Genomic DNA, 61,758 nt, shown 5'->3' with positions numbered 1-61,758 from the left:
CAGTTGCACACCTGCCCAATCAAGCTAAATTTGCTCGGTCAGGCAAATAAATTAACAAAAGTGCAATTCGACTCACATGCTCGATTTGGCTAAGCCCACCTGGTCGGGTGAATTAACTGTCAAAAGTATAACTTGATTCATGCTCGATAACCTTGACCACGACCAACCGTGGACTTCCCCCCAACTGCCATCACCCATGCTAGGTAGGTATCCATGAAGTTCAAAACACTTTGCTTCAATATGACCCCGTTTCTTGCAATGATTACACACTTTATCAGACCAACAACTCGATGTCTCATGTCCAACTTTCTTGCACTTTGCACACACTGTACTGGAGCCGTCACTACCCCTGCCAACTCCACCTGTACGGACAACAAACCTCACTACCTGTGGAGGGTCTTCTCGGCCCTTATCAAGGCCTCAAACAAGTTCATCTTGGGATACTTGTTGGTATGCTTTATTTAAAAGCAGGAAGAGGGTCTTGATATAAAATGTTTGACCTTGTTTGAGCATAATACTCAGAACAAAGACCAAGCAAAAATTGTTGCAACCTATCATCCTCACGTCCTTTCTCATGCTGCCTATCCACATTACAAGTGCACTTCCCACATTTACAATTAATTAAAGGTTCAAGCTTAGCTAATTCATCCCACAAAACCTTTAATTTTCTAAAATAAATAGCCACAGTCATATTTTTAATTTGTTCACATCGATTAATTTGTGCCTTTAAGTGTTGAATACGAGGACCATTCACGATACAAAACCTTTTATGTAAATAATCCCACAAACGTTTTGCATTGTCATAATTAGAAAGCATAGATTTTACCTCCGGGTCGATCGTATTCATGAGCCACGAGACAAGCATACAATGAACCACAACCCAATCGTCCTGAGTTGCAGGGGGCACAAACTCTTTAATTGTTCCATCTAGAAACCCAAACTTCCGTCGAGAGGAAAGAGCCACGTATATGGTGTGAGCCCAAGCATCAAAATTATCAAGCTTTTATCTGATTGGAGTTATGAAATCGCCGGGCCTATCATGCGCCCCTAGGTAAAAGGGTGAATTTGTTTCAATTTTTGGTGGTGTTGGCGGTGGTGGTGTGTCACCGCTGGCCATGATTAATTATAAAAAAAAAAACACTAGCTCTTATACCATGCAAAATATTATGAACGTAATTGCTTGATTTCACTAATGACTTTGCCAATGCTTATATAATACCAAGACCAACCCCATTGTGATAGGATCAGAAAACTACCAAAGATAAAATATACCAAAAGATATACTAGCACAAAATATGCTAAACAAATATATCCTAATATTTCCTAAATATATCTCAATATATAACCATCAAAAAACAAGTTTGGGTTTGCGCTCTTTTGTTAAAATTTGTTCATGCTCCAAATATTCAAACTTATACACTTGTTCCAATCTACACTTCTTCTATTCCACCAATGTAAGACTTCTTTCCCAACATCAAACTATATAGAATAAATTAACTTTTTCTATTTTATTAAATGTGGGAACTTTAATATCAGGCTATATAGACTAAATTATATAAACCAATCAACTTCTATTCTACCAACGTAAGATTTATTCTATTGGACTTAATGATTTTGATGATGACACAACCTAACTTATTTACAAACTAATAAGAGCTTGATTGTTTGAGTGTGTGATCAGTTGCAATGACTAGGAGAATTGAGTGTCTTACGAAGATTCCATGAGGAACAAGAAAACCAAAAACAAAGCCAAAAGAGAAAAGTTCCCTCACAGGAACTGGTGCTTCAGAAATGAGGACTTGATAAGAGAAGGTTCCCCTCGGGGAACAGAAGCTTCAGAGTGGAAGTTTCGCTAGAGAAGAGAAGTTCCTTCTAAGGAACAAAAGCCTCGGAGTAGAAGCTTTAGCAGAGAAACATGAAGACTAATATATTTTATATTTTAGGATTTATGTAAGTATAAGGATAGGATTACACTTGAAAATATCAATGTGGAATTGGTCTACAAATATGGTGCAAGCATGTTTTTAGGAAAACAGTTGATCTCTAACGATTATCTATTTTTAATGAAAAGGATTTTATTTTGTTTTAGGAAAATTAAGGAAGGTCCTTTTAAGTGGTCAACCTTGTGAGGAAGGTCCTTTTATGAAAAAGGTGGCATAAAAGGTCCTTATATGAACATTGGGTTGTGAAGAGGGTCCGTTGACCGAACTCCATCGTTGACCAAAATTTTCCGGCCAAAAATAGTCACGTGCACAGCACGTGACCACTGTAATGACCCCGACCCTTTTTTTATTTCTTTTTTTTCCCTTTCCCTCTTCTTCCTCGATTTTGCCCTTTTCCCCCATTTTACCCTACCTTATTGAACCCTTATTTGAGAACAACAATAATCCCAAACATCAATTCTTATCCCGGCCAGAAATTACAATTGAAGGCCAATAATTAAAGGCATTCCAACATGAGTCGAACAAGGGTAAGGTCACAATTCCAGTTCAATTTCAAGTTTACTTTCGCAAATTGAAATTAATCTTTGTTTGTTGTACATTGTAGTTGCGCAAATCGATGAAGATGTGTAATTGTGGTCTTCCTGTTATGGATTGCTTTTTCGTTGTAGATTGCTCTTCACCATTTTTACAAACCAAATTAGCTACTTTTGGAAAAATATTGAAACTTTTTACTACTTTGAAAGAGACAGAAGAGGAAGAGAGTTAGCCTTACCTAATGAAAAAATTGTGGGGTTAATCACCTGCTACACTGATTATCGCCATTAATTCCTTCTATAGTGTTTCGCCATTAATGGGGTAGCTACTAGTCACATCAGAAGAGTTGAATGAAAAATAAGGTAGGGAAAAATGGGGAAAAGGGAAAAATCGAGGAAGAAAGGGGAAAAGGAAAAAAAGAAAAAAAAAGGTTATTAAAGTAATAGCATGTGACCTTTTTTGGCCGAAAAATTTTGGTCAACACCAGAGTCTATCAACGGACCCTCCTCACAACCCAATGTTCATATAAGGACCTTTTGTGCCACCTTTTTTATAAAATGACCTTCCTCACAAGGTCGACCACTTAAAAGAACCTTCCTCGCAAATTTTCCTTTGTTTTATTTTCGAAATATCTTTTTACAAATAAAATCTAGTTGTTAGTTTTCCAAAACTTGCGGCCTACTCCCCATGATCTTTCCCTATCATGGTCTTGCACATTGAGGAGTTCATGTCCCTTGAATTTAGGACATGATCTTCTTAGTGGGTTGGAGTAGTGGCGTTATAGATTTGCTGCACAAAGAACTTTTTCCAAAGCGACTTTTGTTGTATAAATAGTCATTGATTTCAGTTGGAAAAACTCACCCTTGTTCAAATAGATTTAAATCTTTGTTTTCTTTAATCGAGTCAAGAGTCAATTCTACACTAGAGAAATAGAGTGTTCCAATGTCCTTATGCTAGAGTTAATCTTTTCGAGTTGTATTTTGGGGAATTGGGAAGTTTGAGTGAACTTCTGTTAGTGAGAAAGAGAAATGAGAAAGAGAAAGAGAAGTGAGAAGAGAAAAGAGAAGTGAAAAGAAAGAAAGAGAAGAGAAGAATAACAAGTTGGGTGACTTGTTCCTCGGGGCAGAGTCTTTAGTTCGTAGTAGGTCCATTTGCTCTATTCTAGTGAAGATTCTTTTCCTAAAATTTCAAATGGTCGTGGTTTTTTCTCCTTAATTAGGGCCAAGGAGTTTTCCACGTAAAATCTCTCTTACACTTTCAGTTCCTTTAGCTTACTTGTTTTTATTTCCGCAAAAAGATACACAAATCTGTCATACTACAATTCAAACACCCCCCTGTAGTATTTATTGAAACAACAATTTTTCATTTTTAACACACCTATTATGATAACTACTCCAACACAACCATTTTTTATTGAGTCAATCCTTAGAAATCAACTTAATGTTAAGCATTCCCTTTTTTGTCCAACACATGATGTATTGTTGTTTCAAGTTAACTTCTACTAGACATATTGCATACTTTTTATTAACTTTGATAAGTTAGGTTTTAGTCTTAAATGAATATAATTGTCCCCTATGTCTTTTACATATTGTATTATACCTATTTTTTTACACTAATATAGCAAAAAAATACATACAGAATACTTTATAATTTGATACTTCGTTTGACCTTAAATAAATAAGAGAAGACGAATAACATGGTGTTTGTAATACCAAGTTATGTAGTGAATTTCACACATACTCCCGAGGGTGTATAATTTTATTACAAAGCATGGTTAATTAAATCGACTTACATACATGTATATAGTATATGTGGGCTGATATACAAGTACAAACGAATTTGTAGCAATTTGTACGAAATTGTACGTATTGTAAATGTGAACAAAATAAAACGAAAAAATAAAAATGATTACATGGAATGAAGCAACAACAATCAAGACTCAAGAGCAATGCATTGGTATTAATTTCTTACCAATAATGGCGAAATGAATTATTAAATAACATAGAAAAAAAAAAAAATCTAGTACTATAAATATATAGTACTTGTAATAATATAAGTATAACTTAGACTCCGTGATTGTATCAATAAAGGCGGCTGATATATTTGTCAATGAGCAAGCTAAGGAGAACGTCATAACCTCTTTCAGTAGGATGGTAACTATCCCAGAATAAGTACTTTGTATCATCTGGACATACTGCATCTAACTTGTTGCACAATAACGACGTTACTTCTATTAGTCCTGTGCCACAACAACCCTTCACTACTTGCTCAAACCCTGTTTAGTTTTCAATGGTCGAAATAAAATTAATTAACAATTGTACTCCGTAGTTGAATTTAATAAATTTAGTGAAGTTGAGAATCGAAAAATTAATTAGCTTATGATCGATGCATATATAATTAAATAAAAGCGAGTAACTAGTGATTCTGTCATGAATTTATATACTAATTATATCAATATGGAAATTATATCTAAATGATTTTTGAATGCGTGGTCGTGTAAGGCTAGGTTACATATAAACTAGATTGTATCACAACTATTGAAGAATTGAGATACAATTCATACAAACTATACACGTCAATATGCTGAGAGATTATGCTGGTTTGAGTTTTTTTTATATTTTTTAATATATTCATTATATTAGCAAGGTGAGATTAAATTTCAAATTACAACTATAATTATGAAAAAAAAAAAAAAAAAAAAAAATTAATGGAGTGATCGAGTAAATGGATCCGTAGAGTTTTTAAGACACAACAATACAAAAATTCACACCAATATGGTAAGTCCTAGAAATTTAGTAAACATTAATTATGATGAGAACATTGCACATAAAATAAAGTCTGAACTTATTACCGAATTCAATTTCTTCGTACCACTCCATCAATAAGTTTGTTTTTTTTTTTTTTTTTTCTCACACACTCCATCAATAACTAACTACTCTGCAATTCATAGATGCGTCACAGAAAACTTGTAAAGACTTGAATTATATCTATATATATATATATATATATATATATATATATATATATATATATATATATATATATATATATATATATATATATATATATATATATATATATATATATATATATATTAAAACTTTTTTGTGAAATATTACCTAATAAAATCGAAATTTTGTGAGAAACTACCTGATAAAAAAATGTTGTAAGAAACTACCTAATAAAAGGTAAAATGTTGTACGATATTAGCTTTGAACGAATTTCCACCGCTGACTTAATTTTACGACGTTGATCCACCTTAAAGCATCCTCGAAACCCCTGTGAAGGTTGGTTTTCAAGGTGGTAAGGTTGAATTCGAGGTAGTTGGAGGATATTCCGAATTGGTGAGGGTAGATTAGTGCTTCGGGATGGTGGTATTTGGGGTTAGAGGTGGTGGTTTTGGGGTTGAAAGGTGGTTTAGGTGTGGTGGAGGCGGTTTCAAGCAAGTTGTGTTAGTTTTGGGAATAAAACGGTGGTTTCGAGAGTATTTTGAGGTTGGTCAACAATGGAAATCCGGTATAGGTAGTATTTTACAACATTTCACCTTATCTTAGGTAGTTTCTTACAACATTTTACCTTTATTAGATAGTTTATTACAATATTTTTTTTATTAGGTAGTATTTCACAAAATCTGGGTTTTATTATGTAGTTTTTGACAAAAAGTCCTATATTAAAACTGATCATCAATATTTTCTCACAAAAATTTTATGTTCATAAATTCTAAATTTTTAGTTGAACTTACATATATACTTCAATATAGTCTCATTCTTTCATTTACTCATCCATAATTCATATAGGTTATATGCATTTAAAATATGTAACACAAAAATACATAGCAATTTCAAAACCATAACATGTGTTTACCTATAAGAAATTTTTGATGGTAGATAAAAATTCCTTAACCAATAAAACAAACTAATATGAAGTATAAAAGTTAGGTTACTGCTTTTTTTTTAATGAATTTTGATAATGTTCAATAATATTTACAAAAAAAATGAAATGATTTTTTAAAATTATAAAACCACCAATAGATTTCACTTTAATTTATTATAATTTTTTATATACCAAAAATGACCCGAACATCGCCCGAGCATAAAACCTGTTTAACTGCGAGTACTTCAGTATAAGAGTAATGTAGTGTTTGACATTATTGATTATTCCACCGCCAATACCGTTAGTTTCATGCAAACTGTTCATTCTATCGCATCTAAAGGTACAAAGAAACATGCCTTTACATATCTAGGACGATTCTAAACTTTGTAAAATTTTAATGCCCTACTTTGAATGGCAATAAATTTCAACCAGATATTCACATATTATGTCATCATATGCCAAAAACAGTCGACGCATCTTTTAAACATGAAAATCACACCAACTTACAATTTTACAAATTGGTATTTTTTAATAGATTAAACTCTTGGGTTTGTTTCTTTGGCTTCGTATTATAGGCCCATAAAATTTAAACAAAGGAAATTGCCATTAATGTAAAGGTAGGAGAAGAATTTCTTTTGAGGCCTAGCCCCTCATTTGTACCCAAAAAAAAAAAAAAAAAAAAAAAAAAAAAAAAAAAAAAAAAAAACATCTAGGCAAGAGAAGAAATGTTGGTAAAAATATATTTATTTGTAAACTTATAATTTAATTATTCCTTACCTTGCCTATTACCCGTTTACCGCCCTGACATTATTAGTCATACATTTATGTATACGACAACAAATTCTCACTTTTAATTCCAATTTTAATTCTATTCTCAAATTTCTAAATTTTCATGTACCAAACACCCCTATATTAATTAGGTTTAACAATAATATAATCCAAGACAACTATTCATAACTTACAGTACGACTTTATAATTAAGACAATGCATAATGTGATAATGAAAAATTTTATTCATAGACTTTTCAAGGATTACCACCTACCAAATATGTCGTGATGAAAAATTAAAGGCGAAGAGAATAGAATAAGCTAAGGGGAGGATTGGATTACGTACCGTATTTAGCCGGATACTGAATAATATCATACAAAGGGGTGTAAATGTCAATGTAGACAACCCTTGAGTTAGGAAGCTTGTTAGTGAGAGAATCAAGTTCAGGAGACAGCTTAGAATTAAACAATTTAGCAGCTTCGTTGTAATTTTCAGCACAATCTCTCACAATTCCTCCTCCTAGGGTTCTTTGCGATGGCACACATCCTATGGGAGGTGCACCAAATACTGCTAGCCTTCGTGCCCCTAGTCCATATAACTCCTGTTCATTTTCAAATTCATATGTATCATCAATAATAATTGTTAATTAGGTCGATTCTAGTACTTAGTAGAAGCTCATTGTGATCGATATATATGTAACAATTTATTTAATTTCTTATGTAGGGGTTACATGATGATCAACCTAAATCGTGTGACCCGCTATCACAGGGGTTACTTTGTTAGTGTTATAGGTGTTACCTGGTAAGTGTTAAAAGGGGTTACTCGGTCAATATTACAGGGGTTTTCCGATCAATATTAAAGTGGTTACTTTGTTTTTTTTTTCTTTTTTTTTACAAGCGGTCACACTCTGTGTCCAGCCGCACATAAGACTTACTGATATTTTGAACCTATATAAAGTAATATTTGACTATATTCTCTCCAATCATTTTTTTTTTTTTCGAATTTAATAAGTTTGTTTGCAAGTTGCAACCTTAACTTCTCAAGCTACAAATAAACTAAGTGATGAGTTTATGATTAAGGAAGTGTATAATTAATACTAGTAAAGTTATATATATCTACTTGTATGATATTTTTAGTAATTGGATGATTAGATCTAGCTTGGAGAGTGAGGTGTAAAAATTCAGCTTAATTAAATAAGCTTATTGAGGTGGTCACGTAACTCAATTTGCTAAATGGTTGTGTGTGACTTTTTTCATGTTAATGTAAGAATTAATAGTGATACGGTTTAAATGCATGTGTCCCCAATAATATAACTTCATTCGACATTATTATTGTCATTTCTTTACTATTATTAATTCACGTTTATGACAATAACAATTTTTCATGGAATTAAATCTTTAATAATACTCCGCAAAAATGATGGGTCTATATTCTATAACCAGCATATATACTATGCCAAAGATGAGAATTGAACATTAAATAGGAATTATTTAAGCTAAGGGTATCATCATATGGTGGAATGGTATTGAATAATAGTCCCTATTTTAGACTTTGGAGGGTACATGCGATGAACTGAAGCTTAAATCCATCAATATATTTTTGAAATAGATCAATAATACAATATGTAATTATATTATTAGTTGTCACGTTGATGCTTGAATGATTGACAACTAAATAAATAGAATGCAGAAGTAGTATGAGGTACAACATGTATTATGCACTCTTTTTTTTTTTTTTTTTTTTTTGAATAAACGAGTGCACAAACTTCTAGGCATACTCTGATCTAGCTTTAATCATTATTAATGTTAAAAAAGCTAACCCTCCCTTATAAAAACAAAGTTAACCCTAATACCCTGTCCAAAAAAAAAAAAAAAAAAAAAAAAAAAAAAAAAAAAAAAAAAAAAAAAAAAACTCTAATATGTATTAAATTTAAAGTTTTACCTCAATAAATTTATTAATAATTTTAAGGAAAAAAATATAATAGAGGATCTATAGAATTAATTCCAGTTTAGTAAAAAAAATTCAGTTTAATTAAGGTTCAACAAAAATTATTTCACCTTAGTAAAAATAATTTCAATTCAGCAAATATAAAATAAAGTGAACATTATGCATGGCCTAAATGTCACATTAAAATTGGTTAAAATCAAAGTTACCCTAAAACTAAACGTAAGACAATAATTAAAATTATTGTACATCGAATGCATGCTTAGGATTCACGGCCGGCCATAAAGTACAAGTAAAAACAATTCAATACCTGGACAAATGAAGAAGCAGAGTGAAGCATAAGATCAGTGTAAGAAGGAATGTCATAATGAAATCTTCTAAAAGGAGTGCCAAAATAAGTGTTGGCAATATCATCACTTCCAGCAACAACAAAGTAAACACTATTTGCCAAAATGAAGTTGGTCTTCTCTACCCCAACTAGTTGCTTCACTTTCTCAATGTATTCTTTAAAATACTCTAGCTGCTGTGATAGTGATATCACTGACTGTATACATCCAACAACATAGAAAACAATTAGACATTACCAAATTAATTAGAATAAAGAAATGTAGGTGAGATTTAACAGCTAATTATGAGACCAAATACACCAATCAAGGGGAATCACAATATTATTTGTGGTTATAATGGTGTTAAAATTTAAAAACATTCGTTTTCTCCATTCCAAATTAGATTAATTGGAATTTTTGACTTTTATATATAACAATTATATATGAAATTATTTTAATTTGACTTTTATATATACCAATTAATGGTGTTAAAAAATTATTTATGTAGTTTGTTGCATGCAATTCACTTGAAAATCTATACTTATATATTAAAAAGCGTTTCTAAAAATGTCAATTTGCCACGTGTATCTCATTCTTGCACCAGGATAATGCCACATCATCGTTCAATTTGACACGTAAATTTCTAGCATATTTTTGTTTCATATCATGGTTAACCAAAAATACATACAATGAGGTTTGAACACAATGCAAGACCTCATTGAATGAAAACTAACTTATTACCATCTGAGCTAGAAACTAATAATTGTGTTCTATCTATGCATATAAATACATATTAGAAATAAAAGCAAAAATTATTCAAAACTATTTATTATTGTCATTGTATTATTATAATTTATTGACAATAAAAATAATTCTTTCAAGCTAAAAAAAAAAAAAAAAAAAAAAAAAAAAAAAAAAAAAAAAAAAAACTCAAAGTAACACATGGAGCAACACTCGGGCCAAACACTAGTGAGTAATTACTCTAGAGTCAATAATTTCTTTTCACTCCCTTAGCTTGAAGCTTCATAAAATTATGAAAGAGCTTACCGCAACTTTAGAAGTCAAAGGGTCAAACCCAGCTGCTCCAGAAGCGAAACTGACACCGGTTAGGAGATCATCTGGACTTAAATTCGGATCTAAATAAGCCGGTACAATATCCTTTACTGATAATTCTTGGGCTGCAATTAACAACATACACCCCATATAATATATTGTGTTCATTACTAAGGCCAATCAAGTACAACCCAAAATATTTGACAAACAAATATTGCAATCATGAGCCACATTTAGCTAGTACTTTTTAGTATTGTACATGTACTCTTAACACTCTTTATGTCAAGACAATGCAATTTAAGACCAAACAATGTGACTTGTGAAATTTTTACCATAAAAAAAATTATTATATGAGCTACTTATAGCTTGTGTCAATAACACATACATCCCTAGCTAGTACGATAATATTATTACTCCATTTTTTTTTTTTATTTTTTTTTTTTTTTTTTGTTACATATTAATTATATGATTATGATTGTACACTGGTTATGAGCATCACATACAAGTTATAATTATGAATGGAAAGATGACAAATGTCTTTCACGACATATAATCGATCATCTTAACCATCAACCAACTATATTTATTCCCTAAATTTGATTTTTAAAACACATCAACAATCAATTACATCAAATGAAAGGCCATGCATGTAATCGTTGGCATTTGGCAATACGTGTATGTAGACCAACTATACAATACAACATATAAGTAGTTTTCAATCTTTTCAAATAATGAGTGGCTTCAAAAAAAGGAAGAATCGATCTTATACATTTGCAAGATGATGGAGCTTTCTTTGAGCATGGACCACTCTCTCTTAACTCTCACGTAACATTTGTGAGTTATCACACTAAGCTACTTATAATTTTACATATAACCTAGCTAAGTTTCGATTTTTAACTTTTCAAATTCAATAGCGCTTTCCTATTAAATATTAACCAATGATTATGCAACAACTTTCATACTATAATTAATAGTTATATGGTACATATATACAAATTACGTACACACACCCTAAACAAAATGGTATATATATCACAATTTTATGATGAATATGCATGGTTGATTGGTTGTCAATTATGCCAATTGGCCCAATTGTGTAAATCACCACCCGGCTACTCTAGCCTTATAGATCGGTCTAGCCCTTATGTATGTGCATGTATGTATGTCAAAATAAAATTGTGTAAACACCTATTCTTAGTGTGCTGCATACGCTAATTTTAGGGGGGTTTTGTATGTGTGTGTTTTTAGAGAACCTTAAGGCGGGTGATGAATTAAAAGAATGGAGGATCCCTTAAAATCGAGAGAAAAACTCTAACCAACTGATTATCTCTCGCTCTAGTGGATGACATAATTCTTAATTAGAAAATGAAAAAGAAAGACAACTAAGTAATCACTATCACTATCACTATCACTACTTGAACAGTTACACTACTTTGAAAGGATACATTACAATCAGGCAACCTAAATGAAACTTGCGTGAGCCTTTAATTCTTTTTCTAATTTAACGCTTATGCCAAAGTTTGGTGAATTGCTATGGGAAAATCAATGTAGCTGATAACACTTTAAATTTTTCACCTAATTTTCTCTAAGTAATAATAATATTGTGAAAAGACAAATAATTGCCAGGCATAATTTTCATAAATCATATTACGTACAACTATAGTAATAATGCCCTAAGTGTGATTTTACACTTAGCATTCAACAACTAGCAATTAACAACCTTAATTAGGTACAAAGTACTCGTACTATTTATTTTGGTGTACTGTAGAGCAATCACTGCTATGACCCAGGATTTGATTTTTTTTTTCTTTTGTAAATCTTTTTATCCTAAGCAACTTAAATTTCATTTACTATCATTCTGAAATGTTTGGTCTTTTTACCTACAAGGTTTTATGCATATCCTTTTTGTGAATGAAACTTTAAGTCTTTAACTATGAATATTAATTAATATGCTTACTAGTTGTAGTGAGACTAGTAGGCGCAACATGTTGCATTAAAAATAAAAAAATATGTGACAATACATAAAATGTAATTTCAAAAGGCTACACATTCAAATTTCGCACAATTTATTTTGGATTAATCTTAGGTATTAAATAGATAAAATTCATTTTAATTAAGTATATTAATAAACCAATAAAATATATATTTTAAAAAAAAAATTAAAATAACAACAATAGCAGATTAGCAGTTGAGGCTAAGCTAGACACTTAAAGTTCTTCGTCACTCAGATATAGTCAAATGAGATGACATGCGGGTATAATTTTTTATATTTTGTGTAATACTTACCTAGTCCCCTATGACTTTGGTTGGTAGTGATATGGACGGAAGTGAATGTCAAAAATCATACCTATCATGGGCCATCCTTTATGCTCACTTATACTCGTATAAAACAATAATTTAAAATTATCAAGCTTTTAAGAAAAAAAGTGATCTAATAATAAGATTGTGATATTAAATTACTCAAGCTAAAACATTAAACCCCCAAAATCCCAAAATGTATAGTAAGATTTGAATATATATATATATATATATATATATATATATATATATATATATATATTATATGTGTATGTATATTATATGCATGTGAGATGATCATATATATGAAGCATTATTTTATATTCATTTGTTATGATTCATACCGAAAAAATCAGTAGGGATTCTTCCATTGCTGAACCTGCCAGTAGGAATGCCACCCATGAAATCCTGACCATAAGGAGGGTGATTACACTTGACAATCGTCTTGATATTGTTATTGTTCCCGGGATCGATGATCGAATCTCCGAACGCCAGGATCGCTGGAACCGTCACATTCGGAGGCAGCTTTACTACTGCCGCCGTCAGGGTGGTGGTAGAAAAAATGATAAGGAGGTGAAGGACTAGACATAAACATAGTGAACAAGAGGTTGAAGGAAAAGAATATTGCATGGTTCCTAGTTATCTGGTAATAATAATAATAATAATATTAATAATAATAAAATTTAATGAAGCTCTTTTTTTTTTCCTCTAAAGTTGGAGAACAATGTTGGAAAATACCATCCAAATGCTGACTTATTTTTATGTGTGGCTAGGTATGTTTTTTCGACGCATTTATATAAGAAATGAATCAACCGTTTTATTTAAAGCTTGTATAATTATTAATTTGTTAATTAAATTACTGAGGTCAATATATATTAAATTAGACCTACCTTAGCTTACATAAATTAATCTACGAGTTGTAATCGTTTTATTTTTCTTTTTTCTTTTACACCTTACATTTATATTATATACCCATAATTACTCAATTCAATGATGAATTGATGATACTTGTGACGAAGAAGCTTCTAAATATAAGAAAGTCTGACCAAATGGATGTGTCTGCATGCAATTTGTCTTATACATTAGATTTCTTCAATTATTAGATTTATGTGTTAGTATTATATGTACACTTTAGCTAGGTTACACAATATTTATCTTAATCGACGACAACAAGTTTATTGGATTGTGACTTTGTGAGTACTTACAACTTTAGATTTTGTCCGATTTCCTCAACTTACTTAAACATGTTTTAGTAAAATTAAGATAATTCACCAACTATAAGTTCGCGTTCAAGAAGAAACAATTTATGTTGAGCTTAAACTAGCAAAAGTACAGTCAACAAAAACATAATTTCAGCATAAGAAAATCAAGTTCAACGAAATTAAGATGAGAATGTAACCTTGTGCATTAATTAGACTTATAGTTGCTACTACCAAGTCCAACTTTGACCATCAATTTTTTTGTAAAAAATGGAACCATTTTTTTTTTCCCACCTATATAGAAATTCTTTATACTTCGGAATACAACTCGATATAAAGACATGTTAATGAATTATATATGTTTAATTTAACTTAATTTGTTAGATTGTGTTAATATATATTTTTAAGATATATTATCCAACAATTATACAATTAAAGATATTACAGTTGTTGCACATACGATGACAAACATGACAAGCCAAAATAAATGACTAAAAAAACAAAGGAAAGTACCTAATTCATCTATAAGCTTGTTCTTTTCACGATCGTTGTTTAATTTATATAATTTTATATTTAATTTACTGTAAAAAAAACAACTATCTACCACAAGGATTATGAAAAAGGCAGTCTTTGATATCTAGTTATTGAATTTACATTTATGCAAGAAATTGCAAGACTAACAATCACGACCGGAAAAATTCATTAAAAATAATACTTGTTGGTGGAATTGTGGAAGCCTTAATCGGACAACAACCTCCTATAATATACAAGTATTAATTAATACTTTTTAAAGTTATATATTTTCTCTTTGTCTTTTTAACAATTCAAGTTTAATGCTTAAAAATTATGTAAATTTTATAGCGTGTTGACTAACTATCGCGTCCGATCCATTAATCAATCATTGCATGTCGATCTCAAATAGTCAGCTGGTCTTGTTAAAATAATACAGTACGTAGTGGTGACTGGTGAACTAAAACTTGCTTTAGCTTTGTGATTTCCCAATTGTTTTATACAGTAGTCAATGGTAAAACTTGTAAACAAAATTCTTATGGGGTCAAATTAATCTAAGCACCCGTGTCAAAAATCACTTTTTATCATCAACAATAATAATAATACTAATAATAACAATAATTAGAGGACCATCTCAACCAAAAGATAGTTGATGCCCAGAAATATATTTTATACTGTATTACACCCCCTCATAGCCCTCCTCATATTCAGTGCTTAATATTCTACTTAAAAGTGGAGTGTGGAGATTCGAACCCGTAACCTTTATGTCACGTTGGCTCCTATATCAGGAAGAATTTGCATATATATAAACTTTTAGCTTATCTTTTTCATTAGCTCATCAAAGAATATATAATGTTAAAATATTCCTTCTATCATTATCATTATTATTTTTGTTCATACGTAGTATTTATTTTATGCTATTTCTTTCTCACTACAAAAGTAACAGTGTTGTTGTAAGTCTTACTTGTAAGTGTACGGTCCCTAATGTCCATAATCGATTATCCAAATTACATTGTAACAAATTAAATATCCATGAATAATTTAATATTGACTAAATCTAAATAATTGTGTTAAGACATTAGACATACACATGCAACATCCAGCATTATATATAATTGTACAAATGGCCTCAATTTTCTTAGTTACATAATTAGAGGAAACATCACTAATAATGTTGCTTATACTAGCTACCTTCTTGCATTATTTTTATTTTTTTATTTTTATGATAAAGGGTCCTATTAGGCCGAAATATCTCACAATTGGTCACTGGTCCGATTTAGTAGACTAAGTACATTAGAAGTGAAGAAAAGAGTCAAGTAATCACTTCCAAAGTGTCCCTAAGAATTCCACCTCATCCTTAAGGTTAGAATATATATATATATATATATATATATATATATATATATATATATATATATATATATATATATATATATATATATATATATATATATATATATATATATATATATATATATATATATATATATGTTTGGGTCCAATTTAGTCCAATTGGGCCTAGTCATTAAATGATCCAATTAAAAGCCCAAGGTCAAGGTTCAACTCTCCAATTATGCTAAAGTCAAGATCAGTCCACAAGGCAAGTCAATTGGGCTAAGGCCCACTTCTCCTATATATGCCAAGGTATAAAAGCCATCAATATTACATTTGTACATAGATTGACATTCAGACAAAGCCTCAAGCAATTAATTCTCTTGCATAGCTTTCTCTCTACACATTGTACTGACTTGAGCATCGGAGGGGCCTTCCTCGGCAACACCCCCGAGGCTATTTTACGTGTGTTTGCTGTGCAGGAAACCCTCGGCCCAACATCATTTGGACCGAGCCCAGTCTTCACCAATTCACTGGACCTTCGGCAAGGTCCCATTGTTTTCACCCGAAACAATTTGGCGTCGTCTGTGGGGAAGACTCTCAAAAAATCTTTAAGCCAATTTCAATCGTTCTACCTCAATCTTAGTTCCAATGGCTAAGAATCGCAAGAACAAAAACGACGGTGCTTCTCCTCTGAGAAAGCGCCGAAAGTCACTAGGAGGGGGTCCCTCGGAACGCCCCACTTCTAGCCTGTCTCCTCCCCGAGATAGGAGCCCCTCCGCGGGACCCGACTCTCATGAGGAGCCTAGGGAGAGATCCGAATCTCCTATCATCCAGTCCAATCATCCGCCGAGCCCGCCTCGGTCAAATGAGGACAACTGGTCCAGTCAAAGGACCCAATCTCATGCCCGAAGCCAATCCTGGAGCATTCGCACCTACTCTCGCTCTCAGCCGAGGACACCCTTGACAGGGCCCAACTCGGAGGAGGTAGCGAGAGCCTTAGCGGTCCTCATGGAAGCCATGAAGGCCCAGAACATGCCACCTCCACGCGACCGAACCCCTCCGCAAACCAGAAACCAGCGGAGGCGCCTCGGCCAGGAGGGGGGAAACTCTCCTCTTTCAAGGAGCTTGGCGAATGGGAGGAGGATACCTGGAGAACCGAGAGGGAGAGAAACAGGAACTCTCACTTCTTCAGGGAGTCTTCCATTCAGCTCACTACGAGCATAACCCATAAAAGCAGCAGTTCTGCCTCTCGGCCAGAAACTGCTCGCCGAAGCGTTCACGACCGTCTCGGCGATAGGGAACGGAGCGTGCACAGCCGCCATTCCTATCCTGTAGCCGAGGCCCAGACCTCCCATCCAGGGACGAAAACCACTTCTACCTCTCTGAGAGGGCGGAGCGCGGTCCCTTCGGCTGGGAATAAAGGCAAGGCCGTAATGCTGCCCTCCAGTTCTCCATTCGAGCAATGGATACTGGAATCTCATGTGCCGACGGTTAAAATCCCGTCGCACATCACTTATGATGGAACTTCGGATCCGAAGGACCATATCGCCTCATATGAGGCTCACATGCATCTCTGCCCCAGGTCCGAGGCGGCTTGGTGCAAGTATTTTCCAACCACTCTCAAGGGGGTCGCGCAAGCATGGATCTCCAAGGGAGTTAAAGAAGGCTCAATTACTGGGTGGGACGACCTGTCCTCCAAGTTCAAGAGCAAGTTTTCCACGGCAAATCGCCGAGAGAAGACTACTGCAGAGCTCATGGGACTGCAGCAAGGTGAGGCCGAGAGCCTCCGAGACTATCTGACTCGCTTCAGCAACGAGTCATCCAGCTTTTCTCAGCTGGACCAAGGGCTGGCAGTTTTCGCCCTTCAGCACGGTCTCAGAACTGGGCCGTTCTCTGACTTCATGGTCATGAATTCACCCAGGACCTTGGAGGAAGCATTGAATGCTTTGGATAAATTCATCCGAGCTGAAGAGTGGAACAAAGCAAAAACCCAATCCCAATCTGGGGGGAGGGAAACAAAAACAGGCACCCTCGTCTGAAGGCCAAGGCCAGAAGGTAAAGGGAAAGGCGAAAGCCTCGGAACAATCTTCGGCCAACGAGTCGAAGAAAGAAAAATCTGCTCCTTTCGCGGGCAGATATGAATCGTACACTCCGCTCTCTCTTCCGCGCGCTAAGATCTACATTGTGACAAAGGAGGAGCAGAGTTACAGAAAGCCGAGACCGCTCCCCGAGTGGTATCAGCGAAAAAATAAGAATCAGTGGTGTGAGTTCCATGAATCACCGGGACACAACACTGAGGAGTGTATCCAGCTGAAGGACCAAATCGAGGACATGGTCCGGAAGGGATACTTGAAAAAATATATCGCGGATCACCGCGAGAAAAAAGAGGCTGAGAAGTCCGAAAAAGACTCTCGGCAAGAAATCGACTTCCCCCGAAAGCACAGTAAAACTGCGGAAGGAAAATTCCCTCCAATCCATGTTATCTCGGGAGGAACATGCTCTCGGAGGGAGCACAAGCATCACCTCAGGGCTCTGACTCACCAGGTGAATCATGCTGATATTCAGCCACCCCAGTCACCGGTACCGAACATGACATTCACAGCCGCTGACTGCCGGGGGGTGACGTACCCTCACGAGGACTCGTTGGTGATCATCGCCACGGTGGCCAACCACGACTTCAGCAAAGTTCTAGTTGACGGTGGTAGCGGAGCAAACATTTTGTTCCGAAAGGCCTATGATCAAATCAAGCTGAAGCCCAAGCACCTTACGCCGGTATCCTACCCACTATCCGGATTCAATGGGGCTTCAACTTATCCTGATGGGAAGGTTCTACTTCCTGTCACCATCGACTGCGACGAAGCAGCTAGGAATGTCATGACCGAATTTTTGGTCATCGACGCTCCTTCAGTGTACAACGTGATTTTGGGAGACCCATAATTCACGAGATCCAAGGGGTCGTCTCGACTTATCATCAGCTGATGATTTACGTTTCAGACGCCGGCTTCCCCGAAAGGATCCAGGGCAGCCAAAAGGAAGCCCGAAGGTGCAACTACCTCAAGCCATCCACTAGTCGCCCAAACGACGACGACGAGGATGAGGAGGAGAAAGAAAAAGAAAGAGAGTCGAGCACAAAAAAGCCGAAAGGTCTAAGTGCTTCGGCCCAAGGTTCTGTGCCCAAAGAAAAAGGGTCAGAAAAAGAAAAGGCTAGTTCTTCATCTGAGCCGAAAAACTCAAGGAGCCAGCTGAAGAAGAGAATGTCTGGGACGCCTGCTGACATAGACAGCAAGCCAGATTGTGAAAAGTCCAGTCCATCAACAATGGACCTGGACCAGCAGACTGAAACGGTCGAGTTGACCGAAGGAGATGCTGAGAAATGTGTAACAATCGGGATGGACCTCGATCCGAGCACCCGTTGTGAACTTATTCAACTCCTTCGGGACAATAGAGATGTGTTTGCTTTCTCGGCAGCCGATATGCCTGGGATAAGTCCAGACCTCATCTCCCATAAGCTTAACGTCGACCCAACTTGTCGGCCAGTCAAGCAAAAGAAGCGGAATTACTCCGCAAATAAGAACCGAGACATCGCAGCCGAGGTCAAAAAATTGCTGGACGCAGGTTTCATCGAGCCTTGTCAATATCCAGAATGGCTGGCAAATGTGGTGATGGTTCAGAAGGCCAATGGTACCTGGAGAATGTGCGTTGACTTCACGAACCTAAATAAGGCTTGTCCGAAGGATTTCTATCCCTTGCCGAGAATCGATCAGCTAGTTGACTCGACGAGTGGCCACGCCTTGCTTAGTTTCATGGACGCATTCTCGGGGTATCATCAGATCTTCATGCACCCCGACGACCGAGCAAAGACGGCATTCGTCACGAACGCCGGGGTGTACAATTACAAAATGATGCCTTTCGGATTGAAAAATGCGGGGGCGACTTATCAAAGGCTGGTGGATCAGGTTTTCGCCGATCAAAAAGGCCGAAACATGGAAGTTTATGTTGACGATTCAATCGTCAAAAGCAAAAAATCTGAAGACCATGTAAAGGACCTGGCTGAAACCTTCGCCACTCTAAGAAAGCATCAAATGAAGCTGAATCCAAAGAAGTGTGTCTTCGGCGTGAAGTCAGGGAAATTCCTTGGATTCATGGTCAGCAAGAGGGGGATTGACGCCAATCCCTCCAAAGTCAAAGCAGCTCTTGATCTTCCTGAGCCGAAAACAAAGAGGGACGTTCAGCGGCTCACCGGAAGAATGGCAGCCCTTTCGAGGTTCATTTCTAGAGCTTCGGACAAGGGACTACCTTTCTTCAAAGCCTTGAAACTCCCAAAAGCAAAAGAGCTCGTTTGGGAAGAAGAGCAAAAAGAGGCCTTCAAGCAGCTTCGGGAGCATCTAGCTCAGCTCCCAACTCTGGCTAGTCCAGTGGAGGGGGAAACTTTGTATCTGTACGTAGCTGTTAGCCCGGCTACCATCAGTGCAGTGCTGCTGAGGGAAGAAAATAAAATCCAGCAACCGATCTACTTCGTCAGTCACACTCTGACGGACGCCGAGACTTGTTTCCCTCTACTCGAAAAAGTTGCCTTTGCAGTAGTGGTAGCTGCACGAAAGTTGAGGCCCTACTTTGATTGCCATCAGATAGTGGTCTTAACTGATCAGCCGCTGAAAAAAGTTCTCGGCAAAGTTGAAAAATCTGGTAGGCTGGCCAAGTGGGCTTTCGAGCTCACTGAATTCAGCATCAGCTACCAGCCGAGAACAGCCATCAAGGCTCAAGCTCTAGCGGACTTCTTGGCCGAATGCTCGTACCAAGAGACGTTAGACGATGAAAAGAAAATCTGGACCGTTTTTACGGATGGATCCTCCACCGTAAATGGTTCGGGGGCAGGGGTAGTGATAACCTCTCCCGAAGGCAAATCCTTCGAGTATGCACTCAAATTTTCTTTCAAGACTTCGAATAACGAAGCTGAATATGAGGCAGCAATCGCGGGCCTAGAACTGTGCATCTCTCTGGAAGCCGAGCATGTTTGTCTGAAAACAGACTCTCAGCTAGTTGCATATCAGATCGGTGGCAGCTATGAGGCCAAAGAGCCCTCCATGATAAATTATCTTGCCAAGATCAAATCAGTTATTGCAAAGCTGAGAACCTTTGAAGTGCAGCTGATCCCAAGGGGTCAGAATGCTCAAGCCGACGCGCTCTCCAAACTTGCCAGTTCAACCCTCACCGAGCTGAACAGATCTGTATACGTGGAAGTGCGCCGAGAAAGAGGTGTCGACGAAGCACCTGAAGTGTGCTGCGCCGACCCAGAGCCCAGCTGGATGGACCCCATCCTAGCTTTCAAGCTTCAGGGAGAAATTCCCGAAGATAGAATTTTGGCCTCCAAGATGAAGAGAACTAGCTCAAGGTTCATCGTCTTCAGAGGAGAGCTTCTGAAAAAGTCTTTCTCAGCCCCATTGCTGAAATGCGTGGGACCAACAGATGCAGATTACATCCTTCGGGAAATTCACCTCGGCATCTGTGGAAACCACATTGGGGGAAGGACCCTAGCCCACAAGGCATTGAGGGCCGGATACTACTGGCCCACCATGATCTCAGACGCTAAGGAGCTGGTCCGAAAATGCCAAAAATGCCAAAAATTCGCACCAGTCATCCATCAGCCGGCCAGAGACCTTCAGCCGGTCCTAAATCCGCTTCTATTTGCCCAATGGGGGTTGGATATTTTGGGGCCCTTTCCAGATGCACCTTACCAAAAAAGATGGTTAATAGTCGGCATAGACTATTTCAGCAAATGGATAGAGGCTGAAGCAGTTTCGAACATCACATAGCAAACTGTCAGGAAGTTTATCTAGCAGAACATTATCACTCGCTTCGGTATTCCGAAGGTCTTTGTCTTCGATCATGGGAGGCAATTTGATAATTTACCGCTGAGGCGGTACACAGACCAATTCGGCATCAAATTAGCATATTCAGCAGTTTGTCATCCACAAAGTAATGGCCAAGCCGAAGCTGCAAATAAACAGATCCTCAATGCTTTGAAGAAAAGGGTTGAGGATCAAAAGTCTAAGGGGATAGAGGAGCTTCCAGGAACCCTCTGGTCACTTCGGACAACTGAAAAAGAGGCAACGGGCTATTCACCCTTTGAGCTGGTGTATGGTGCCGAAGCCGTTCTTCCAGTGGAAATCGGTTCTGAAAGTTTAAGAGTGCACCACTTCTCGGCTGAGAATGAGCAACTTATGAAGGAATCCCTTGATTTCCTTGACGAAGTGAGAGACTCAGCCCGAGACAGAATGGCTGCTTACAAGCAGAGAATCAGCAAATTTTACAACCGAAGGGTCCATGCAAGGCCTCTCAAAATTGGAGACCTTGTCCTTCGGAATGCTGCTGCAGTTTAGAAAGGCCGAATCCATGGGAAACTCTCAGCTGCATGGGAGGGACCTTATGGAATTTATGATGAGCTTCAGCCAGGGACATACAGACTTCGTCAGTTAGATGGAACTGAGCTGAAAAATCACTAGAATGCTGATGTACTTAAGAAATATCATGTGTAAACCCTTCGGGGCATAACAATCTTTGTAAGTACTCTCTGAGTTATTAATGAAAGGCTTCAGAGCCACCATTCCTATTATTTTTGCAACTTTTTATTCTTTCAAGTTTTCTTCATTCTATCTACTCTTTAAGGGTTTTCATTCAGCCTCGTCTGAAACCTTCGCCTTCGGGTAACTGGGTTTCAGATTGCTGACAAACTCGTCTTTTTAAAGAACTCTGGTCTTTCAGCTGAAGTTAAACTTCAATAAGACTTGTTCTCCAAAGACATGAGTCCATGGACAAGTCTGGGATATTGCCTTAGCTGAGCCTCGTATCCCAGAGAGCCATTATCTGAAACATTGCCTTCAGTTGGCCTTGTGTTTCAGATGTCCATTTTTAAAGATAGACAGAAAACCAAGGATAACGGCAACCATTAGAAATTTTTCAGCCTCGTCTAAAACCTTCGCCTTCGGATAACTGGGTTCCAGATTGCTGACGAGCTTGTCTTTTTAAAGAACTCTGGTCTTTCAGCTGAAGTTAAACTTCAGTAAGACTTGCTCTCCAAAGACATGAATCCATGGACAAGTCTGGGATATTGCCTTAGCTGAGCCTCGTATCCCAGAGAGCCATTATCTGAAACATTGCCTTCAGTTGGCCTTGTGTTTCAGATATCCGTTTTTAAAAAAGGAGACAGAAACCCAACTCAGTAATCCAAAGACCTGAGTCTTCAGATTACTGAGGGGGGCAAGAAGCACTATCAGTGCAAGTTTATCTTCGGCAGAATTCTTCGAGCTGAAAGCTTTGTACTTAGAAAATTTTTGGAGAAAAAGTAAAGCATTCAAAATAAGGCAAAGTAATTGAAGAGAAATGCATCAGATAAAGCTCAAATGCTCAGAAAACGAGCTACAAAGTTCAGACTGTTCAAAGGACATAATGAAATACCCGCAGCCGCCCACAAGCGGAAAAATACAGCTACCGAAGTACATGCAAAAACAGATAAAGCAGTTTGTACATCAAGGCAAGCTGAAGCAAAAAACAAGGCAAAAAATTTCAGAAGCGGCAAGTCTAAAGTTGAGCGCATGATGAACCGCAAGATTCTGAAGACGACTGCCCGAGTTCCTATGCTTCAGCCTGAGGATCAGACTGATCAGCAGTGCTGGGTCCCATGGTGGCTTCAGCTCCAGCAGCAGATGAAGCAGGCTGTGCACCCAACTGAGCCTCCCTTTCCCGCAGTTCGGCTTCAAGTTCCCTCCTCTCTTCTTCTTCTTCGGCTTCTTCAGCCGCAAGGATTTCAGCTTCAACAGGAGTGGGGAACTTCATATGGGGATCTTCTGGATCCTGGACCCATTCAGCACACTGGGACCAGTCCAGCTTCGGCTCAGCATGAAGACAGAGCCTTCGGCACACTCTGAACCCATTCTTGAAACCCATATCATACTCCTCTTGAGTATAGACACGGACCTTGAGCAGGGCTTCAGCGTCTGCTACCTTCTTCTATACCTCCTCCAAGTCATTCTTGGATTGGTTCAGCTCTTCAGCGAGATTGGAGGAGGCATCCTTTTGCTCGTTCAGCTCTTGCTGAACCTTTGAAGCTTCAGCCTTCACTTGGGTCAGCTAATCATCTTTGGCCCTTAACTGATCCTCAGCCTCTTGAAGCTTGGCTTTCTCAGCTTCAGCAGCAGTAGCAGCCTCTAAGAGTTGGACATTTTGAGCTTGGAGCTTTTCTTCAGCAGCCATTCTACTGGCTTCCGAAGCTTCTAATTTTTGTTGCACCTCAGCCTGTGCAGCAGCTCCTTCTCGAATTCGGCTCTCAATGGCAGCCTTGAACTTGGAGATGTCCACTCCCAGATGATCCCGAAGGAAGTTTTCCCCTTCTATCAATGGGGGAAAAACCTCCTTCTCCATTGCAGCGTAGAAGGTTTGGAGGGCTTCAGCAGCCTTTTTCTCATACTCTTCCCCCTCCTTCTGCTTCTCCTCAGCTGCTGCTTGCTTCAGCTGAGCAAGCTTCAGCTCCTCGACTGCCACCTTTCTTGCATGTTCGGCGGCGTCGACCCTGTCTTGCAGGGAGTCTATCAGCTCTACAGTGAGAGTCTGATTGTGCACAAACTGGGAACAGAGGCACAAAGTAAAAAAAAAAAAAAAAAAAAAAAAAAAAAAAAAAAAAAAAAAAAAAAAAAAAACTGAACTGAAGAGCTGAATTGAAAAATAAAAGCAAGGATAAGGATTTACCTGCATCATCAACAGTTGATTCGACCTTGCAGGGTCTGGAACTGATCTGCTGGATTCGCCCATCCCAGCAGTGGCCTTCAGCGACCAGATCCTCGCCCTATCTACTTTGGTTAAGCTAGAGAAATTGCCGAAGTAGGCTGCAGTACCTTCTCGGTTCTGGCCCCAAATGAGGTCCCAGATATGATCTGGAATTGGAATTCGGGGGGCCGAGAAACCCATCTCTCCAGAGTGCAGCGTCTGGAATGAAGGGAAGGAAGACTCAGGAGCTTCTGGAGCCTTAGAGGGCTCAGCATCTTCTTCTTCAGGAGTCTTCTCTTCCTTCTCAGCAGAGTCAATGATTATGACCTCTGCTTCTTCTTCAGGGCTGAGGACGAAAGCCTCAACCTCCCGGGCAAAATCGGCTGAGAAACCCTCAGCAACGGGCTTCTCAGCACTCTCAGCATTGTGCCCTCCGACACTTTCTTGAACCTCTTCTAATGGAACCCCTCCCTTGGGATCGGGAGTTTTCTGATCCACCTCCATCTCAGGAGGTGGTGGAGGGGTCTTCGGCGGAGACTAGGGTGGTGCTGAGGAGCCCTCGGCGATCCACCGCCTTTCTCAGGCTCCCTTATGCTTATGCCGACAGACATCGGCCTCGTCTGGAAGTCGTGAGGGCCGATGATGGCCATCCGTCTTCTCCTTTTTCGAAGGGGCTGTTCGTCCATTTCTGAGTCTTCGGATTCCTCCTGGACTTGATCTTCGGGACGAACAGAAGCTTTCCCTTCTCTTCGTCTTTTGGTCACTTCAGACTGCAAAAGACAGGGGGGCAGGAAGGAAAGTGAGTAAAAAAAAAAAAAAAAAAAACTTTTGAAGCTGAAAAGCTAAGTATAACTCACCGAGGTCTTCAGCAAAGCCTCGTCTTCTTCTTCAGCTGCCCTTGCTGCTGCTTCTTCTTCAGTAGCCCTGGAGGACCCTTCTCCTCCTTCACAAGCTTCAATAGCCCGTGCAACCTCCTCGGCTGTACGGGCAGCTTCAAGTTCCTCAGCTAGCAGTTGAAGCCAAGGATCTCTCTTCTTCCACCAAGGCTTTTGCCTCTGATACAGGGCAGCAGCCTCGATTTGGAGATGGGAGTAATCTAGATGGACCTCCCTGTGCTTCGAATCGGTGATAGAGGGGGCCCGATCGATGATAACTCTCTCTTGGGTGACGCCGAGACGGTTGTAGTCGATGCCAACGTTAGTCTCGTCTCGCTCTGAGTATAAGAAAAGAGGAGCAAAGATCAGTTCAGCAAAATAAAAAATGCTGGATCGGCTCAGCAGGAAAGTGCAAAACAAAAATTCTTGCTAAGAATAAATAATAAAGGCCTCGACCCCAGCCGAAGAAGCTTACCATCCCTGAACTTTCGGCTGAGGCCGACAGCAGCTAGCATGTGCTCTTGGAAAATATAGTGGTTATCCGGGAGCCAAGTCTCCGGGATAAACTTCATTCGGCCCCCAGCGCCCCCAGGGTTCGGCTTTCGGCCGAAAATATTTTGCTGGTTAAGGTGCAGATCTGGGCCTCTATCTTCGGGAGGGCCCAGGCTTCCCATTTCAGGGTCAGGCTCAGATAGATACCTGGGAGCGCTGAAGACGTAAGGGTGGTTAGGATCTGTGGGCGCCCTAACCCAGATCCATTGACCCCTCCAGTCCTTGTCTGAGGAGTCATTTGGCCACATTGTTAAGTACTGGGGCCGAGACTCAATTCGGTACCACCCAGGACCGTGATCTCCGTGCCCACTTTGAATGTTCGGCACTAGCCGATGAAGCTTTTTGAAGCAATGGAGGTTCGGCACGTATCTGAAAAACTTGCAGACCCACAAATACGTCATCACCCTTCGGATGCTGACGGGAGTTATCTGGCACAGGGAGACCCTGTAGTGGATCAGCAAGTCTCGGACAAATATGTCCAGAGGAAACCTCAGCCCATACTGAAGCTGTCTTGTGTACACCCCCACATACCCCGGGGGTGGACGATGGATTCTATCAGATGCAACGGGCATTCTACACCAATATCCATCGGCTTCCATTATGCCGTAGTGCAGCTCTATTTGTTCAGCAAACCGATACACATCGGCATGCTTTACCCACCAAGAGTAGGGGCAGTTCTTTATCATGGCTGAGGCAACCTCAGCGTCCTCCCACTCCTGAAACCCTGGAAGAACATCCCAAAGATAGGCGGGAACTTCTTCGTTCCGCCTAGAAGCGCTCGGCTCCTCCGTTCCTTCAGGAGGCGCCGATGAAATTGGGGTCGCCCTAATCCCTTCAGCAGGGTCAGACCCCACTCTTTGTCCATTCCAGGTCCCAGTCCTGTTCCTGGGATCGGGGAATTTCCTTGCCCTTCTTGGAGCACGGGCCCTACCTCTAACTCCTCTCACCATTGTTGAAGTTTCGAAGAAAAAGTCGAAAAAAGGGGAAAGAGTTCGAATTCGAAGAAAATTAAACAAAAATCAAAGGAAATTACCTTATTGTGAAGCGGAGTTTGTCGATCTACGAGTTCGGAATGACGAATTTCGGTTTCTAAGCTTAATTCTCGGGGATTCAAGGGAGTTTTGATGCGGATTCAAGGGTTTTGCGCAAGTCGGAGTTCGTGTTTGTGAAGAAGTGAGGAGAGAGAGAGCGGTTCTCTTGCTTATATCTCCAGAAATTGGAATTCTGGGAGTCCGCGTCTTTAATCTCTCTTAATACCTCACTAAGTAACCGTTAAACACATTTCCTCTTGATTAACCGCCCATTATCCGTCCAACTTCCACAAATTATCCATCCAGCCGCCGTTATTTCATTAACTGCGGTTTAAATTCAAATTTTTGGATTAATTAAATCATTTACTTCCCTCCTTTTTCTGGTTAATTAAACCCGACCCGTCATCCTTCCAAATCGGGTCTGGGGGGCAAGTTGTTTGGGTCCAATTTAGTCCAATTGGGCCTAGTCATTAAATGATCCAATTAAAAGCCCAAGGTCAAGGTTCAACTCTCCAATTATGCTAAAGTCAAGATCAGTCCACAAGGCAAGTCAATTGGGCCAAGGCCCACTTCTCCTATATATGCCAAGGTATAAAAGCCATTAATATTACATTTGTACATAGATTGACATTCAGACAAAGCCTCAAGCAATTAATTCTCTTGCATAGCTTTCTCTCTACACATTGTACTGACTTGAGCATCGGAGGGGCCTTCCTCGGCAACACCCCCGAGGCTAGTTTACGTGTGTTTGCTGTGCAGGAAACCCTCGGCCCAACATCATTTGGACCGAGCCCAGTGTTCACCAATTCACTGGACCTTCGGCAAGGTCCCATTGTTTTCACCCGAAACAATATATATATATATATATATATATATATATATATATGTGTGTGTGTGTGTGTGTGTGTGTGTGTGTGTGTGTGTGTGTGTGTTCTCGTTTCTATTATACCAAGCTTAGCTTAGTCTAAGAACCCTTGTTATGTATTATTGATTGTAACTAGTGATGAATACAATAATTAGCAAGTGCGGTAACAGTTGACAGTTGACAGTTGAGAAAGACTAATTGACACTCACAAAAATGACGAAAGTATAGTAATCTCTCTTTAAATTAAAATATGTCTTATCGCAATGCAACCACATTTATTAGTATAAACAAGCCTTTCAAAATAGTATACACAATTAAAGTTACTTGGTATATTAGAGGACCTAATAACATGCAGGTCACAGAGGTCATCAATCTATTTCTAAATTTCTTAATCATATACGTCTTCATTCATTCTCTTAACAAGTAGTAGCTTGTTTGTTCAACGGCAATTTAGGTGACATCTCAACAATACAACTTAATGTAGGATAAGTGGGTTACACATCACTATAATCCCTTCAAATTACTATGATGTTTCATTAATTCAATATATTTATACCCCATATTACGTTTGTTCCCAAACTCGCTTACTATTATTTACTTTTAAAAAAATAAAAGTAATTATGTGATAGAGTATAAAATATATTTCTAGACCTCAACCATCAGTTTAAGGTTTTGGTTGAGATGGTTCTCTAACATGGTATCAGAGCCAACGTGACATAAAAATTACGGGGTTCGAATCTCATCCACCCCTCCTTTAAAGTGGAATTAATTCGCGTCAGATATGGATGGGCCTGTGTTGTATTCACATTTCAAGCCCAAAGGGTTTTTTATGTGAAGGGGAGTGATAGAGCATAAAACATATTTTTGGACCTCAACCATCAGATTAAACTTTTGGTTGAGATGCTCCTCTAACATTATGATTAGTTAAGATGTGCATTGATAACCATATACTCCGTATAAAAGTATATTAACAGTACATAAATAATAAACACAATTCGAAGTTTTACAGGGATATCAATGCGGGTACAGAGGAGGATGTGAATATTACTTCTCTATCCCCACCAACACCCTCACCCAAATTTTTTTTTATCACCAACCCTATTGAGATATGAATGTATATTGATATGATACTACGAGAAATCCGCATCATATCAATATACATTCATATCTCAATAAACGCACATCACACACACAATATTGACAGGTAAAAATGTACAACATTCATCTTCAATTCATCCACAATCCCCACGGCTGCAGAACTAAAATAGGTCTTGTACCACGCACCAATCATATATAAGCCCGCCTAATAACACTACAAAATTGAATTGGATAAAACGAACCATGAAGGACCACAATCCCATACTCAATCTAAATGCCAAAACAAATGCGACTGGTTCAACTATTTGGTGAGCAATGATTATCACAGTACTGTCAAATTTCAAACCCAAATCATTTAAATGTCCGAAACCGATCAATCCAAATGAGAACCGAACCAATCAAAAACCAATTATTTGAAACAGAAAATCGACCCGAACTGTATTTTAGTTACCCGAAACCAAACCGATCCGAATAATGTTAAATCGTATAAGAACTGAACCCGTTAACGAACCGAACCAAATCTAAACCGAACTGAAATAGAACTGAACCGCAAAAGAACTGACCCGTTGTAAACCCGAAATCTTTTGAACGAGGTTAAATGTCAATTACACTGAACGGTTTATAGTCTAAACCATTTACAAACCAAACCGCTTATATATAAACCGTATTGTTATAAACCAAACCGTTTACAAACTGCTTACTTTTATAAATTGGTATTTAGTCTCAGTAGAATCTTGTCCTCTTAATCTAAACATATGAACTATAAAGGGAAGTTTAAGATCATGTGAAAAAGAATTTTAAATAAAATCTAATTATGCACACATGTTTACTATGGAGTACATTATTACTAGGGTATTAATTTGGGTATTTCTACCTCGCCATATGGCACAATGTGAGCTTGCCACATGTCACCTGAGAATGGCTCCAAATGGACCTCTTAGAGGACGACACGTGTTGAGCAGATATATCCCCAGGAATTGGCGGCCTTCAAGGCCCAATTCCCGAGGTAGCCGAAAAACGGCGTAGCCTGAATCCTTAGGTTATCAAACCCTAGGGTAGGGCACACTTTTCTGGGATCCTATAAATAGGGAGATTCCCCCATTTATTAGGATAGGTCTTAATCATTACATCATTTATTGATCTCGAAAACAGAGAACACCTGATCTCGGAATCCGAGAAGATATTTACTTTCCGCACGTTTTAACTCCGAACCCATACTAACTTAACCTTCGGAGGCGAACCTCCGAACATCCGGAATTCCGTTGTTTTGCAAGTACAAGCGGCTACGTTGGATCTAGTCTTCGAGTTGTAACTCTCCCGAGTAACACAAAAAAACATTTGGTGCTGTCTGTGGGGAGAGTACCTCAAAGATAGTTTCACAAGAACTTGTACCGCCACTAGAGACCAACCGACCTCCACTTGATGGAGAAGTCCATACGTAAATTGACTTTGGCGACGACTGTGAAGTCGAAACCTATATGGCTCCTGATTGGTCACTCATCTCTAAACGCATTCGCCCCAAAGACAGACGGGAGCAGAACAGTGACCGGGCATGTACAAGCAAGCCCCCTAGACAGCCGTCTGATCACACGTAGGCGACAAGATCAGCCCAGTCACCCGAGACGAGCTCATGAAATTCATGACAAGTTTCAAGGGTGAAATCAAGGAATTGATTACCAAGAGGACGGCTGCTTCTAGAAAGGAGAAGTCGGCCAAAAAGCCAGCTCAAGCTGAGAAAGCAAAGTCAGTCAGGACTGACAGCCTACCCCTCACCCTGCTACGAAGGAGAAGGCTCGGCCCCTGATTGATCTTTCCAAAATCCGTTTCCCAGAAGCAGTCAAGAGAAAGGTCATCCGGCATGTGTAGCCGAACAACAGCAAAAAGACCTTTTCTGATGTTCGACATTACATTGAGCAAAAGAAAAATCAGCAGCTGTCTGAGTCGGCATCCACATCGACTTACCCAAAAAGCTTCAAGAATACCTCAGTGAGGAATTCACAATTTGTACATGGAACTCTGTCAGGCGGGCCCTCCGTCCACACAGGTCCCCATGTCATTAATTCGGCATAGTATGTGACCTAGCCCTTTTACAAGTCGCCTGCTCTGTCCTACATTCAGCCTGCCTTCTTCGGAGGACAGGCAGCATACAACTTCCAGCTAATGGACTGGCAGCTCCGGCAACAAAACCTTGGAGAACAACCCTCTACGTTCTACAGGGAGATAGCCGAGGCCGAACAGCCAGCCAAGGTTAAGAATGTGTTGGTAGGAACCTATGATGGTACCTCCAACCCAGAACCTTCTAGCATACACCCACCTCATGTATTTACAGGGGTTGGATGATGTCGCCTGGTGTCGTTGCTTCCCAGCTACCCTGAAGGGCATAGCCCAACAGTGGTTCGACAACCTGCTAGCTGGATGCTTAAACAGCTTCAAGACGCTTGCGTTCTTGTTTGCTTCGAACTTCTCTATGAATATCCCTGCAAAGAAAACAAGCCTCGATCTGAGCAATGTGCAGCAGGGAGATAGAGAAGGATTGCGCTCCTATGTCAGGCGGTTCAATCTGGTGAGAATCCAGATTCAAGGGTTGTCTGACGAGATAGCCTATATAGAATTTTTCAAGAGTATGAAGGATGGGTCAACTTTCAAGTTCGATCTCGTCCGCAAGAAAATTTTTACCCTTCAAGGAGCCTTGATGGAGGCGGAAGCCAACATACAGGTGACCGAACTCTACTCCTCCAATAAGCAGTCGGACTCCAAAAAGTCTGATAAGCAGAAGGAGCGTCGGCCTGCTCAGTCGGCTTAGAAGCCTGAAGAAAGCAAGAGGAAAAAAGAGATCTGGGCGGTTGGAGACTCTAACCAGCCGTCTTAGAAAAAGAAGAAAGAATTTAAACCGTACAGTCAAAGGTACGAGTTTAACAAAGACAGCTACTCCATCCTCATGGAGATAAAGGACTGGCTGACCTTAGAGAAGCCGAATCCAATGAAAGGTTCCGCTGAAAATCGGAACAAAAACAAACACTGCCGCTACCATGAGGATGTCGGCCATGACACTAACGACTGTTACAGCCTCAAGCGGATGCTTGACCGTCTAGCCGACAAAGGAGTGCTGAAATCCTATGTGAAGTCCAAAGTGACTTCCAAAACGAATCTGGGGCAGTCCTTCAAAAAGAGTCCCCAGCCCGCTGGTAGTTCGGACACCGATGAAGAGTCGGTCTACACTATAACAGGCGGATTCACTGGAGGTGGCCCGACCATGCGAGGCACCAAGGACCATCTGAGAAAGATGGTCAATTCTGTTGACGAGGGACAAGCGTCTCCCACCACCGCCTTCCCCGAAGTTGTCATCACTGAGAAAGATCGGGGCAAAGTCCGCCGGTCGCATGATGACCCTGTCATCATTGAATGCAAAGTGGCCAACCAACTGGTTGGCCGCATTTTGATTGATACAGGTAGCTCCTCTGACATCATCAGCTACAAGTGCCTTTCCAAGCTCAAGTATAAGCTGGATAGCATGCATGATGTCTCCCATCCTCTTGTTGGGTTTGGGGGAGGAGCGGTGCACCCAATAGGACGGAAAGATCTCCCTGTCCAGCTAGGAGAAAAGGGCAAAGGGCGGCACATTACTGTCCGGTTTTTGGTGGTCGAAGAGCTGACTGCCTATAACCTCATTCTTGGCCGACCCACTCTGAACGAGTGTAAGGCCGTCATCATCCCATCTCTCATGCTGCTCAAGTATGAGAGGGATGATGGCTCTGTTGGCTCCCTGAACGGAGATCAGAAGACGGCTAGAGAATGCTATCTCTCAGACGTCAAACCCGCGGACACAGCAGCCGGACAAGGGAAGGAGCCAATAGACCTTGATGATACCAAGGATAATGATCCGGCCCCACAAACTGCAAATAAAAGAAAGATTGATCAGCTGGTGGAGGTTAAAAAAGAAAAGCAATAGTAATCACTGACCGGGGAACGGTCAGACGACCTCCGTCCCAAGCCGACTGGTGAGCACACTGATATTCCTCTGGACGACAGCCACCCAGAACGAACTGTTAAGGTGGGAACGGCTGCTTTTGCAAAGTTGGGTGCAGAGTTACACATTCTACTGAAAGAATTCAAGGATATTTTTGCCTTTGAGGTGGAGGAGATGCCAGGCATCAGACCGGATCTTGCTGTCCACAAACTTGTCGTTGATCCAAAAAAGAAGCCCATCCGGCATAAGAAAAGAAATCACGGTGAGGAAAGAAATCAGGCGGCAGCTTCCGAAGTTAAAAAGATGTTAGACGCTGGGTTCATTCGGCCATGTAACTTCCCTGACTGGGTTGCGAATGTTGTGCTTGTGAAAAAGCCGAATGGTACTTGCCGCATGGATAGTTATCCACTTCCAAAGATCGACAGTCTAGTCGACTCTACAGCCGGACATGCCCTGATGAGTTTTATGGACGCCTACTCAAGCTTTCATCAGATTTCCCTATGGAAAAAGGATCAAGAAAATACGGCATTCGTCACTGATCAGGGTTATTCAGCTACACTGTGATGCCGTTCGGCTTGAAGAATGCGCCTGCTACTTTCCAATGAATGATTAATACAGTCTTCGTTAATCAGATAGGGAGGAATGTAAAGGCGTACACTAATGACATGATAGTCAAATCCAAGCAGAAGGCGGATCATCTTGCCGACCTCCGAGAAATATTCACCACACTTAAGCGGCACAAGGTCATGCTCAATCCCAAGAAGTGTGTCTTTGGTGTTGAGTCAGGGAAGTTTCTCGAATTTCTGATTGAGCAGAGGGGGATAGAGGCCAACCCTGAAAAACTATAGGCGGTCATTGACATGAAGTCACCCCGCAATGTCAAGGAAGTACAAAAATTAACAGGTTGCCTGACGGCCCTGAGGAGATTCCTCAGCTGGTCAGGTGACAAGTGTCTTTACTTCTTCCAAGCAATCAATAAGAAGACTATGTTTGAATAGGAGGATGATCATGAGGCGGCCTTATAAAAATTAAAACAACATTTGCACTCTCTGTCAAGGCTGGTCAGCCCTCTGTCCAAAGAGACGCTCTACATGTACTTAGCTGTCTCAGATCATGCTCTTAGTGTCGTTCTCCTTGCTGAAAGAGATAGCACCCAGCTCCCGGTCTATTTCATTAGCCATGTTCTCAGAAACGCAGAGCTTCGGTACCCCATGGAAAAAATTTGGCCTTGACCTTTATATGGTTGTCAAGAAGTTGAAACCCTATTTCTTGGCACATCCGGTAGTGATCTACACTAATCAACCGATTAAGCGGCCAATGACAACCCTGGAATCATCAGGTCGAATGCTCAAATGTGCTATTGAATTACAAGGTATGGAAATCTCTTACGAACTAAGGAAGGCAATAAAGCGTCAGGCATTCACCAACTTTATTGTCGAAATGACAAGGCCGGCTGCACCGGACAATACTGATCGGGTTTGGAAAGTGTATGTGGACGGGAGCTCCACTATGAACGACTATGGTGCAGGGGTTATATATCAGTCTCCTAAGGGAGATAAGTACGAGCATGCAATACGGTTCAAGTTTTAAGCCTCAAATAATGAGGCATAATATGAAGCCATGCTAGCCGGCATCCGCATGTGCAAGGCGGCAGGGGCAACCAAGATTGACGCCTACTCTAACTCTCAGTTGGTCGTTAGCCAATATCATGGTGACTATGAGGCCACCCATCCGGCTATGATCAAATATTTTCAGGCGGTTAAAGGTCGGGACAGTTGAAGAATTCCATCTAAGTCAATCGATCCGAAAACAATCAGGCGGATGCTATGTCTAAGCTAGCATCATCCGCCTCATGTAATATACCTCGTCAATCTTCTGGGAAGTAATGGAAAAACGAAGCATTGTAGAAGATCACATTGGAGTACTTGACCGAACCTCTACCTCAATGGATAACCTCCGGGGATATCTGCTAGATGGCACACTGCCGGATTCAGCTCCAGAAGCAGCCGCACTGAAAATGCATGTGGCCAACTTTGAAATTCGCAGAGGAGAGCTTCTTAAGAAAGGGTTCTTACAACCCCTCTTGAAATGCATTACCCCTGAAAAGAGGCAGGAAATTCTAGAAGATTTGCATGCGGGCTTTTGCACTTCACATATAGGCGGCATATCTCTAGCAAAAAGGGCCAGACAGCAGGGCTACTTCTGGCCCACCCTTGAGAAAGACGCCATGAAATTGGTGAAAAAATGTGATAAATTCCAAAAATTCGACAAGCCTATACACCGTTCGGCCACGGATCTGACGGCTATACATAGCCCAATACCATTCGCCAAATGGGGGGTGGACATCCTGGGGCCATATACCCCTGCATCAGGCGGACGACGGTATAGATTTGTTGCCGTGGATTATTTCACCAAATCGATGGAGGCAGAGGCGGTCAAAACATCAAGACAAAGGACGACATCTCCTTCATATGGAAGAACATCATCACCTGGTTCGGGGTGCCTATGTCTATGGTTTTTGACAACGGTCCCTAGTTTGAGACGCCTCATCTCAAGACCTGGTTGGGAGATTAAGGGACCTCACATTGTTTTGCATCAATCGGCCGACCCCAAGAAAACGGCCAGGTTAAAGCCTACAACAAGTTAATCTCATATGGCATAAAAAAGAAGATTAAAAGAGCTGGCGGCCTATGGGCGGATGAACTACCACACGTTCTATGGGCCATCAGAACAATAGCAAAAAGGGCAACTGGAAAAACCCCATTTCTCATGGTGTATGGCGTAGAGGCCGTCATGCCTATTGAGCACTATGAGTCGACTCTTCGAATCATGCTAAATGAAGAAGAGGCAAATTGGGAGGCCATGCGGCTAGCATTGGACTCACTCCCAGAGCAAAGGGGCAATGTCGTCTTACGTCATGAGATTTATCATATGAGAATAACTAGAACTTACAACAAGAGAGTACACAAACGGCCCCTAAAAGTTGGGGACTTTGTGTTTCGGAAAATGGAGGCAGTCAGTAGGGCGAATGAGCAAGAAAAGCTAACCCCAAATTGGAAAGGTCCCTACCGAATCTATGAAGAAGTAAGAGGCGGCACCTACCGTTTGGAAACACCAGACGGCAGGTAGCTACCCAGAACCTGGAATGTAGATAACTTGAAAAAGTACTACTTCTGAAACTTTGTAAATTTGTGATTTAACTCATTAATGAGAAATCTGCCTTCTTTCCAAATTAAGTTTATTTATTTTAATTGCATTTGAGGGCACCACCTGCACAATGTGCAAATGGTCTGAACTCAACACTTTTACTGCATTCGAGGTAACCGCCTGCACATTGTGTAGACAGCCTGAATGATTAAATTTGAGAGAACCGCCTACACAATGTGCAGACGGCCCGAACTCACTTAGCATCTTAAAAATTACATCAAAAGGAACCGCCTGCTGTAGACACCTAATTGTGTCTCTCCAAAAACCAAACCCATTGATGAATATCTTTCACGTCATTGATTATCAAACAAGGTGAAATGTGAAAGAGACTTATGAATGCTTCTGTTTTAACAAAAATATTTCTTTCTGTTTTTGAAAATATTCATTTCGTACCCTATTTATGAAAAACGTGCAGTTAATTTTAGTTTGTTCCATGATAAGGGTCTAATAATGGTGTAGATGGATGGGGCTTGAAAAGACCTTTCCAACGATATATTATAAGCCCAATTCCGATGAATAATGAGGAAGTTATGGTCAAAATACTTAACTGGGATCAAAACCGGATTTTGAAATTTTGAAAAGACCTTTCCAACGATATATTATAAGCCCAATTCCGATGAATAATGAGGAGTTATGGTCAAAATACTAAATTGGGCTCAAACCGGATTTTACCTACCACCCAATGATCATGTGGAGGGTCCAAAGAATTAATCCGATTCCTAAACTAATTAGGATTTATTAGAAGCTTCTATAAGTTTCTAAAAGATCATAATTATCCTTTTTGAAAAGATAAGATCAAAGAGTTTGAAATTGGATAAAACTTTCCTTTTTTAAAGTCCTAATTCTATTCGAAATGAAAGACGTTTAAAGATGATCGGATATTATTTTCGTAAATCATAATTTTTATCCAAATATTAGAGGGTTGGATAGATCTTGAAATTATCTTTCCAATGATACATTATAATATTAATTCCGAGATATAACGAAAAAGATACGAAAGAAATACGAAACTTTATCCAAAATTGACACCCTTCCACTATTTCGGCCATATCTTTTTATCTACTAAATATTTTAATCTGATTTTAATTGGGTTGGAAATTAGACTTCAAGATATTTCCAACGACATATTATATGCCTTATTTGGACTTCTAGATCAAAAGTTATGATAAAAACAAAATACGCAAAAATCTATCACAGCGCGCCGCGACAGTTCTGTCGCGCGACGATAACTCTGTCGGGCCGCGCTGGACCTTGTTGCTCTGCGACAGAACCAATTTTGTTCCAATTCGAATTCTAACTCTTTTCTATCGTTTCCGAACTATTTTCTCCATAAATAAGGTAGTATTTCCCCGTTTTTAATGACCAACAATCATCTAATTCTATTCTTTTCTCTCTTTAAGCTAGAAGCTTATTCTTTCTCCCTATTTCTAAGCCCTTCTACACCTTTTTACAAAATACAATATTTCTCATTCACGACACTTAGACACACCTAGCAAAGTTTGATGTTGCCTTCACCCTAGACGTGAAAGTTTGATAATTTCTGAGGGTTTGGTCCCAAATCTTATTTCAATTCTTTGATTAGATTTATTATTTAATATTTTCCTTGAAGTTACTAACGTGTATATTATTTTGATAGAAAAAGATACGAGGCATCGAAGTAAGTAATTTAATTATTTATTATTCTTTTGATATAGAAATCATGCTTAGATTATTTGAATTCCTAGTATCATGTTAGGATGTCTCTATTGCTTTCTAGTATCATGCTTAGGTTGCTTCCTATTTCTTCTATCATGTTAGTATCATGTAAGGGCTAAAGCTTTGATCTTTATTGCTTAGTGACATGCTAGGATTTGTTATTAATCTTGTTAGTATCATGCCTAAGATCTTGCTATTATTATACTTTGATGTGATTATTATGATGATGATTTGTTGTATCAATTATAATTATGTTGCTTGATATATTATTATTATTATTATTGCTTGATCACGCCCTCTCTTGCAGGATTAAAGGGAATTTGTATTTGTAATCATGTTTAATAAGATAATTAATAATCTTATTTAGGCTAATGTGATTTTAATTCAAGTGATAGCCAATAATAGATTTTTTTGTGCATTGATATTCAATTAACATAGATTAAACAGGTTAAGGATTAATATATTGATGTATGTTAGGCAGAAAGCGCGCATGAATATGAGAAGAATAAAGAAGAGGCCTATTTTTAGGGCAGGTTCAATCTCTTTTAGGTTGGATTTGTATCTTCATCCCCGAATATCCAGTCATGGTTCCAAACCAATATAGAGTTAGCGATCTCATGGATCGTGAAGGGGTGTAACCTTCACCCTGTGAACGGTTTACAAGTTCCTAAAACTTGTTGGCGACTCTTTTGCTCTAACTTCCTTCCCTTTGGACGCCAGCATACTTAAGTGTATGACCACAGTGGGGCTCAAGTGTGGGATGCTTGAATAATTCCCTACACCTGCACAATGTGCAGTCGGCCTAAATATTTATGTTTGAAGGAACCGCCTGCACAATGTGCAGACGGCCTGAACCTACGTACCATTTATAAGCTAAGTGTCAAAAACTTAGCGGCTAACTTTTCTTTTTTAAAATGAGGCCAAAGGCCGAATGTGTTCTACAAACAATAGCCCTCTGCTCCAACATGAGTACGACAACCGGCGACGTCCATTCGGGCGAATTCGTCGAAGAGAGCATCTCCCATTCGGGTGGTACATTGCTCTTTAAACCAAAAAGAAACGGCCCTACCAATTATCTGGATTAAGATAACGCTCGTAGCTGTTTGACTTAATCTAATTTGAAACCTAAAACGCTTAGTTTCTCAACTGTTCTATTGCAGGCGGGAAGCAGCTACCATTTCATTGTAGAGGCTTTAACATTCATGCGGGACTGCTGTTACTGCCTTAAGGCAAGGCAAGCGGCCAAATTCCATATCTCGATTATAATTTTAAGTCCACATACTTAATAATTCATTGAGGCCTATGGCCGGATATTTCAAGCGCATACCCGTTTGTTCAGGGTGGCCGACTGTCCGCTTGGTTTGGGGCAATCACCATAGTGATTGATTGACTTAGAAACCGATCATACTCTTCTTAAGTATCAACTATTTGTAAGTCAATCAACCCACCTTTAAAACCAAGCGAACATCCGGCCAGGGGCAAAAACATCCGGTATCACAAAAAATCGCATAGTATACAGTAAAGCTAAAACACTTAGCCTAAATCTCTATGCATGGCAAGCAAAATCTATGGCTTGGAAAATTTTAAAGCAAAAGAAATACGATAAAAACTGGTCAGATTGCGGATGATTCAATTATAAATAAGCCATCCATACGGACGACTGAAATTGTTAACCGGTACAACCGGCAGAAATCAGTAATTCACCCGACCCCTTGATCAGTAAAAACAAGTTTACTCGGCACGCAGGCCGGAATTAAGAACACTTGGCCATTCGACCGCAGAAAAATATACCTAAAAGCTTAAGTATCAGGAGAGAAGTTTTCATTGTTGACAGTCGTATCCTCCTGGGTGCCCTTTTGCGGCTGTTCATCATTTTCCTTATCTTCCTTTTCTTCCTGATCGTCCCCAGACGACTACTTAGTAGTGTCGGACTCCTCAGTCGCCTCGTTCTCAGCTTGCTTGATGAGCTGGGCATTGAACTCATCGTTGGCCTCATCAAACTTGTCTTTCCAAGTTTAGAATTCGGCACCCGGCTGGAGTGATTCCAAAGCCATCCGCATGATAGAGTCATAATCATCCATCATTTATTTGACAAGGGCCTTCTTCTCTTCCTCGTGCAACGATTTGTACTTAGTCCTGAACTAGACCTCCTGATTCTCCAGACGAGTCTTCAGCCGGCCAGCATACTCCTGAAGCTTGGTTATCCGCCCCCTCGCAGTCTCCAAGTCCTGATTAACCTGCAGGTTGGCGATCACCTGGGAATATATCATATCAAGTGTCAGTAGTTCATTTTGAGCAATCTCAAACTGAGCAGTGTCTAATGAGGAGGCGGCCCGAGCTTTAGCAGCCGTTACCTATTTGGACTTGTCGTTAAATGGCTTTTTAAGCCTATTTACGTGCAACATAGCATGTATTCGACCAACATTGAGAATGGTCAGTACCAAGCGGCCATATGCATTATTGAAGATGAAATATCATAAGTATCTTACCTCACAGAGAAGCGCCAAGATGGCGTCAAGGTTAAGGGAGCCGACTCCTCTTACGGACGCCTTGTCCTCAAGATCAAGCGCCCTCAGCATTTGCTTGGCCAGCTATAGGATATTCGACCTCTAGGGGATCTCTGCACAATCAACACTTTGTAAATAAGTTTGGCCAAAAGGTTTGGTGCCCTCGGAGGTACTAGGCACGTGTTTACTTTACCCAACAACATATGGTTAAAGATTAAATTGATAATACCTTCCTCCTCCTCTTATCTGGCGGCCTTGTTCCTAACCTCTACTGAGCCGACAGCAGCCACTCTTTGATACCTTTTCGGCATCCGGCTTGCTGGAAACCCTACCAGCTATAGGGTGGGGCAGGTCATTTCCTTTCTTGGGTTTGTGGGCAATGTGCTTCCTGGCCTTGCCAGCAACGCACACATCTCCACTTGACTTCTTCTGAAGTTTCAGGTCCAGCTGCTTGGAAGGAGAAGGTTTGGAAGAATCGCCATGCACAAAAATATGCAAGTTAGTAGGCATGCGATACCAAGAAATCTCAACTCAAGTCAAATTGAAAAGATTCTCACCTTGGGGGTCCCGCCTGATTGCTGCTCCTCGTTAGTTCATTTTCCCAGGAGGGACGAACGAAAATATGCTGCAGAATGTGCAGCCGGCTTCTTTGATGCTAAGAGTTTTTCCATTGCTTTGTCTGCACAAGAAAATAAGAGTTAAGAACAGAAGTAAAAATCAAGTAACGCAAAAAAATAAAAACCAAACGGCCTACTACCTCTCGGCCTCTCTTTACTATGATCGCAAGTGGCCAAATACGTCCCGTCAGATAGCCATTCATGACGGGGAATGTAGCTTTGGGGGGTGACCTCCTTCTCCCCCATTCTTTCATTGGTTCCAACGGCCACAGTAAACAGGTCGCGATCTAATATTTGCTCCTGCGCCTGTCTTGAGACAAGCGGCAAGGCCTTCTTCCCAGTAAGAAGGAGAGTGTTTCGATTCCAGCTGTTGTACTTCTTGTTGCACAGGAGATTAGGGGAGGAGACTATGTAAAATTTCTTTCTCAAATCCTTCCATTTAGACTCCTTCCCCACCGCTATCATGTAACCCTTATGGCTAGTAAGGGTGAACCATCCGACTCCGCTTGATTGGGGGGTCTTGTTGAGGTAATGCATGTGGGCGAATGCCTCAAAGATGGGGTTTACCTCCAGCATTTCACAAGCGGCAACGTAGCCCATGATGTTGACCTAAGAGTTGGGGGCTAGTTGCCAGATACCCAGTTGGTACCCATCTAAAATTCTCTCCACGGTCGGATGGAGAGGGAAGCGTAGACTAGCTTGAATGGCCGCCTCATAGCAACCAAAGCATTAGTCATCATAGCTGGCCTTCTCTAGCTAAACGTCTGTGTCAACAGCATCTGGCACCAAGAGAATAAATCCATGTCCCATGACATGTTTAGAAATGAACTTCCTAAAGTCATCAGCCATTTTCTGCCGCCTGCCCTTGGGAACATGCAGATAATAGGGAGCATGCTCCAGCCAGCGCGAGGCAGACGGCTCGGCCCATCCTTTGCCCTTGTCAACTGATAGGACTCTATTGCAGAATTTAATTTAGAACGCGCCTCCTCCGAGTTAATGGAGGCGTTGTCAGAAGATGACGATTCGTAATCATCGTTAAAGCTTTCGTCCAAGTTGAGGGCCTGCTGGCTAGTGCCAGCAGTGTCCTCCCCCATTTCCTCATCCGACACCAGATCAGCTGGCCCGCGAATTTGTTGCTCATCATCAGACTCGGAGCATGCTCCAGCCGGTGCAAGGCAGACAGCTCGGCCCATCCTTCGCCCCTGTCAACTGATAGGGATTCTCTTGCAAAATTTAATTTAGAACGCGCCTCTTCCGAGTTAATGGAGGCGCTGTCAGAAGATGACGATTCGGAATCATCGTCAGAGCTTTCGTCCAAGTTGGGGGCCTCCTGGCTAGTGCCAGTAGTGTCTTCCCCCATTTCCTCATCCGACACCGGATCAGCCGGCTCAGGAACTTGTTGCTCATCATCAGACTCCTCCAAAATCGAGGAGCTTGGGGTGCTAGTAGCACTAGGCGGATGATCATAAACTTCGGTAACAGGCACCCTAATGGAGCCTTCTAAATATACGGTTGAACTTTCCGAATGGTACCAGGTACCATCCACCGTATACGTCCTATTGGTTTGCTTCTTTCTGGCCATGGTGTCCTGCACAGGCACAGACACGGTCGGATTCGGAGAAGTTCTCAAAGAGGAGTCCACGAATGAGCATTCGACACTCCTAGTTCTAGATTCAGCCGTACTCGGTGACCGGCTGATCGCTAACCTAGGCCGTGTCGGGTGCGTTTGGGAAACCACTTTTGAAAAAGAAAAGAAACAAAGATAAAAAGATAATCAAACGATTACCTTGCGAGTGAAGCTACGAGAGCCGCTTGGAAGGTCTGGTCGTCTGCTTACAGGCGGACTAGTTGCCGAGCGTCGGATGCTTTCACAGAAGAAGACAAGTTCTCAAAGTCAAAGATTCAAAAGATTCTCTCTGAAATTCACGCAAACGTGTGAATGCAAAGGAGAGGTCAACCCCTATTTATAGAAGGGGTGAAAAATCTAGGGTAAAAACCCTAAATTCTACCCATGATAAACGATAAATATGTCGGACCAATGCTTCTTTGACAACTGTCACAAGCGCCACGTGGAATGCCACGTGACCCCTATGAGGGGCAAATGATTTGGGTATTTCTACCCCGCCACATGGCACAATGTAAGCTTGACACATGTTACTTGAGAAGGGCTCCAAATGGACCTCTCAGGGGACGACACGTGTCAAGCAGATATATCCCCATGAATTGGCGGCCTTCAAGGCCCAATTCCCGAGGTAGCCGCAAAACGTCGCAGCCCGAATCCCTAGGTTATCAAATCCTATGTTAGGGCACACTTTTCTAGGACCATATAAATAGGGAGATTCCCCCAATTATTGACAAGTCTTAATCATTACTCCCTCCGTCCCAAATTACTTGCAACGTTTTGACTTTTTGGACTATTCATACATCTCTTTTGATCATCTTTTTTTGCTATTATAGGAAAGTCAATGTAGTCATGTAAGATGTTGTTGGATCTATTTTAATGTATAGTTTCTGAATATAAACTTTTTATAGCTTATATAAGTATATAATAAAAGATATTGACGGTCAATCTTGTGCATCGACAAGCGTGTCCAGTCAAAAGGTTGCAAGTAAACCGGGACGGAGGGAGTACATCATTTATTGCTCTCGAAAACAAAGAACACCTGATCTCGGAATCCGAGAAGATATTTACTTGCCGCAGGTTTTAACTCCGAACCCATACTAACTTAACCTTCGGAGGCGGACCTCCGAACATTCAGAGTTTCGTTGTTTTGCAGGTACCGGCGGCTTCGTTGGATCTAGTCTTCGAGTTGTAACTCTCCCGAGAGACACAAAAACACCCGAAACAAGTATCATTTAACTCCTGAAATCGACCCAAACGAAAACTTACCAAATTAAAAAATGATTTTTTGAAACCCCAAACCGTATTTTAGTGAACCCAAAACCGAACCGATCCGAATAATTTTAAATTGTAAAAGAACCGAACTCAATAACGAACCGAACTAGTTCTAAATCGAACCAAAATATAACCAAACTATTGTTAACCTGAAACCATTTAAATCGGGTAAAAAACCATTAATGCCAAACCGTTTATAAGCCTTAACCTGTTTGCACCGAACTATTTACAAGTCAAACCGAATTAAAACCGCACAAAAATAAACTAAAATCAAATAGACCCGATAATAATTTGAACCAACCCGTAGATCCCTTAACTGATTTCTAACCGAACCAAAACTGAATTGTCAAACCATTTTGACAGTGCCCCAAATAATGAATCAAGCATTTATACATAGGGCGGGCCGCACAAAGTATAAAATAATAATTTTTTTTTTAAATTACAAACATGCTTCAACTTTTGCAAAATTAAAGGTTGGAGGATCAAACCTTGGCCACCCCTATTTTTTGGCTCAAGGTCTGCCACTTTACAACACCAAAATAGATACTTGTATTAATAAGCTAAAATCAACTCAACTAAGTATATTTTGTGAAATACTCCCTCTGTCCCAAAATAACTGATAAAGTCAAACTTTGTGCCAATGTTGATGCACTAATTTAACCTTATTTTTACATGAGTAAATATTTTTTTAAAAAAAAAAAAAAAAGTCGTATAAAGAAACTTTATTATCAATATGTATCTAACAACATATTTTATGATAAATTAATATATTATTATGTTAATAAAAAACTAAAGTTGAAGCTAATACGGAGTACTACGTAGTGTCGTAGTCTACATATATGAATATTGAAAAAAAAATCAACATGTCAATTATTTGGGACTGAGAGAGTACAATAATCAAACAAACCCAACAATTTCATATATACACCTTGCATTTTTTGGGCCATGGGCTGTAGGCCTACCCCTAGATCCGTCATTGTCGGTGAGACCAATACGGTGTAACTGGTCATACTGTTAAATGTTAATTGGTGATTTATTAAGGGAGCTGTTTGTTATGATTTTTCAGTTTAAAGCTTATGATTATGTTGTAGGTTGTCTTATGAATAGGGATGTTAGTGGGGCGGGTCAAGTAGGAGACCCGTCCTATCCCCATCCCAATGGGGCGGGGTTGGGTCTTGGTTTGGCGGGTGGTGGGGCGGGGATGGGGATAAAAACCATATCCGCCATGGGTGATGGGGCGGGGGTGGATTTTAAGTTGTACCCACCCCATCCCCACCCCGCCCCACTTTGTACCCGCCCCATCCTCACCTCATACCCATATCGATATATCTTTAAAAACATAATTATATACTTTTATACTATTTTATAAAATAATTTATAATTACGTGAAATAATATTAATTATAATACCTTATACTACACTTATATTATAAACAAAAAACGTGTGTAATATTAAGAATGTTTTTTTTTTAATTATTGTAATCCGTATTAATTATGTTGGATTGTATATTTGAGAGGCGGAGATTAGGTGGGTCTTGGATGGGGATTAGACAGGTCTTTGGTGGGGATTAGGTGGGGTGAATATCCAGTGGGGGTGGGACGGGGATGGTTTTAGAGTTCGATGGGAATGAATTTTGGACCCGCCGCGGGAATGGGGATGGGGATGAAAATGTTAGATGGGGATGGGAAGGCCAACATTTGCCCCGCCTCGCCCCATTGACATCCCTACTTATGAACTCTAGTAGTCTGCTTAATCCTATTTCTAGTAGTAGTACAAATATGTGGATTGGCAATGCCAATCTGGAAAACTTGGTTGCTTGGATGTACTTTGATTTATATTAATTAATTAATTACCTTGGTTTCTAAAAAAGATTTATCATATAATCGAGGAATGACTTTATTTTTTTTTCATTATACATAATCCGGTTGTAAAAAGTTAAGTGATCATTCATATATTGTTAAGGGGATGAATAGGTTGTTCAATAATGATTTGTTACATGTTTCATCCATAAATTAGGTAAAACTGCTGGTAGCACCTAAGACCCAATGTACTTAAAAGAGGGTATTAATTAAACACTCCTAAAACAAAAGTTTCTCATCTTGCAATGTGGCATGCCTCTTTGAATAACACAGCTAGATTTTTACCGACCCTATATAGCATACAACGAACCATTAATATAGAGAATTATAGAAATAAAACTCTTGCAAATTAAATTAAGTGGGGCTTAATAATATTCTCATCAATCAAGGATATGGAAGTTTTTCTATGTACATATATTAAGAGAGTTCTAGAACAAACCAATTAAAGAGGATCACATGGGAAATTATATCATAAAAATGCAAAGAGATATTTTAACAAGCAAATACTCCTATCCATATTGATTTAGACGTTATTTATGACTAAGAGGCTGAAAGTTTTGTCTTTGATATCGTGCCAAGATGTTGGCACATGTCGACAAGAAGTTTGATATACATATTAGTTTTTTTTTTTTTTTTTCTTTTTCAATGATGTTTTTAGGCCGATATGCTCGGATTATGACATTGCTCACATAATCTAATAATCTAATTTGATTATATTTGTGAATATATTGTGATTTATTATCGATATAAAATATAGTATTATTGGTACATTCAGTACTTTATAATACTAATTTTTTATAATATTGGTTTGCTGATAAAGTGATAATCATATGAATTAGTAATCAAATTGTTATAAATGTTGCAAGACTAACAACTAACTAACCCTAATCTATAAGTAGTACGTCAAGTACAAAGAAAAACAGAGGAAGTATATGTACATTGTATGACTATAGCCATAGAAGGGTGCATTCATTCTACGTACAAAAGACCTACATGAAGAATAACAACCAACTAACCATTAATATCATGGGCCAAATTAGGGAGGTTTGTGATTTAATTTGCGAAGGCCATTATCTTTCCCTGTTCTCAATTTCCCTTTATTACTGAATTAGTGGCAATCAAGGGCAAAACCCTACATGTGATTTTGTTGTACACGCATGAACGCAAAAAGAGGAAAGAGGATTAGTTAACCTTTTAGTGGGCTACTTGCCTACTTTAACCTAATGCAGTAATGTTCTATTAGTTTCACAATAAGTTAGAAAGGCCAAATTTACTCAAAATCTCCAATGCAAGCAAGTATGTATGTCCAAAACTCGTCTAGTTAGTTATCTATTATCGAAGCTAAGGGCTTATTCTGATTTAATGAACTGAGCTGAACTGAACTGGTTGAAGGGTGAACTGAATATTTTATATGAAAAGAAAATTAGGAACTAAATTGAACTTATTCGAACTAAACTGAAAATAAGTTGAAGAGAACAGGTCCTAAGAAGATTGATTTCTGATTGATAGATCGAAAATATATACAAAATACATCCTATACCTAGTAAGAGAATATTCTAACAAAGTAACAATATTGTTGTTCGATTGTAAGAGGTTGATAGATAGTGAATTGTGCTACATGATTAAAATCTGTCCACATTTCTACAAGAATGATGTAGGATAAACATATTTTAGGTACAAAGATATTCCACAAAGTTGATGTTTTGACACTTAACATTAAAACGACATGCCAATTGATGCTAGCTTATTATATTATCAACGCGAGAAAAGGGATTTCTTCTATTTTGGCTATTGGGCTGTCATTGACCAGCAAAGTTGAAAACATTATTAGATCACTCGACTGTACATACTGATAAAATACATTTCTTGTATTTTTATTGGTTTTTTTTTTCTTTTTTTTCAAAGATGGGAATGTTAGATCGGTACCGACCTTTACTTTATATTTCAAAAAATCGGCTTTCAGCCCTTCATAATTAATACTCCCTCTGTCCTTTTATTAAGAGTATGTATTCTATTTTGGAGTAACCGAGTAACCAACATTAATTAAGAGCCTATTTATATGTAAAGGTTGCATTTTTTTACAATATTATTCTCTTTTTATAATTTGTCATTTTTTTTTTTTTTTTTTTTTTTTTACTTTTGGCATCAGTTTGCAATATTTTCTCTCTTTCTCAATTCTCATCAATAATATCTAACTAGTTTTTCTTTCTCTCTATCTCTAATCCCACATGCATATTTGTACTCCCAAATCTTAATAATTAGTTTTGAGAAATCTATAATTTTCTAAATTTCTGTTATTAAAAAAAAAAAAAAAAAAAAAAAAAACAATAGGCTCTTAATTTAGTCTTAAGTTAATTTGGTCTATAATTCTGCCCTAGGCTCCCTACTCAAAAGTAAAATAAAAAAAAAAACAAGGGGGAGTACACTGTTATTTGAATATAACTTGATTACAAAATAAGTGAGTAATATTTTTTTTAAGTAAAGAGAATGATCCTGACTAGAACTCTAAGATTGAAAGTAGTGAGTCACGTTTTACATGGTTTTCTTATATTTGTTGTTGAATAGTCATTTTTTTTTTATGTTTTGCAGTTTTGGTAAGCTTTGGTCCACTATTAAATACAAAAATATGGAATATAAATAATTTTTCTCTAAGAGCTACTCCAATGGTTGCTTTTGGGAACTAGCTTGCATTTTTAATAATTTTTAAGCAAATAGCCAAATCATTGGAAGATAATTCAATAATTAACTTGGCCAAGCAAATTAGCTTAGAAGTTTTTTTTCTTTTTTGAAAGAAAATAAGCTTAGAAGTTAATTGTCTCTAATAAAATATCAATTATTTTAAAATAAAATTGAAAAAACTAAATGACAATTAGCTTAACCATTGTTGTATAAATTAGATAGAAGGAAGAATAGTTTTGCAATCCTAGATGGCATGGCAAGCTAATCTATTGGAGTTGCTCTAAAAAGATTCAACTTCTTAATTTTCTCCCTAATTCCAAATGAGGAAAAACATAAGGGGGAAGTAGAGAATAATATATCCCAATTTACTTTTTACTGGCACATACTTTAAGTGAAAATTTAATGTTTAATTATGAAAAATTATTAATTATTATTTTACTGAAAAACTAGGCCTGAAAGATGGTAGTGAAATATTATTTTATTGAAAAAATAATGAGATAAGAGATAGTAGAGTACTTTTTTATTTTACTCCCTCCGTCCCTAAATTACATTCCTCTTTGGAAATTTACACGGGAATTAAGGAGGGAAGAATAAGACAAATAACAATAATTAGATAATGCAATGGGAAGTACAAAGATAAATTAGTTATTACTCATGACATGTCATCAATCCTTTGCAAAAAAAAAAAGGACCAATCACATGCTCCTAATTGAAAATTTTTAACCAATCATATTCATTGTAATTTGGCACAAGGATTATGAGTGAGATTAGATAAGGATGAGTGAGAAAGCATTAAATATAAAACAGAAAAAGAGAGTTGATTTACTAAAAAAAACTTACCAAAAATAGAAAGGAGGAATGTAATTTTGGAATACCAAAAATAGAAAGGAGGAATGTAATTTTGGAATACCAAAAATAGAAAGGAGGAATGTAATTTAGGGACGGAGGGAGTATTTTTTTAATGAATGTGAGAGAAAGTGAAATTCTTTTGGACAAATGTAACACACGTACAACTTATTTTTCTCCTTAATGAATGTGAGAGCTTTTATAAATTCCCAACTATGAATTCACAATCTCAACCCCACTCTCAAATCCTCAAATTCTCATTCCTACATACCAAATGCCCATAAAGTTGGTATAATGTTTTAATTTGGAAATGGGCTCAATTACAATCAGACTGAATGGCGTAATTATAGTTTGGAAGCGGAAAGAAGGTTCGTAGGGTTAGAAAATGACACACTTTGATGGATGACCCTTAAGTAATAAAGTGATAATTACTTGACTGACTTGAAAACAAGTTCATAAAACAAAGTATATTTATTAGAAATATTGAATTTCTTTGAGGACCACCAATTCCCAATTAAAGAAGTAACTTTTCTCATATTTTAAAATAAAAAGAATTATTACAAATAATGGTATGGGATTCGACCAATCAAAGGTAAATTAACATATTGTAACTGTCGTCTGAGGGAAGCAATGGTGTCAAACAATGAAGGCAATAGTATCAGACTATCAGGCATATGTAATCCAACAGAACAATAACACAACCATATCAGGGCAAAACACAGAAGTGTATAGATTATAAAATAAACATTTGAATATCTGTTTTGACACAACAGTGATAACACCCTGGATCAGCTCTTCCAAAAACCAAAATAAGGAATCCGAAACTCATATACAAACTCAGTCAGATGGATAGAGGAAGAGGATATCACAACTAAAAGTTATTCGTTAATTATTGAGTGCTTAGCCAATGAATATATTGAACAAGATACAGGACATCATAAGAGAAATGGAGGTGATGTGATATTAATGAGCACTCACGAGGAATGGATGCTGACAAACCCCACACTCAATGGTTTCAGAACCGGAGGATGGTACTTGGACCTGTGTTGAAAAGGGAAGAGGATGCAATTTAATTAGGTCAGAGCTTCAGTTAAAATTTTCTGAAAGAAAACGATGCAAAGCTTACGAACAAACCTGCAAATGAACAGTGCATGTAGGACAAGCAACTTCTCTCATTCGCTTACCAGAACTTTCTAACTTTGTACCTGCATACATTACTCTAGTCAGTGTTACATCTTTTTAGGGAGCTAACCATTCTATCCCACTTTCATTTGATAACAATCCTGAAGCAAAATATTGGTCATTATTTTTCCAAGCATTCATAAGCAAGAAACAATGATTACCTGATGAAATTCTCAGGTTTTTTTCCATTTCCTCCTGCAATAAATCATAAAACGAGAAGGAAAAAAATTACATTTATTAAAAGAAAATGGCACAAACTACAATTAGATGAATGCTACATTCACCAATATTAGAAAAAAAAAATAATCATTTGATGTTCACATATACACCCCACCTATATAATTACATATATTAAAAAAATAATCATTTGATGTTCACATATAAGTAATTCCAATCTATATAATTTTTCATCTGTTATTTGTCGAAGATTCTCCTCAAAAGTCAGAACAACTACAGTCCCCTCACAAACCCTGCCTTTGGCCTTTCAAAAATTAACAAAAGAAACAAGTTTGCCAAATGTGATGTCTTTAGAATGAACCCCACCTACACACACACTAAGAAACCCACCAAAACTACTTATAAAACTAATCTATACCATTCCAAAACCCAAGCAAAGAAATGCAACCACGCCATGTGTCACCCCCTATTTAAAGATGACATGGCGTCACATCCCCAGCAACACAAGTTTAGTCCTCCCTTCACATTATAAAAGATGTCTATCGAGATTTTAAGCCCACACTCTCCCAATTGAAGAAAAAGTTACATGATAAATTAAAAACTAATATAATATATTACCTGAAGCTTCTTGGCAAGGTCTTCATGACTCTGCAAAGAGACTGGTCTGCTAGCTGCTTCCTTTGCCATACTAAGCCTCTGAGTGACATGTGCCTGAATCATGAGAAGAAATTATTACATTCCTAATCCTATGGTGTAGTATGGTGAACCTTTTTATATAATCAAACCTACTACACACAGCTTACTCTCACAATATTATCCATAAATCAATGTTCATATTGGAGTAATAATGTGTTTATCATCACGAGTGAACTTTAGATCATATCCTAGAAATCCATGGCAGTGAGCTATGAAGACATGATGTGTTGCATTCTACCACTAGTCATACATTACATTACCTGGACTTGTCTTCCACAGCAAAATGCCGGTGTCTGTCCGTAAATTTTAAGACACAAGTTTATATTTATTTAGACCAGTAACTTAATTTTTCACAAATATAAAAAGGCAGGTTCCACCTTGAAAAGCCTGGTACATGCCAACAAGTCTAAGAAACAATATTGAATGCCCAAATCACACATAGCCATGCAAAGAACTTATAATACTCAGAATTTCACAAGAAAGATCTTTTAACATTACAGAATGGTTTCCAACCACATCAACCCCTGCCCCCCCCCCCCCCCCCCCCCCCAAAAAAAAAAAAAAAAAGAAAAAAAAGAGAAATTTATTTTTAAAAAATTATTTTTAAAAAAAAAAAAAGAAAAAGAAAGTACCAAGGAAAAATGGGGAATAGCAAGTTCCTTTCAACCATTAACTGCAAAGTAGATCCTCAAGCAACTTACATGAACAGTAAAAGTCCCGGTGAACAATAAGTAACGTGATCAAAAGACATGAAAAGAAGATAAACCAAGAACAGGACAAGCAATCATTACAATTCCTACCACACATAACTTGCAAGTATCAGGGAATAGTCCAAATTAGCCAATAAAATGCATACCATGCATCGATCACACACACGAACTGCTTGAGCATTGTCTTCCAAATTGAGGGGAGTTCTACCCTGAGTACACTTGTCACAGAATACGTCTCCACAATTTCGACAGTGATGCTAGACAAGGAAACCACAAGTCAGTCAAAATCCACCATTTTATTTTCAACTAATAGGCATGCCAAGTAACAGAAGAAACCACAATCCTCAAAAATTGGTAAATAACATACCCTACGGTTGAAGGCACTAAAATCTCCTCCACATCCTGTGCACTTGGATACAGCTTCATCAGGAACCTAACATAACGTGCAAATAAACAACTATAAGATAAAAGACCTCTCAAAATAAACAATATACAGATATAGTATATATTAATACCAAAGGAATAAGGAGCCAGCAATGCTACCATTGCCTTTTGCTTTTACCATTTTACAATTTATTCATCCATTAAAAATAAGTTGACCATGCAACAACCTTACTAGCAAGTATATACCAGCATGCCACAATATCATGCAGACAAATCAGCACACATTTCAAGAGGGGGTCCGATTGCAATACAACAAAAACTGGCCACATAAAATGGCAAGAATAAGTGACAGAATATAAGTAGACTTTAACATACATCATGCCATCATAACTACTACTCCATTATATTAATATCTACTTAGTACATAGGAATCAATTAAATAAATATTGAAAGCACCAGTATTAACTCATTTAAGAATAAGTATCCAAATTAAAATGCTATTAATTACTTTCTGACTGAAAGCCCTCCAGCAACAGATAAGTCCTGAAAATTAAGGTGTACAGCATAATGGATAGCCATACTCTTTACCATTTCACATGTACACTACATCCCAAATAAATATAAAGAAATAAATCAATAAATCATGTACATTCAACTATTCAAGAATATCCTGCCAACCATAACTTTTTGGCTAAAGCGTCAAAAAGGACATAATTTCAGCTTAAACAGCAGCAGATACACCCTTCGGCATTTAAAGATAACAGATATTACAGTGATAAGAAAGACGGGGGAAATCATTACCCAATGATCTTTCTCTTCATTGACTGGTTTTAGCTTGTTCATCCAGTCAGCAAAACCTTTCTTCTTCTCTGCAGACTGATCCAGGGCTTTGGGTGGTTCAGAAGACCTGATCCTCCCACCCATCTCCTTGAACTGCAATTGAACACAGAAATATTCAAAAATACATACACCATCCTCAAAATAATACATAAATCATCAATTCATCACACCAATGTATAATCCTAAAGAAATAATATATGAATAGGTGCAACACAGCTTTGCAGGGAATCTGTGATATACTACCATACTAAACCACTATCCCCAATGCATCTAGAGGCTACAGCCTAAGGCAGGGTTCAGTAAATTATAAATGAAACTTCTATCAGCATCATCCCTGCACCTGCAAAGAGGTTGCTAATAGTTGATCCTTGATCAGAATAGCCGAAAGATTTGAAGTCCTTTCTCCACAACATAAAGGCAAACCCATTCTAGCAACAACATTTTCTATCAAATGGAAAATTCAAACCATGACATTGCATAGTTCAATAATATTTATTTTTATAACTCAGTCTCTGAGTCTCACACTAGCAAAGAAAGATGGCTGCGCTTAGAGCAAGAACAACTACTAAAGACATGGAGTATGCAGCTAACATAAACATATCAATGTGGAATGAGAAAATTAATTGTTGAGGCTGATCTTTAGCACCAAAATTTCCTGACTAAACTTATCTAAAACCTGAGGTTCCTTAATCTAGCTCCTAAAAAAGTTTTCCAAACCACCAAGGTGTGAATGCAAAATCTAAAAACCACAGTCAATTCTCAATCAGGAGCCTTGCCTCATGACAATCAAAGTAACCAGCTACATCCTATCATCTTCATTTTCTCTCATTGTGCACGCAACCACTCAAGTCTTTGACTCCATGTTGCCACAATGTGTGTCAATGGAATGTAAAGATGGTCAAAATTAGAAGGAAGAAAGTAATTTTCAAAATCATTTGGTCTACTATATACAATTGACACAATTAAAGAAGTACCATGTACTTTTTCCCTTAAAATTATGTATCATAGTGCAAATATTAAAATTTGGAAAGAAGAGAATGAGCGATAATCCAGCAAGCAAAGTTGACAAGGTCAACTGGTCAAATGATTTGAAGGTTTTACAATTTCCTCTACAAGGAGGTAGCATTATACCAGCTTTTCTATTCATAAGAAATTTGCTTCTTTTAGTCAGGATTAAGCCTATTCAACAGGATGGACCCCAATTGCATCCCTGGTCTAAACGGATTATAACCAAGTCAGACCTAACCCACTATGTTAATGGGGCAAGCCCTAACCAGATCAAAACTTCATAATTTAGAAGGGAGCAAAGGCTATTAATAGGTCAATCCTCCCCCTGTCAGGCTGTCACACCTCAAGCAAACTAACAATTGACCCGAGTAATGCTCCAGATTGTTGTGTCACACATTCTCTCTAGAGACAAAACAACTACTAATGAGCTTGAAACCATAATAAACGTTCGGATATGTTGGATGGTCCTTAGAAGTATCTCCCTGGGCAATAAAAAAATCTATTGGAAGGGAATCAATAAAGATCAAAAGTCAACCACCAAGCACTGACATGTGCCCAAGTTCTCAAAATTTCAGGGATCAAAAGTAAGAAAGAGATAAGACATCAATTTCAGAGATTCATAAGTTCTTAGATCTTTTTTTCCTTAAAGGTTTGAGGTGAGAGAATGGAAAGCAACTCTGAAGAGCTTTTACCATTGTATATGCCCTATATCACACAAAGTTGCACATATGATGATGGGAGCCTAGTGGTCAGCTTTCCTACCCTTCGTACAAATTTTCAGCGGAAAACCACGAGAACACAAACTTTCATTACTATATCTTCTCATTCTTCCACTTCCCATGGTTAAGGATGTGGGCTGACGAGTAATTTCACCTAACATAGGAAGCTTCACTTTCACATGCTCTTATCTTCCGAAAGTTACGTCTCAAAATCAAGCGTAGGCACAGATAAATCTCTAAAATTTAGGATAGACTGAATTTTGCCACTTTAAAGCTACTTTCAAGTGAGTTTCACTCTTCATTTTATCTTACATGCTCATATCACTCCAACAAGGGTATGTAAAAATAAGTGAAAAGAAGATAATGTTATGTTATATGCTCACAAATACAATTAAAAAGATAATTTCAACAAGAACTTACAAACTCCTCAAAATATTAATGCATTTGTAACATAAAAGACAGATGCAAAAGTCTTTCAGTCAGGAAATATGTTTCATGGATTTTGTGTCTCCAGTTCTCCACTCCTTACATTCAAAATTATGTACACTGATGTGTCTTGACACTAGGATAAATATTTATACCTGAAGCTTGTACCCAAATCTAAGTAACATAACTTAAAAGAAGGGGGGAAGGGGTGAATATACATATTGCTTATTGCTTACGGAAACAAACCTGCACAGTAGCAGCTGTCACTGTGTCCAAAAGTGTATTCGTAGTATAGCTATTGGACTGCAGTCTAATACGTCTAGGCTCAATATCAACAGGAGCCTTGGACCAGAATGCAAATGTAGATGAATCATATTTCTACACATGAAAACAAAACAGAAAATACAAATGAGTTCATAAACAATTACAAAATAAATATGGAAATTTTGAGTTTCACTCAGCTTACATCACATCTTGTCACAGTCTCAAGTGGATATATCCTCAAAGTACGACTCGTGTTAGGATCAAGCATTCGTATCCCATCCAAGCCAACCTGAGAATGGAAGCAACAAAATCTAATATAATTACTCCATAACAAGCCAAAAGCAAGAGTCCACCACAAGTGTAAGCACAAGACACAAAAATATATCAAATGGATTGTTATAAGGCAGGTGTGTGTGTGTGTGTGTGTGTGAGAGAGAGAGAGAGAGAGGTACTTTTGGTATCCACAGGCAACTTTCAAAAGATTATAAGAAACATGATGTTTACTAATTATCAATTATATACCCTACAAAATTATAAACATCATAAGAAAATACTGAAAAGGCAAACGAATAAGTTTTATCACCATCCAAAGAGGCACACATCTGCCTTCTATACACCAATTTTTCCATAGTAAATTTAACCTTTATCACCAAGATTGTGCCTTGAGCTTTTTAAAACGTTGGGTAAGAGTAGGGTAAGTTACTTACAATAATGCATCAAGAATGAGCTGGGGCCTGCCTGGGGGTACAAAAGGATTCAAATGAGTGCTTTTTTGTTTTTAATTTTTAATAGTTTTTTTTGTGCTATGGCTGAAAAAACCTGTAATATTTGTATGCCTTGATTGAAATAATGCATCATTTACAAGGCCAATATTTATTCATCTCTTTTGTTTGAGAGAATTAGTCCCACCCTTATGCCATATTATAATTTCCATACCTATTTAAACCTCAATTCTTGAAAGAGTATAGAGGATAGTAAAAGGTTTAAAGACACCAATATGATGAAAGGAGAGATGGAGTGAGATGGGATAAGGTCTCAAGTTATGAGGAGAGAAATAGAGAAAAATCTTGACCAAATAAGGAATGTTGAATTAAATCCCAAGTCCTAAATAAACTAAATTGGAAAGTGTTACATTCTTACAAGAATAAGCATATTGTAACTGTCTAATACCCACTTAGAAAAAGAAAGTGTTTCACAAAGCATATAGATTTATCAGCCATATTGACAAGAATGACAATCCTTACGCCATTTAATATAGCAAGCCCTAGTTTCTCACCAACAAGATGGCAAAGCTCCAACTTAACACGCACTTCTAGAGTGCCACTTTGGAAAAATATGCACAACCCATTCTACACATCAGATTACAGTGAAAGCGCATCTTTCTGGAACTTTTACCAAGAAAAAAAATCAAGTACTTGAGGTTTTTCAAGATTTAAAATGCCAAATAATCCAAAATTCTTCTAAAGATCAACCAGAGTATTCTCTCCAAACATGATTGTTAGGGTTTGTTTGGCATTGTTTTTTGTTTTCAGTTTTCTATTTTTAAAACAAAAAACCAAAAAAAGGAAACAAGAAAAAGGTATTTTTACTTTTTTGTTGTCGGTTTTCAAAATTATCATGATTTTAATAAGTTTGATTAATTTTTGATTCATTATATGACATACTACTTCTGTTTCATATTATTTGCAACGATTAAACATTTTTCCTCTCTACTTTATATCAAATTGTTGCAAATAATATGAAATGGAGGTAGTATATCATATAATTTGAAAAACAAAAAACCAAAAAAAAAACAGTGATACCAAATGGACCCTAAACTTCTCGCCAAGATTTTTTTATTTCCTGGACCAAGGGTACATTTCATGAGATGCAATAGAAGATACACGTAGCACTCCAGCTCTACTCATTACCTCATATAGATCTCAATCAACCATCATTACTATTGTCTTACAAGCATTTTGGAAAAAACTGAAGAAAGTCTGACCATCAACAAAAAACATGTTTCCTAGTTTCCACTAGCATACATAGTTGATATTCACTGCAATAGCAGGCTATGTTGAACAAACAAAGCTCTTCCACAATTTACTTTGTAAAGCATTTAACAACAAATTCAATCCAGTAACCACAAACTACTAAGGAAGCTAACATAGTTTCACTCATTCCCTGTCAATCTGTCATATCAGTCAAAATTTATAACATTCCTTCTCTTCTAGACACTTCAATCAAACTAACAGCTCACCTCACCACCAGTCCACCTTTCCTACAAACCACAATCAACTAAACTTAGTTTCCTAGGCAACTCACTCAAAAGTCAAAACCCACTAAAAATATGAATTCAAGACCATCATCATCTGTTCAAAGAATTTCTAATCACAATAACTTTTACTACTTGTATTATAAATTATAATACTTGTTCTAGAATTAAGCAAGGGATGATAAATTTAAGCTCACGAAGTTTACACAGACACCCAAATCCAATAAATACAACAGCAACAACATTAACATTAACAGAACAAAATGCATACAAACAACAGCAAGAAATAGCATACCATACAGAGAACATCCATGACACTCTGACCACCACTTTCAGGCAAGAGCTTGACCCTGAACTTCTGAACTCCCCCCTTAGAATCAGAATTCGACTCTGCCTTCGGCACCGCCCTAACAACCTTCAAAGAGCTAGGCTTTTCCTTCTCCTTCTTTGAGGAACCAGAAGGGAAGCTAATAGCCCTCCCATAATCATCAAACAACCCAGACCAATTAGACGATTTAGACCCGGTCCCTCGAGCACCATATGGCTCCGATTTCCCCTGATAAGCATACGCCCCATCATCCTTATAATCATGCCCACCTCCCGAACTAGACCTACTTCCCCCAAAACTCCCATACCCACTTAAATTCTCATCATAATACCCCGCTCCATAATCAAATTTCGCACTATTATCATACGATTTCTCATAATAACTACAATTAGCGTTTAAATTAGGGGGGTTAGGGTAATTTTGAGGCGAAGGAGGAGGGGGGTTAGGGTAATTTTGAGGGGGAGCTGATTGATGAGGATCATAGGGTGGATAATACGGCGTCGTAGCAGGAGGATACTGCAATTGGGCCGGCGGAGGAGGAGGGTAAGCCCCATATGATTCAGGCCCAACAGAAGGCGTCGGCGTCGGAGCCGGCGGCGGTGGAGGAGCGTAGTGGGGTTGAGGAGGAGGAGCAGTAGGATCGGAAGAATGAGGAAAAGGAGGGTAATTCTGGGAATACGAGGAGGAGTAATCGGCGGCGGAGTAAGAGTTGGGGGCAGAGAAAGGTGGTGCAGAGGCGTAGGAAGGTGGTTGAGGCGGCGGAGGAGAAGGGAGAGAGAGATCAGGGGTGGCGTAGTATTGTGTTGGAGGGGGTGGTGGTTGGTGGTGTTGGTGTTGTGGGGGGTGAGGGTAGTAAGGAGGAGGGTTGAAATCGCCGGCTTGCTGCATTGCCGGAGATGAGGTTGATTGGGGAATTCCGGCGGTGTTGAAGAGGGAGAAAGTGGAGGAGAGAGAAAGTTTGAGAAATTGTCAGCGAGGATGAGAAAGGTAAAGGTAAGGAGTGTGCGTAATTTTTCACATTTGTGTGGGACCCTTGTTCAGGTTTATCATGGAGTTGTTAAGTTTCCAAGCAAGAACCAAGGTGTTAACAAGTAGTTTTTTCTTTTTTTTTTTTAGGCAACGTGTTAAAAAGTTAACAACTAACAAGTTCTTATTGAATATTTTTAGTCCTGATTTTTATTTTTTATTTTTTAATTTTTTATTATTTTTGTTTTTTTAAGGAATATTTTTAGTATACGGTTTTTAAGGATATAAGCGGATGCTTGCCTTGCTTCTTAGCTTTTCGAACTTTCCTCGGTTAAGGTTGGAATTGTTTTAGTAAACAGCTTTATACCTCCAACCGAAGGTTCTGACAGCTTACTTGGTCTCTAAACTGATGGTACTTTTAACGAAAAGACGGTCTCATATTGCATTTTCTAGCAAGGGGATGAAGGCACCAGACTAAGTAGAGGCGGCCCTCACTAGAGAGTTATCGTGCAAACATATAATTGAATCCTTCCCATCATCGAAAGAAAAAGAGACAAAAGCAAATCCATTCTATGGTGAAAGGAAACAAAAAAAAAAAGACAGTTAGCAAAACGAATAAGTGACCATTGAACCTTGTTGAGTCGCTCCTTACTCAGAGCAACCTTTCAAAAAACTACAATGGAACCGTGTTCCATTAGCTCAGTGTCTTTCTCTTCCCTAAGAGAAAGATTTCAACGAGGACAAGAAGGCAATGGTTGAACGTACTCAGAGGATAACAGACGAGTATTAGGAAAGCTTACGAGCTTGGGGTGGATTCGACCCACCTATTTCAGAACTCCGAGTGCGTTCGTGAACGTGTTCAAGACGGAGGCGTAGTGACCCTCCTACAAGCTTGAACACCTTTGCATGCCCCAAAAACGAAACAACAGTATACTTCATCAATATTCCCCCAGGGAGTGAAGGATGAGACTTTCTTTCTGTAATTCGTATCTTCAGTATTTTCGGTTTTTCACCGATTAATCGGACCATTACCCCCCTGGGGGGAAGGAACTGCAATAAGGCTGCCCCTTGCTCTCTTTCCCTACCTTTTTTGGAATCCGGGAAAGGAGCGAGGGCAGAAACAAGCAACCGAGCTCATGAAATCCAATGAGAAGAGGCTTATAACATAATCCTTCCTCGACTTATTGAGACAAAACGAACTCCCAGCTTAGTCCCTTAAAAGAGGAGCCAGAGGAACTAGTGGAGGCCTGAAGCGATACTGACGTGCATATCCTAATATATATAATAACTCGTTTTTTTCTTTTTTTCTTTTTTTTTTTTTACTCGTATGGTTCAATGCAACCCTAGTAAGAAATTCTGATATATATATATATATATATATATATATATATATATATATATACGTAGTATAAATGCAAGGACAGTTTTCAAATGATTGTATTAGATTAAATCATAGCCGTATATCTCTTTTAACTAATATGAATCGTCGATAAAAGTGACTTTAATTTGGATTTTTATTTTAGAAAACGTTAAAAAAAAATCATTTTCTAAACTTCTAACCCACTACCAATTCAGTTTTCAATGATTCACAAAGTAGTGTTTTTTTTTTAGGATGCTTGACTTGTTTTAGGAAGATCGGCTAAAGATTTAATTATTTTTGATAAATTTTCCTAATATAAATACAAAGTAATAACTTTTTTTTTTTTTCAAAAAAAAAATTTATAGTTAAATCCTACCCTAGTTCGGAATCCATCACTTATTATATCGAGTACGTATATAAGTATAGATTATAAATAAATGAATTAAAGGAAGCATTAAAAAAGGCAAGAAAAGTAATAATGTTGATTAGGATTTTGAAAAACAGGATAGAAACTGATCATGTGTAGCCCGGCCCGCTGACCCAGCTTGATTTCGGGCGGGTTTTGGATAGCCTTTTTGCTCTGAAATCGGGTTGGGCTCGGCCTGGTCTGATTTTTTTTTTTAAAAAAATGGGCGGGCTTGGGAAAGCATTTTTATTCAAATTTAGTTGATTTTTTTGGCCCGGCCCGAAAAGCCAGCACGGTCCGAGCATTTTGGACGGGTTTGGGCACGAACTTTTCTGCCCGGATTTGGCCCGGCCCGCTATATGGGCTGGAATTATAAGCCTTGGTCCGGCCCACTCAAATGATCACCTCTAACAAAAAGTGAGCATAACTTCAATTTATAAAACAAAAGAAATATTTACTAATTATAAGTACTCTATATTATTGGTTTCAACTAGCAAAGTTAACATCACAATCAGGCCCTCAATTCTATGGCTTCCCTATTTAACAATCAAACCTACTTCCATGGAATCATGTAAATTAAAGACATTAAGTTCGGCACCCTAACTTCCTAATAATCCGTTCTACCTACTTCTGTGGAGAATTTCATACCCTTAATTGATCTATTCAAATCCGTCAAAACCCAACTCCCGTTGCGATCAAGACAATGGAATAATAACAATACCAATTATCCCTAGTCTAGTATTAGCATAAGCACAATCAATTAAGGATGAACAATATAAATAATAAATTGAGAATTTAAA

General features: G+C 38.6%; 2 protein-coding genes across 2 annotated transcripts; both read right to left on the bottom strand.

Moving 5' to 3' along the window:
* Positions 1 to 4,168: 4,168 nt before the first annotated feature.
* LOC145592448 (GDSL esterase/lipase EXL3-like) lies at positions 4,169 to 13,496 on the bottom strand. The gene is made up of 5 exons (XM_081648896.1): positions 13,085 to 13,496; positions 10,437 to 10,567; positions 9,374 to 9,607; positions 7,465 to 7,720; positions 4,169 to 4,752 (listed from the first exon to the last, which is right to left on the bottom strand). The coding sequence occupies exons 1-5, from the start codon at positions 13,368 to 13,370 to the stop codon at positions 4,559 to 4,561; spliced, it is 1,101 nt and encodes a 366-aa protein (XP_081505022.1). The 5' UTR covers positions 13,371 to 13,496; the 3' UTR covers positions 4,169 to 4,558.
* A 36,448-nt stretch (positions 13,497 to 49,944) lies between these two features.
* On the bottom strand, positions 49,945 to 59,188 carry LOC145592449 (protein FREE1-like). Its single transcript, XM_081648897.1, has 10 exons — positions 58,194 to 59,188; positions 55,847 to 55,933; positions 55,627 to 55,758; positions 53,189 to 53,320; positions 52,371 to 52,436; positions 52,150 to 52,260; positions 51,216 to 51,308; positions 50,582 to 50,615; positions 50,373 to 50,443; positions 49,945 to 50,279 (listed from the first exon to the last, which is right to left on the bottom strand). Exons 1-10 carry the CDS (start codon positions 59,112 to 59,114, stop codon positions 50,202 to 50,204), a joined length of 1,725 nt encoding a protein of 574 aa, XP_081505023.1. The 5' UTR covers positions 59,115 to 59,188; the 3' UTR covers positions 49,945 to 50,201.
* Positions 59,189 to 61,758: the final 2,570 nt, after the last annotated feature.

The sequence above is a fragment of the Chenopodium album genome, chromosome 18 (genome assembly GCF_948465745.1).
Source record: "Chenopodium album chromosome 18, dcCheAlbu1.1, whole genome shotgun sequence".
Lineage (NCBI taxonomy): Eukaryota > Viridiplantae > Streptophyta > Magnoliopsida > Caryophyllales > Amaranthaceae > Chenopodium > Chenopodium album.
The sequence above is the reverse complement of the archived record's forward strand: the minus strand, read 5'-3'. Positions and strand labels throughout refer to the sequence as shown.

Excerpts from the sequence above, each read along its gene's own strand:
- LOC145592448 (XM_081648896.1), bottom strand. The coding sequence starts at position 13,370 with ATGCAATATTCTTTTCCTTCAACCTCTTGTTCACTATGTTTATGTCTA. Across the intron at positions 10,568-13,084 it reads AATCCCTACTGATTTTTTCG|CCCAAGAATTATCAGTAAAG; the intron begins GTATGAATCATA and ends TGTTAATTGCAG. Across the intron at positions 4,753-7,464 it reads TCAGTATCCGGCTAAATACG|GGTTTGAGCAAGTAGTGAAG; the intron begins GTACGTAATCCA and ends AAAACTAAACAG.
- LOC145592449 (XM_081648897.1), bottom strand. The coding sequence starts at position 59,114 with ATGCAGCAAGCCGGCGATTTCAACCCTCCTCCTTACTACCCTCACCCC. Across the intron at positions 53,321-55,626 it reads TGACAGCTGCTACTGTGCAG|TTCAAGGAGATGGGTGGGAG; the intron begins GTTTGTTTCCGT and ends GTTCAATTGCAG. Across the intron at positions 50,280-50,372 it reads CATGCACTGTTCATTTGCAG|GTCCAAGTACCATCCTCCGG; the intron begins GTTTGTTCGTAA and ends TTTTCAACACAG.